This window comes from Necator americanus, chromosome III (assembly GCF_031761385.1).
Source record: "Necator americanus strain Aroian chromosome III, whole genome shotgun sequence".
Lineage (NCBI taxonomy): Eukaryota > Metazoa > Nematoda > Chromadorea > Rhabditida > Ancylostomatidae > Necator > Necator americanus.
In genome coordinates this window covers 1849166-1900218 of record NC_087373.1, presented here as the reverse complement: position 1 = coordinate 1900218, position 51053 = coordinate 1849166, and the positions used below count along the sequence as shown (strand labels likewise).

The window sequence follows — 51053 nt, the reverse complement described above, 5'->3', positions numbered from 1 at the left end:
CTAAGATAAGAAGATACTAAGTAAGATATTCTAAAAATAAATTTTACTAATTAGACGGAAGGTAATTGCTTAAATATTTACGCAGTTTTTTGATCTGTTTATTTTTTTAAAAATAATGACAATATTTGAAATTTATTTGAATAATCAATTTTGACTATTTCACAGCACTAATCCAAATGTGGAAATCGATGGATTCGGAAAAAGTAGGAGAGATTTTGAGAAAATTAAAATTTTGAAGCGCGATTTGCGGTTATTACGGATTTTTTTAACAGAAAAATAAGGATAATATTCTCTGGGCGAAAAATCGATAACGCTGAGTCCTAACGAGGAAATTCGTTGAGTGGAGCGAAATCTTTCTACGGGAAGGACATTTAAGAATTGCCCTTTTTTTATGAAAGGACATATTTCGTAGGACAGAACGGGAGGACATTGAAATGGATTCGGCAAAGGTATTAGTAACTGAGAATGGAGAAAAGGAAGTTCGTTTCGAAGTGGCGGCGGCGGCTCTCGCCCTGAAAATTGCAGGAAGAACGGTGGAGAATTGAGTTAGTTGTGGCGTGTGCGAATAGAATTTTAACGCTTCTCCAGGATCCCCAGAGATTAATATTGGATCGTGGATCGTGGAGAAAAAAAAGGAAAACAAACAAAAATGAAATTACTCGCTCTATTGGGCAAGTTGTTGATCGAATGTCGCAAGTCGCTTCTATGGAAACAACAATTTTTTGGAAAAATCCTCTTCGCACTAGCCTCAATGTTTATTTTCTTCAGTCCGTAGACGTTGTTGACGAGAATAGCAGCGTTTATTTTTGCGTGGAAATCCACACAAAAATATCTAGCGTCTTCTCATGGAATTGCCCATGCAATTTTTTTATCCATGAGAAAAATTTCAAATGGAATATATTGATCGATAAAAAAGTCTTGGATAACTTCAAAAAATACTAGGAGCTCTATTCACGGCGTAAGCGTGACGAGGAGGAGGAGAAGAAGGAGGAGGAGCGAGAAAGAGAGGAAAAAGAGAAAGAAAAAAGAAAAATTACTAGAAATACTATCCGCAGCTTCAGTGTCACGAGGAGGAGAAGAAGGAGGAGAGAGAGAGTGAGGAAAAAATGAGATAGAGAGACTTTAACAGTGTCAGAGACAGCAACCTCACATACCCTAGTCTGCCTGAATAGACGAAAACGGACCTCTGAGAATATAACGAATGAAGTTTCCCCAGACGAAGACCAGTTCTCGCCAACCACTTGATTATGCACATGACATAAATGCCTGAGACAGTAAGGATAGGTAGGATAGATAAGTAAGTGGGAATTAAACCTTGATTTATCCTGTAAATATTCAACTTTGTCCCGAGGTAATCAAATCGCATAGAAGTACCGGTATACAGAATATTTGTTCAATTTCCAGTTATTTGTCAATCCTTACTGTCTTAGAATATGCATAATCCGCCGCCTGGCGAGAACTGGTCCCCGTTGGATAATCTTATGTCATCTGCTATGCTCTCGGAATCTGTTTTCGTTTACTCAATCAAGTCAAAGTATTTGGGGTACCGAACGGTCGTTGCCTCTGATACTTTAAAATCATGTCGCCACTTAAGGAATTGAAGGAAAAGGAATTAAAGGATGAAAGGAATTTGGAGTACTATTCAAAATTTATGTTTATATTCATATTATTATAACAATATTATTATACTATCATATTTATTTATTACATTATATTTTATAATTTTGTTAAGATCTTGTTTCTATTCATTTCATGTCGTTATTTATTTATTTATTTATTTCTTCCATGCTAACACTTTTCAAGAGGTTTGTGTGTTTTTCTTGGTACGAATGTCCCGAATATTCCAGGATAATCCAGAATTCTTAATATATTACGCTACAGTGACAATGCTTTATTCGCTTAGAGAAAAGTTTCTAACTCTGTCATGGAGAAAATGCGAACACCTTTTTTTTTCTAAATTTTCTCAGATCTGTCCGAGAAAATTTAGAATGGCTGCTGTGTAGTGTGGCGCTATTAGCGAATCCACAAGTTCTTTTCGAGAACGCTTACGCCATTATTGTGCCGGCAGGCATTCCTCTCCAATTTAGTATTATTGTCATGAGAAAACGGGGAAAAAACTCCCAGATGCAGGTGCAATTACGTGAAGTTCATAGAAAATCCACACAGCTACAGTAATCCACCGTTTCTCGAACAATTTTCTTCATTTACTGCTACCAATTATGTCTTATTTAAAAAAAAACCCGGGTTCAAAAAGATCTCAGAACGGGGAACACTTTTTTTTGGTTCTATCGTTACATATTCGATGGAGTTCCATGAAATTCAGGGAAGTTCACGATAACAATCCGTGAACAAAACTAGGTCCCCCCACAATATTTTATGGCTAAGGTAGGAATTTTTCGCGCGATTACTTTTAATTTGACTTCTGACTATTCTAGTTTTTCTTGCCTTATTTTTAGTTTAATCTGATTTTTTTAAATTTAAAATTATTATCTTATTTTTTTCCTCTTCTCAAAGATTTTTTTTGCAAAGAAGTGTTGACACCTTCAGACAAAGTTTGCTCTCTGCAATCTGCAAAACAAAATTTGGTCCCCCAAGGAATTTTTATAGGACTAAGGTAGGGATTTTTGTGTGATTATTTTTAATCTAATTTCAGATTTTTGTAGATTTTCTTGTTTTATTTCTAATTGAATTTAATTCTTCAAATTTCTATTGATTGCCCCATTTATTTTTCTTTCTTTTTCCAAAGATTTCATCCTAGGATTCTTTTTCCAAAGATTTCATCCAAGCAGCTGTTGACACGTGAAGACAATGTTTGCACTCATTAGTGCGCACTTGGAGTTGCGGTGGCGGAAACGGCGCCTAATTGAAACGCGAAGCGATTATCCTGCACTCACTGGACGGGGGAATCGATCCTATCGCTAAATCCGTGTTTCTCTGGAAAAATTATAATAATAGTAATAATAAATAATAATAATAAATGATAATTTTAATGTGAATAGAAACGTTCTGTCAATAATAACTCAGTAATAATACTACTAATACTACTACTACTATCACTACTACTACTACTACTAATAATAATAATAATAATAATAATAATAATAATAATAAGGATAATAATAATAATAATAATAATAATAATAATAATAATAATAATAATAATAAATGATAATTTGGATGTGAATAGAAACGTTTTGTCGATAATAATTCAATAATAATAATATTAATAATAATAACAATAATAATTTGTCAGTCACTTCTATGGATGTAAGCGAAAATTGTGATTCTCTCCGCGGAAAATCCAGGATTTAACGAGTGAAGGATGCTAGAAAAAAGTGCTTCGTTAAGAATGAATGAAAACTTAATGGGAGAAAAGAAAAAGTTCTTAAAGTTGTGAAAATTGCCCTTTTTTCCTACCCTCGTTAGAATAACACATGAAACCAGATTTTTTTAACTTTTTTTTGAAATGATGCAATGAAATGAAGTGAGTGATAAGAGGAAACTAATGGTGGTATAGTCGTAAATGTATGAGAGAAAAAATTTGATAAGACCCGAAAAATTGAGCTGAAAAATCAAATAAAGAAAGGTAATAGTGAGAGAAAAGTTTATTAAACGTCAATTCCATGTAGTTATTTCTTAGAAGAAAAAAAAAAACTGGGCAAACTCGTTAAAAAAGAATATTTCATTTTTTTTAGATAGCTTAGATATTTTTAGATTAATATTTCTAGTTTTGAACGAATTAAAACTGTTACAAAGAACAGTTTCGTAGATTTCAACGAATTTTGAAGAAAAAAAAAAGGGAAAAAGACTGAAAATTTCAAGGAGATAGAGAAAAATAGTCGAAAAAAAAAACCCCGGATCCACTTGATGAGGGACAAAAGGTGAGAGAGAGAGAAAAGAGAGAGAAAAGTTATCATTTCGGTGAAAAGAATAGTCTTTTTTCTGTAGAAAAGTTGGAAGTTGGAGTGAAATTTAAGAAAAAAATGAAAAAAAAATACTGGAAATCTGGAGGAGGCGGAGACGAAAATTCTGGCAGCGAAAAAAAAATGTTTGAATGATTTTGTCAGACAGAGCTCGATGCTTCACAGATAGATCTCAGAGCTACGAACTAAACGCACCACGATACCGCCGAGAAACCTGTTACCATATACCTGGAGCCCGCCTCCTTCCGCTGGGGGACCTTCATTCGACGCCGATCCGCGTCGTGGTGTAAACGAAAACGTGCTTTAGCTAACGTTAGGAAATGTGTTCAAGGTCGTTTTCAGGTTACGAGCATTTTTTCCATCGTCCCAACACAGTACAGTGAGTACGAGATCCTCTATCTGTGGTAGTAGAAGTTGAGCGAACAACCGTCGTCAAACCGGTTTCACGGTGTGTGATTGCACACAAAACATATCGTCGGACGGAAACAAGACGTCAAACAAATGTTTTGCGTCTCGAAGCGTGACGGATGTGAACTTTCCCGTAAACGACGCGTACGTAAATATACGATGTGTACGTAGAAGACGGAAAAACACACACATAAATACACAAAGCACAGAAATAAATCAGAGGTGTGAGATAAATAAATAAATAAATAAATAAAAGGTTCGAGAAGTGATTGGGCTTCAGCGCAAGATAAGAACTACGATCCGCCTCCTCCTCCACCTCCGGAAGCACCGCATGAAACTCTCGAGGATCTCCGATCCCCGAAATGACTAGCGAATTTTAAGAAAAAAATGGAAAAAATACTGGAAATCTGGAGGAGACGGAGACCAAAATCCTGGCAGCGGAAATTTTTTTGAATGAATTATTGAAACGTTATTAAAAATTTTTTCAATGCTCGTCCTCGGCCGACGTCGTCTATGATGCTGATGACGACGATGACGGTGATGTGAATGGTTTCTCGGCAACCTCGACGCTGGACGATACCAGGATTTGATTCACAATTCCGAATCGGCGCCGAATTTTTCGTGGAGAACAGAACACGGTAAGGTGTGATGAGTCCAGGATTCGCTGAATGGGCTGAGCTGAGCTCAGCTGACATCTCTCCCTCTCCACCCCCCTTCATTTATTTATGCGACTAATTCTGGAACAATCCTAAGCATGTGACCAACAACACACGCGGCGGACACAACGCGCTCACTCACACACACACCCATCCATGATGGAATTCATTAAAGCAGGTGCTTGTGTCGGGTTGCTAGGGTTTCCGGACCGGTTTCTCCCCACTGGTGAATGGTTTCCCAGGATTGTTTACACGATTATAATTGAGGAGTCAAGGAGATCAAAGATCATCAGAAGAGGGAGACATGAGGTCCGGGCGAAGAGGGGTGGTCAATGAATTAATTTTAAAAAAATAAAATAAAGAACTAACAAATGATCAAAATGAAGATTGAAGATGAATTAATATTAATAATAATGAAATAAATGTAAATAAATGCAAATATAGAAAATAATAATGTAAATATAAACAAATACAATATTACAAGAATGGATAAGAATAAATACAGAGATGTAGGATAACAAGGATACGTAATAGAAAATAAATAAAATATATAAATCAATGCAAATGAATAAAAATATAAATACAAAAAATAGTAATATAAATGTAAATTGATACAGTATTATAGGAATGGATAAGGATATGTGGGTAAGGATACAGGGAGTTAGGATAACAAAGATATGCGATGGAAAATTAATAAAATATATAAATAAATGTAACAAATGTAAATATAATGTAAATAAATGTAAATATAAAAAGTAAAATATAAATGTAATGTAAATAAATGTAAATATAAAAACAATAATATAAGCCTAAGTAAATATGGTATTATAGGAATGGACAAGGATATGTACAGGAATATCGGATAACAAAGAAATATAATTGAAAATTGATAGAAATATATAAATAAATAAGTATACAGAGAAAAATGTCCATATAATTATAAGTAAATATGGTATTGTAGTATTAATAGATATAGAAAAGTACGGAATAAATAATATATGGTATTAAAAGAATGGGCAAGGATAAATACAATGATATAGAATAGCACGGGTATGTAATGGAAATCAAGGCTAGGAAAAAGCATTTTTCAATTTTTGTTCGCGGTGAGAAGAATTTTCCAACCGAGAGAAGTGAGAGTTGACTCAATAGGGCATGACGTGTATGTTTTAGGACCATACGAGCATCGTAGGCGGATTAAACTGGATTTGAATCGGTCGGTCGGTCGTCACGACGTCATTAGCCGGCCGCACATCATGTCATCGTAGCTGCTGCTGCTGCCGCCGACGACGACGCCATCCGACGGAACTGGTACATGGATGGATCGCCAGCGAACACGCCCCCGATGCGGTAGCAATTTCAAATTTTATGGAGTGTTGGCCGGATAATAACAACCTTAAAGTCCCATTAACACAGTAGTTATCACAAATGTGACGATTAGGCTAGGATCTCCAGTTTCATGTGATCTATAACTATTCTTTCTCTCCAACGATGCCACTAGTTACGAGCACTACAATGAGGGCAATCTGCAACGCGTCCACAACTGTGCGGCTAGGATAACTTCTGTGCCGGAGCTATACAAGTTGGATTGCGGACGTTGAGAACGGAGTCGCCCGCGCGTTATTGCGTAATAAGTTGTATCGTTGGGGAAACGGGTTCGCAAACGGCTGCATCACGCGTCTTTTCCGAATTACTACAGGGAAATGAGCGCGATCACAATCATACTCGTGAACACTGTCCCTACCGTTATCTGCTCGTGGAGAAAGCTAAACGTCATCAATATCCTGGCAGAGGGGGAGAGGCTCCTACAGATACTTTGTCTTTGTCGTGGGACCCAATCATGAAGTATGTGAGAGGTTCTCGAGCTTAACGTGCACATGCTCACGCCGATGGCTTCGTGTATAACTGTCGTAGGTCCTGGACAGCAGGACCCACTGCTCGCCCGAGAGCCATGGAGGAGTCGTTTACAAAATCGCCTGTAGTCATTTTTTTCCTTCCTAACACTTTTTCTTACTTTTTAATAATCCATCCCTTGCTCTTTTCCTTTTTGTGAAAAAATTCTACATTATTGACATCTCTATACAACCAGACTAACAAAGAAGAGCGCAGTAAGGTTGTTTTCTGGATTTTTCTTCAAAATAAATCAATCGAAATAAACAGAGGAGTGAATTTTCTAAACTCATTATGTTCGCTCAAATTTTTCCAAATTTATTTTGAAGCATTTTTTTATGGTATTAGCTCTATTTAGAAAAGATTATTTCCACTTGACATGAAAATTCTTAGGAAATCTACACTCCAACCTGATATTTCATTTTTTTTCCAAAGACTAGAACCTTTAGAAATTTCTGAATGTCATCGATATGGAACACTATCGATAGAAATAAAGATAAGTGTTATCAACTAGTACAGTATATCACGTGGCAAACCAGAAAAAAAGGAAAAACTATGCGATTCCATGAAAACAAGGAGCAGCCGCCGAAACTGAAAAACTTTGAGGGACACAACTGATCAAGTAGCAAACTCTTGCGTTGCAACAGTCGAACTCGATTGTGCTGCCAATGTGCTGCGATTATCGCGCAAAGAAATTTCAGACTTTAAGTAAGAATAAGGAACGGGAAAAAGAAGAAAAAAGAAATACAAGAGAAAGGGAAAGAAAAATAAGAGACGGTAGGGAAAAAGGATGAAGTAGTGGAAGAAGTATTGCTAGTTATCTTTGAACTTTATCAAAACTTTACTCGAACTTCAGAAAAAATTACGAATGACACTTCGCCAGTTTAGCCGAAGAATAGCAGCAGTTCCTGATGCAACGACAACGGGACAACGGCTGCGCTGTCCCGTCGTTCAGAAAGGGTTAATAGATAAGATACAAGCGAACAAACAAGAAAACTAGTTCTCCTAGGAGCTGAACGAGAACTTGAGCGGTGGTTTCCCGCCAACGTTTCGATCACCGGATCGATTCTCGTCGTCGTCGTCGTCAGCGTCGCCTGCAGCATGTACGGTCGCCGACGACGACTCGGCCGTCGCCACCGCCGTCGCCGCCGCCGCGCCAGAACCAGTCTCGAGTGATTCCATCGCTGAAAAGAAAAACTATCAACGAAAACACGGTTGTTTTTTCCCCTCCTTGCAAAGAAATTCCACAACCAAAAAAAAATAACGCGGAAGAAATCGCATTTGTGCACTTTGAAAGAGAAATAAACGGGGAAACGACACCAACACCAGGGAGAAGGTCAGGCATCCAAAAAAAAATGGGGACCTGGAAATACTTTTTGTAGACTAAGATGTATTCAATTCATAAAGTTCATACATTTTGGAAAAAATTATGCTAGAAAAAAATGAAAAATAGCGTACATAAATCACACCAAAACTAATTCTTTACATGACTCGCAAGTTAGGAAAAGCACCATAACTTAGGAAAAATCCATGTCATGTAATAGGCCATGGTTTGTTTGAAACTGACCCCTGACTCCTAGAGATGCTGAAGAAAAAATTTTAAGAAAATAGAAAAAAAATTAATAAATCTCAAACTCGGAAAAAATCCCTTAAAAAACATGAGAAACTTTTGAACTTTCTTTTTAAAAAAAAACTTTCTTAACTGTAACGTAACGAGGTTATACGAGACGAGAATAGAGTTTTAACGTAACGAGAAAATTAACCACTTAGTGGGGAGTTTGAGATTAAAAATATTTGAAAAAGAAAAACATTTCTTTAATAACATCCACATTCACAAATTAGAAAAGAAAACTGGAGAAGACTAAAAATTACAGAATCAGATAGATACATGGTTTTGGAAAAAAGAAATGTGAAGAAAAAAAAAATAATGGAAACGTTGAAAGCGGGAAAAAGTATGGAGAAAAAGTGTATTGTGAATTTTTTCTGGTTATGGCACTATCCTGTGAAAGAATTGAGAATTTTTTTTTATTTTTCTAAAATTTGTCCACAGCATCGGCAAACAGCATGTAATCGCATGCATATCCTATCACTACAGGTTACAGTTGACTCTATTTGTTTGTTTTGTTTTTGTTTTTGTTGTTGTTTTTGTTTTTGTTAACAACTAACACTATCACCATGACCAGTTTCACTGATAGTGGAATAACATTCAGATTTCTTCATCGCCCACAAATTTTTTTCTTTCTTTTTTTCTTTGAAACTGTGGCGTTAGAACGAGAAAAGGACCCGATCAATATCAGTAATCAATATCGACCAGCAATCAATAATCAATACGCTGCGATCACTTACCGACGCGAATATCGTTCTCGCCAATCGTGAACATTTCCATCGCGCTGTCGGCGGTCATCACTCGTGAAAGTTCACCGCTCGATGTGCCGTCGCGACCGAGCGTCGTCGCGCTTGAAGACGTGAAGAACATCTTCGGATGGCTGCTGTTCGCCTTCGTGGTGGGATTTCCCTCCTCATTCCCGGCGACGGCGGCCGCAGCGATATCCCCCTCAACGCTATTGCATGTAGACATACGCATCGAGGGCTCTTTCACGATATGTGACGAGAAATGTGGCGTTGAGGCGGAATTTTTCGACAACTATAAACTGCACATATTTAAAGGACCGAAATACTGTAGTTTAAAAAGTGTGACTACAGTAATACCTTTCTGACTTCATTGTGAAGGCTCAACTTTGATGCGGAACGTATGAATTGGGCAAGTGACGGTCGTCGACCTGTTTCTTCTCTGGGAAATCAGTGCATTTAAATCATTCAATCAAATTATTAAAGTAAAATAATAAAAGGGAAGTTTTATTGTAAATTTGTAGCTGTTTAGTAACCTTTGAAGGGATAACTCCACTTCAATCAACAAAAAAAAATACAAATAAAGTAGCTTGTGATTTTGTGGCAACACGCGACCGCTGTCGCGTTCGATTGGAGCAGGACAGCGGACGAGTGTTTGCGTCAAGCGTAGAGAAGGCGTGCGTTGCGGCAGATGGGTGATACTCATCCAGTTGAACGAATTTGTCAACAACTATTGGTTGAGAAGTGTGATTGTAACGTTCCCGGATTTTTCAGAAATTTTCTAGGATTTTACTATTTATTTTAATTTCAAGACTCTATTATCTTTCTCTAAATCAAATAATTAATACTTGATCAAATAAAAGTGTTACTATGAGAGAGTGAAAGGCGAGGAAATCTGCATGACGAGTGATAGCGAGTTATAGTCATGAGAATTTTATTTCCAAGATTTTACTATTTTTCTCCAGAATTTTCATTGTAGGGTAGGGAACGTGGGAAACAGAGAAATTCCCCTAAACGAGCGGTTGTGTGATGTAAACCTACGGTTTAACCATGACAATCTTTTCCTTGACAGAACTGCAACGTCGACGCGAAATGTTGTCGTTTGGCACATCCTCATGTAAGGGAACCATACGAATTTGTGAAACAGAACGATCCAGCCTGAAAAAAAAACGAAGTTGAAGCTATCAAATAAAAAAAGGTATGCAAAAAAAAAACAAATTGATGAGAATTTGGATGAAAAAAATGAGTGAAAAATGAATGAAATTGAGGAAATCAAAGGAAATGAAGTGAAATAGTGGAGGAAAAAAGAAATGAAAGAAACACCTCCTGTGGTTGAACATCCCTTGCAGCAATAATGATGTTTATTTGTTTACCAGAGGCGACGAAAGAGGGAGAGGCAAAAAAAGGATGTTATTCCCAATCACCCGGTAAATAAAGACATATTTGAGCCAGAAATTATTGTTTGAAATTATTATTATTATTGATTAATTATTACTATAAATTATTATTATTGTTTAAAATTATTATTTTTATTTAAATAACGCTGAACTTTAATAATTATTCAACTTTAATAACTTTGATAATTAATAATTTGAATAATTATTTTAATAGTACTGAAACTGTGATGAATCAAATGAAAATTCTTTCTTAGTCCATAAAATTCATTTAAAAAAATTATTTTTTATTTCCGTATGGTTCGCAACGCAGCGGTAAGCGGATCTTCGATCCCTAACGTTATCCTGAACGAATCCGTGTCAGGAGAAACTAACTTCATATGACTCAGCGATCCTTCGTGATGTTTATACTTCTTCTCCCATGCGCTCTCCTCCGAATACAACGGTACCCATTGATCATCCCAGAACGCATCCTTGCGAAGTTCAGGAGTCTTACCGTAGCCATCGTCGACAATTTTTAGACCCATCTGTGGAAAAAAAAAAGCACACATATTTCTCCAATAGCATTCTGGAGGAATTTCCCACAAACGAAATCGTACCGCTAAATTTCTATCGATCAACATATTCGTCTCGAAATCATCATCGTCTAGCCCCCAGGGGTTAAGAAGAGCTTCGGCTACCTTGAATTACTGATATTAGTAAATATTTGCGTAAATAACAAACCGTGCTCCTATTGGTCCCAAAAATTCTGACCAATAAGAGATTTTCGAAGTCTTACCTTAAGCCATCCCATGTATAAGACGAACTGTATACTTGTCATAAACGGAAATACCATGTCGATCTGAACTGACAGTTCGATTACGGTAATTTTTCGAATTAATCGTATCAAACTGATGGATTTTTTTTCCCGTTTCAGATATTTTTTTCTCAAAAATGCGGATACATATGGATATAATAGTCTACATGTAGCAGCTGGGTATAAATCGAGCGTGTGGTCCGTAATTGCACATCATTTCCCTCATACACCGTACCTCCACTGCTGTTTTTGTGGACATACATGCATCAGTTGTATACGACTACATAGGTTATTCGATTTATTAGTAATAATAGTAATATCCCTTTATTTATTTGCTTATTTATTAACTTAAGGTTATTATTAATTATTTATTTATTCATTTATATTTTAATCATTTATTTACATAAATACACAGGAAAATTGAGTTGAAGTAAAGTAAAGTACGTAACTTAAGTCAAAAATAAGTGAGTTATTTTTTTTACCAGTCTGAATCAGTCCGGGTAAAACCGGATTTCAGACTTTTTGTGGCGTTCGCTTCGCTCGACTTCACCAATCAATAGAAATTAACAGTAGTGAGATTTTCTATAAAATAAGAATAGTTTTTTTTCCTATCAATCCTTTCTTCTAAATTTTTTCCTCAAAAATTTAGGAAAAATTTACACACACACGGACTAAACGCGTTATTATACAGCATGGTATACATATATTTATGTGTTTATTTATTTATTTTTATTTCTATTTTTCTATATTAATTCTACTATTATTCTACTTGATTATTTCCTTATTTTTTTTCTCGAACCTACCATATCGCTCTCGAATTTCGAACCTTCCACGTATTGTCTAGCTATTACTCCAACAAGGAAGTAAGTATGAACCGCTAGACAAACGATAGTCGGGTAGATCATAGGCAATGGGACCCAATCATAGTTACATAACCAGGCGAGATCCGTTCGAAATTTGCGAACTTCCTGAAAAGAAAAAATGTAGCGATGAATTTCAACGATTCACGATCCACCAGATGTTGTCGACATAGAAAACATGGGGATTGATCGACCTCGGAAAGTATAGTAACGTAGTAGTCGCTTTCGATCAGTCCCTCCATCCTGGCCCGATAGATCAACGCCCACGCCCAATTGAATGGAAGAAAGTATTTGTTGTAGTTATACTGTATACCATCGAAATTCTCCTTCTCATGTGGCATCATGAATCCTGAAGCGAAAGCGATTATTCAGGGATCAACTCAGGTAAAAAATCGTTCCGCTACGTTTTCTCCGCTAATAGCGCAGCAATTTCTATTTTTGAAAAAATATCTTTCGAACGTAGAAAATCCCAATTAAAAATTGTTGTAATTCAACGACTTTTTTAAATTTGAACTTATTAAATAGTTCTTTTTTGAACAAGAATGTATCAGACCTGCTGCGGCTACCGTATCCAACGTTGGGAAACGTTTACGACATCTCATTGATAGATCACGAAAAACGAGGACCTAAATAATGCCGATGATCCGGAAAGAATCAATACCGATGTCATTTCCTTGAACTAACGTTTTAAAAACACACTAAAAAACAAAAAAAATACCGAGATTTCCTTGAACGTTTTCTGGAAGCAAACTTGGAATTTGATTTTGTGATCTTTACGTACGCAGAAACCGGCCTATACGGGGGGGGGGGGGGACTTTTTGATTTTTTTTTTGAGAAAAAAACGTGTGGTGTTTGAACGAGAGATTATTATTACCACACATGAGATTTTGTGTTTTGTGAAGAGATTATGTTATGTGAATTCTACAAGAAACCAGAAATCAACGTGAAATTCTCACAATCACAAGACAAGAAATTCGTTGAAATGAAAGGAAAAATAGCGAAAATATTTACTCGAAAGGGGGACACTTACACTTCAAAAAAAAAAGGAATTGTCGATATTATTCTACTCAGTTACATATAGCGCAGTTATGTACAAGAATGATTTATTTATTGTGAATACAAGTAATAATAATAATAATGGTAATAATAGTAATAATAATAATAGTAATAATAATAATAATAATAATAATAATAATAATAATAATAATAATAATAATAATAATAATAATAATAATAGTAATGATAATAATAATGATAATAATAATAATAGTAATAATAATAATAATAATAGTAATAATAATAATAGTAATAATAATAATATACGAATGACATCGAATAAACGTTAAATATGTATGTAAGACGGATTTATTTCTATAGTTCCCTTACAAGTTTAAGCATTACCACGAGAATAGAAATCTAAAGCACGCTAGCGTGAAGGACGTGATCATCGACTATCAATAAATGAGAATCAATAGAGATCAGATAGCCCTGATAGCTGTTGCAGCATCAGAGTGTTCCACATTTTCGTCTGTTTTTTTTTTTTTCATTTTTCGTGATAGATCAAAGTTTCTCATGAGAATTCTCAGAAACTTTTATATATAGAATTTCAAACACAATATTGAAATTTTCATCGAAATATAATTAGGAATTGAAATAAATTTTTTACGAACAGAAATATTTAATGTGAATATTATCTTTTAGCGATTGTTAATGGACTAAGATATGGATATGAATTGAACGAGATTGAATTGAGATTGATTGAACGAGACTGAATTGATTATCATTGATTAAAGTGAAATTCCTGTGAATAGGAGAAAAAATCATCAAACAAAAAAAATTTACTCTAAGCACGACTAGCTACCCACAAGAAAAAACAACAAAATGCAATGAGTATCACCATCGTAATTTAAATAAATAAAGAATTAAATAATAAATTAAATAAATAAATAATAAATTTAATGAAGGAAGCAAAAAATAAAGATAAATAAAATAAAATAAAATAATAAAAAAGGAGCTGATAAATTCAATGAAGGAATGAATAAAACGTTTCAATATTTAGTCGCGTACGAAATAAGTTGCCCCAACGTTTCGATTCCAGCAACCCAATACCCGAGTGCCTAATTTGACCTGAGACCGAGGGTCACAATGCGGGAAGTGAAAAAAATCGAAGTGAACCGGAAATAAATTAATACCTAATGACTAACGAAAGCTATTTTCTTAGGTCACAATGAATTTCTCTTGATTTTTTTAATTTTATTACAAATTTGAGGGGAAAGTTGCACAATACTGTATCACTAGACTGTCCCTATTAATTATGATTGAGAAGTTCAGAAAAACCTATTTTTATTGTGATTCCTACTTTTAAAACTCAAATAAATTTTCATTTCCAGGGAAATTTTGCTGCTAAAAAGTTGTATTACATAAATAACTCTTGAAAATTTCTATTTGACAGCTCTATTGACATTTAACACGATTTTTTTTTGGTGTTTTTGAACAGTTGATCAATGTTCGGAAAACAAATCCAGTGAAAGGGTGGAAAACGAAGAAAAGTGCAAGAAATAGTCTTCTTAATCATAGGATCTGGAGTTTTGTAGGCGATGGGGAAAAAAATTATAAACATTTATTTCGAAGGAGAATTGCTTGAGTAACAACACAAGTTTTCCTTCCTTTTCCCTCTTTTTTTCCTCCTTTCTCTTAATTTTATACAAATATGTTAGGAGAGTTCAACTATTTTGTATTATTATTCTCCAATTAATTTTAAGCTGACTTTTGAAGTTTCAATTAAACTACGATTATACGAAGGAGAAAAAGCTTCAAAAATTTTAATTAAGAAATTTTAAATTTCAAAATTTTAATCAAACGAGTAGCTATGTACAAATTACCTGTGTAAGTTGACTGTACCGTACGATATTCCTACGGTACTGTCGAGCTCGTTCGGACGTGCCACGAACGTACAGAGCTGTCATCAGAGCAATGCTAAGAGGATTGCAGTGAGTTTTCAATAGAACTCTTAGGTATTTTCTGAAATGCTATCCTCACTTATCCATGAATCCGATGATATTGTAGAGGTACCAGAAACGATTCAGTACACCAGCCACAAAGAAACCCAACATCAAATCGAGTGGAATGTAGGAGAGGCGAGAATTGGCGAAATCCACGAGGTCAGTGAACGCTCTGGAAGATTTATTGGGTCCTACAACTAATTAATTCATCATACATTTTCCATTTTCATTTTTTTTCCATTTCTTTTCATTTCCATTTATATACACGTGATACAGTAAATCTGAACGTCAGTTCAGCTCCTCTCGGTCCCTGTTGATCTTATTTTCTAGTATTTTAATTTTTTCACTAGAACAGGACTATATTATTGGGAAATAGTAATTATTCACTTAAGTAGAGCAAAAATTGCTCAAAATTCTTCGATAAAGTGATTTTTTTCTGTCTTTTCAACCGTAGGGAAAAAAGAAACAACACAGAGAAACATCTAGAGGATATATCCGTTATTTTTCATTCTCGAATCCTAATTTTTGATTAATTCCTACCATCCTTAACGAGGAGGGAAGTCGTTTCTTTCTACCGTAACTTAGTTTGCGCATTCTTCCCTGTAAGAGCTATAATATGTACGTTTGCATCATTCTCTTCATGCGTAGGCGTCATACTGTGGATGAATCATGGTTTCTAGGGAAATTTCACAACACCCTTACCTTTTCGTTCATTTCTTTCTGTTATCCATGGTCCTATAGACTTCACGGATATATTTTCTCTCAGTTTCTTCAAAATTCAAAGCGGCTGGTCGTTCAAGAACCCATTATTTTGACAACTTCCCTCAAAAAAAAGCACCGGTCCCTTTATAGTTTTCCCTGAATTCAAAAGTTCAGTTGAGTTCAACTCTAAATTTACAAATGTAATTATGATTTTAATAACTAGATTCCAGTCAATTAGTGATTTTTACCTTAACTTTTATTTTATATTTTCACTAGTTTTATTCCATATTATTAGTAATCTACAGCTTATTCAGTAATCCTAGGAAAAGACTAATATTTTTGTGTTTTTTAAAACCTTGATAACGTTCATTTAAATCTAAAACTCTTTTTAAGACGACGAAAACAATTTCCAAATTTTTGATGGAGAAAACTTTTTAATTTTTGATGTTTTTTCTATCCTTCCTTTTTTCTGGAAATCAAAATGTATGCAGGATGATGCCTGTTTGAAAATGATAAAATGTTGACACGAAAAGTGACTTTTTTTGTGGAAACAATCAAATTATTGATTTTTTCGAAGAAATATTCACACACGCATACAGCTGGAAATTTCGCGGAAACTACAGAATTATCGATTTCTCGGAGAAATATGTATTCACGTACCTCCGCTGCCATTCTGTTAAGACGAATCGATAAATCACACTAACAATGCTAAATAATCCAAGCCAGATCACATACTGTATCCAAACCGCTTTCCATACAGAACCTTTCCATCTAAACTAGGGAATTTTTATAATTTCCACAAATAACTGGGCAGTTCCATAGTTTTGACGGATTTCTATTGGAATCCGTCGTCATCACAGTCTTATAGTGGTCATTTTCTGATTTTTTTCTTTTAGATTTTCAAAAATCTTATATTATCAACAAAATAAATAAAAACACAGCACAATAAATCTCATACTCCTTGTTTTTAGCATCGTTTACACTTGTCGTATTTGTTTTCATTGAGTTTTTTGTTTACCAAATATTATTATATTAAATCATTCAGATTATTAAAGGACAAAGAGGGTCCCTTGATAGAACCATTCGTTTTTCATCCATTAGCATTTTCTGGAAAATCTCAAGGATTTCGTGCTTTATTACCTCTCAGCACGGAAAAGATTTCCATCAATGACCATGAGAAAAAGGCTCTTTTACTCAGGGAAATTCCATAAATCCTCTAAAAAGAAAAACTCATGGAAATCGTAGAAAAATTGCCAAACCTGAAGAAAAGACGTACAAATGTCCACGGATGTGATGTGGACACGGAGAGATTGTAGCTAACAGTCATTCTAGGATAGAATTCTCTGGAATTTCTGTGTTCGAAGTGTACGAAGTCACATGACTCGGTCGTATTGTTCGATTTCAACTCATCTATACAGAATTTTCTATGCAAATCCTCTTAGTGACCGTTGCCGATGGTGTGGTTCTAGGACGTGATGGGAACAGCACCGGTGAATCCTCTTCCGGAGCACTCCTTCCTTTTTCAGGCTCAGCAGAGAAAAAGGAGTATGATGAGGTATGGAAAGGCCTACTCTAAGGAGATTATAGCAGGGTCAAAACGACATGAAGTACGTACGCAATTGCGTACGCGGCCCCTCTCGACGCGCTTCCGTGGGACGTGGCGACTAGGAGCGTGATGAAATCCTTGCTGGCACCACCCATCGCTGCAGTTCGCGACGGTCCCACCTCGGTCCCAACTGCTGCCTCCACCGCGCCGTTTCGAGCGCGTACGCAAATGCACCGCAACTACACTCGTGATTTGTGTCACTTTGGCCCGACTATAGTTCCTAGTGGTCAACCTGACAGCGTCAGTGATACGGTACGATCTGCAAGCACGGATAAAAACGCTGAATTTGTTTATAATTCGGTAAGACACAGGAAACTCCATCTCCACCTTGACTCGGAGGCGATGGGAACGCGTCGAAATGAGATCAACTTCACCGTTCCGAAGGCAGATCACTCTCGGGACGCAGGGAGCAGAAGGAATCTTGAGGCATTGGGATTTACGGTCATCCTGGTGAGCTCCCATACACCTAGGTGGGTCTGTTTATCTCTTGGACATTTTCTACTAACACTTTTCTACCTCTATTAACATCCGTTTCTGTTCAATCATAGGCAGCATACCACGAATTTGACGAGGTTAGGATCTCTCACGGACAATATAGGGTTCGTGGTGTAGATGACAATTATAAAAGTGACGCTCAGTTCACCCTAATCGTCCTGAAAAACAGCGTGGGAAACGACGGCTTTTGTGCGAACTTCCCTACGAGGCACCCTATGACGTCATCTCTGTCAAGCGCCGGTTCTCTCAGAAGCCTATCTATTGGTTTTATTTGAATGAATGAGGTTTGCTGGGAAAACTTCACTGATTATCACCTGCTCGTTTGGGAATGAGGCAAATGTACGGGGGCGGCGCGTTGCAAGCTGCTTCGTTGGAAAATTAGTGCGAGAAGGAAATTCCGACTTCTTCTCCGTTTTTAAAAGACGGATAGGGAAACTGAGCGTTAACATGCTCATACTCGCATTCTCCTTCCCAAACCTTATATTGTCCAGGAGAGACACCAATATCGCAAATTTCGTGGCATACTGCCTTTAACCAACCAGCAGCGGCGTTCAGCTATTGTTTATAGTCGGCGCCGCGTCCAACTACGTTGACGCGACGCATCTGCAATGGAGGTCAGGTGCTGATGCTCCAACTGCCTGATGTCCTCGATTTAATACTGATCGGTGGTGTAATGTCGTTGCGCCGAGAAGATCCTCGCAGCGTCGTTGGTCACTTCCGTCGCGGATGCGTCGCGTCAGCTCATTTGAAAGTGTTCGAGCCTGAGTGTGTACATGCGCAGTCACCTGAACTATAATTTCCTTTTTTCTTTATCTAAAAGTGCTATAAGTGCAGATAGTTGGTGTTCTAAATCGAAAAACAATCGAAGTTTATTACTTGGAGAAAGGAGCCGCCGTCGTTCTTTTTTTTCAGAAAAAATAACACGTGTGATTAAAAAGTATTTTCAAATTCTTCTTGAAAAAGAAAAACGCTCACGACTTACTTCTCGTCGCTCTTCCTTCAGAAGCGTTGCGGTACCACGACAGAACACGTACGGAAGTATAGTCGGGTCGAAGCGACGCGGTGAAGTTGGCGCTATCGATCAAGTTGGGACCCTTGCTAGTTCCATCCGTCTCTGTAGTAAAGAAATGAAGTTGGCGCCGCTTCAAACGCAGTCGCTGACGCAATTGCACCAGACCTCAGGTCGTTTTGACCCGAGTATAGCTGTGTTGGGGCGTGAAACCATAAAGAATGACCCATTCAGGCTACATATGGGAACATTTCTGCTGCAAACACGGACGTGGGGACAAGAAACGCAGTCTGACTGCATCAGTTCAAACCAACCTCCTATTGCCGCAGAAAACTCGCTGTTCCATGGTTTTTTTTTTCGTTCACTACCATCGATCGATTTCACTGAGCTCATGGAAACAGGTTTATTTTTACTTTTACTTTGTAATCGATACTAATCCTAATATTCCAGCACAATGAGCCGATCTGTTTCCAGTTTTCCTGTCACCAGAATCCTCTATACTGTCTGGATCTTCCTTTCTACGTTCTGCAAGGAAAACGGCCTACTTTTTGAGCAGAATGAGGTTCGTTTGATTCTTTAATCGACGCGATTGAGGGTATAAGTGTGTTCAGTCGAGGCAACATGGAATTTTTGCTGTTTGGGGATCTCTGTCTCAAAGTCTAGGAGGGACATTTTCTCAAATGCATTACGGCCTTCCGAACATAAACACAGCTAGCGACGAGCAAACATTTGTTTAGTTGCTGAAAGAAAATGCACCCATTTCAATGCCACACAATGAATTTGAAATGAATTTGCAAAAAAAAAGAGCAATGAAAACGACACACAACGGCTAACACGTCCCGCTAAGAGGCGATCGTGGTGGGACCTAACGAAATGTGGCTAGATTTTGATGTCCCTTCAAGATATAATCAATAGTCTGCCGTCTATGATCGCATTTTCCAATAGTGGAACTTCCAGAACTTCTTTTTCTTACATTTAATTCAAGTAGTTTCCGGAATGCTTGGTTTCTTTGCTTAAAATGTATTCTACTTTTAATAATTATGCAAATACTTGTTCCACACTGTAATTTTCTAGGTTATTTAATCAGTCTAATCTTTTTATTTGCATACATTTAAAATAGTTTACAAAAATTCCAAAAGCTACTTCAAGACGGAGATTTTTCGAGTGTAAATCGTGATCTGTTGCATTCTGGAAGAAATAAGTCGCTCCAGCGCAAAATCCCCAGTCTCGCTCGCATGCGTTGCGTTTCCCTTCGTCGTTGACCTCCAGTTTTACAGCTTTTTCCCCCCAGCGTCGTGTGATATCCTGATAGCGATTCCAGTATAAAATCACTTTTTGCATGAATCACTACTACTTGATAGCGTTTTGGTGCAATCTTTCCAAGTTCCCCGTCAGATCCACGAAGATACGGTAGTGTCCGTTACCTTCTACTTTTTAGTTTAGTAACGATGGTTTCATGTATAGTAGCTAGAAAAAAAAACAATAGCTAGGAACACTTCCAAAATAACGTTCATTCCTACGGTTGCATGGTTCTATGGAGCCTGCGTTAACTGCTGAATCTCTTGGATGTCATAGAAATTTCTGGAAAAATGTCGAGGAAATGCTTAAGTCGTTCCCTATAAAAACGAACAACTTATCCGTATGTTACTAGAATATCAACAAATTTTGTTATAGCTTTGAACCAGTTGTATATGATGGACGTTCATTTTTCGTTGTTATTCCAGGATTTGCTTGCTTTTTTGGACAAATTTTTATTGATTTTCGTACTGATGCTTTCGAAATTTCATATTATTTTATATTTCAGCGTGTTAGTAACAGGAATTGAGATGGTCTAGATAGTTCGCTGCTGCCATGAGTTCACAGCGGCTTGCGCTATCGAATATTATTCGACATGGTCAACGATTTGTTCATTTACCACATCCGATCCCAGCTTCGGCTTCAAGTTCGGATACGGAACCTCCACCACCAAATCTTCCGTAAGTTTAGCATTAATCTTGCAGAATCTTTTGAGCTTTAGTTAGTTTTTTTTTTATTAGATTTCGCGGATAAAATGAAGTGGGAGTGGGGGAACTCAGTGGCTCCCTTGTTTCTCGATGTAAGTAACTAAATGAATTGGGACCCTAAAACTTAAGCTTAAGCTTATATGTCATAGATCCTTCTTAAGACTTAAGGAGGATCTATGACGTATAAGCTAAAGTTACTAAGAGAAACAAGTAAGTTAGAGCGTCGAGAAATAACGGCGCCACGAGTGCCCCATCCCAACTATATTTTCCCCCATTTCTTTTCGTTGTCGCTTCTCGATTTACGTTCATTGTGATTCCTTTTTAACTTTTGCATTTTTAGCCGATTCTCCGATGTTGTTTTACCATTGGTGAACTGTTTCAACACTGGTCCACCTTCACTACAATTTTCACCACTTATCGGAAGTTCCCATTGGGTTCCTTCACTTGTGCTAGCCGGTTCTGGACCACTTTCTCTTCGTGTCCTCCAGGGTAACGAACATGCAGTTCAATTTCGAATTCCGCCGAAACCCACTGTTGTTGAGGTACGTTTTCTTACATCTTATCTCTTGTGTAACTTATCTTATTATTTTATTTTACGTTTTAGCCTTACAAACCATTTTGATGGAAATATGCAAGTTTTGATGTTAAGGTGGGTGTACAAACTGATGACAATGAATCTGATGTTTTATCGGGCCTAGAAGTTACTCCTTCAACAGAAGACAAAGCAAAATGGGAGATGGAAAATCTTTTAGGTGAAGAACTTCTCAGGAAAGGTGAACGAGGAGATGCTATACGTAGGTAAGACCGTTTGATTAGATTTCTGATGGGTTTTTGTAGGTCATTGTTGATCAATTGTTTAATCAATCAATTGTCAGTTGTTCTTCCCTTTCCATGTCTTCTTGTCGGCAAGTTTGACTTCGGTTTTTTTTGCTCATTGTAATGCTACGGTCGTTCTTGTAGGTTTCAAGCTGCTGCCTCACATGGAAATCCTGATGCTATGAATAAAGTAGCTGAATTTCTCTTCACTGGCAAAGGTGTTGTAGAAAATAAAAAGGAGGTTGGTCGGCCTCATTCTACTGCGAAATTTATTCATCCAGGTGTTGTGGGTAGTTTATGCAAAATCATTTTCTTCAGCCTATTTTAGGAAGTTAGGGATTGTTTTTTCCCACCTCTTTCTCAGATTCATAGAAGGTGTTGATTTTGGCTGTTTTTTTTTTTCCTTAGAGTAATGTTCCTCTAGATCTGTACCTTAAGATTGTACTTTTTTATGTGGTTTCAAGTTCGTTACCAGTTTCCACTAGATTTTCTCATGATATTATGACTACCTGTTGCTACGAAACGATGAAGCCACTTTAATACTGCACATTTTTTTTCTCCTATCATTCTGCAAAGTGAACCATAATATAATAACTTTCGTATCACGATGAATTATCTTATTTTCTCAACGTAGAGTAGGTTTCCCTATGAACGACTAGCTGTTTCTCATTGCATTGAATGGTATTCTCGTCAAAACGTGGTGCTCTTACTTATAATTCTTCGAGAAAATTGTTCAAAAGTGCTTTCACAGATATTGATTTTGTTCATGTCCTTGCCATGTTTACTGGTTTTCAGTATATCGATTTTCCACACTGAAAGTGAGAGTTGTGTTAAAAACTACAAAAGTTCATTGAGTACGTGTTCATTTCTCTGTCATGTCCTATATTGTTTCTATTTTTTCCAACAGATATATTGGAAAGAGCGCAGCTATCACATTTTCCTTTCGCATCGTATAGTTGTCCCTTACACCTCAAAAATCTCCACTTGGAAGTAATGGGGAATCCCGCTGTGCAAATTTGCATGTACTTTCATGAGAAAATTTCTTTTTTTCCTCTCATTTTCCCGTAGAAATGTACTTTGCAGGCGATACGTTTGTGGGAACAAGCTGCAGCGCTGGGACAAGTGAGTGCTATGTATTCATTAGCTGTATACCACATTAACGCCGCAACTGAGGGCGACAAAACGGTCGATAAGATGCGAGCGCTGCGATTGATGCGACGAGCTGCAGCTGGAGGTTCGTTATTTGTCCGAAGATATTGTATGATTTAATTGGATCACTTTATATTTGAAAAAAAAAACTGTCTAAACATCGCAAATGACCGAACTGTTGAGTCTTTGGATTTTTTAAAATTGTTTTTCAAGTTTTCATGTCCATGAAGACTTTTAAGGGAATATAAATGCGTTATTTAAGATGTTGAATGTTGAAGTGCAGGAACTATCGAGAAAAAAAAACTTGCGCACTTCCTTTTGTCCTCACCAAATAACCAGTATTCTGTCTTCTCTGAAAGTTTCTATTGACTATTCATTCTCAACGTCTCCAGCCGAATGTGTTCCATCACGCTTAACTCAGTTCTCTCCTCTTTGTTCTCAATTTCATTCAAACAATGGGATTTTTTTAAAATCATATTTGCTTTTAATTACAGTGCGAGACTAGTTTGGATGCAACTTGGCAAAATAATTTAATTAAATTGGGTCTTTTGACATTAGAAAGATAGTGCTGATGTACATGTGTATCCAGGTGAAGCAAATCTTTGAAAATGGGCTTAACCGTCTTAATTTTTGCTCTTACTTTTTTTTGAGAGGTCCAACTTTTTTTTTTGCACTAAAATTTGCCCGCGCTGCTCTAAACGATGTTTTGAACGAACGCAAAGCCCTGAAATATGATTCCATATCCCTGTATGGTAAGGAATACTCCGTGCTAATATTGCCTGAAACCGATCCTACGTTTCCAGTTGTTTTGGGCAAGGATGAAGTGTTTGATGAATAGAGACCAAATATTTAAGCTTAGCCGTAGAGGGATCTCATTACTGCTTGTTTTCTAAGACTTCTTGTAGTAAGGTATAAGTTATACTAACAGAATAGGAGCTCTTTTCTTTTACAATTTAGTTTCGTTTCATTCAAATCATTTTCCATATAGCAATTTATCCAATGGTTTCTATGTTTTCTTTTGAAATCAATGGTTTTTTATTTGCTTGGAACCTGTTGAAAGTTCTCCTTGATGTCGTATTCTGTCCAAGCAATTATTACAACAATTTTTTTTTGCTAGGCTTTTTTGTGCTTTATATAATGTTTTGGTTATCTTCTTCTTCTTTCTAGGAAACCCACACGCAGCATTCTACCTTGTAATTCGCTACATCCGTGACTCAGACATGGATTCTGCCAAGAAAATGATTAGCATAGCAGCACGGGACAAGAATTATGCCAACAAGATGCGGTCGTGGGTGGAAGAAGATTCGCTCAGTGATAAATTCTCTGGACTCGTACTTCAGGAGCTTTCTTCCCAAATGTGCGAGCTGTCCATTGAACATGACTAATGACAGTTTTCAGGAATATTCTACTCTTCTGTTGATTTTCTAGATTTTGATGCAGGAAAAGACCTATTCACGTTGCTTTGTATTCATGTTCTATGCACTTTTTTTCGTTCATAAGTCTTAGTGAAGTGTAATATGATTATTTTTTAGTTAGCTTAGAGAGTAGATGTGAAATGTTATTTGCTAGATAATAGGATTAACTTACTAATCTGTTGCTGTCTGCCTCACTTGGCTTGCTGAATCGTCGACAAGCCGTTACAGTTCGGTGTATGTACATATCTTTGTTTTGTGGTAGTTGTTAGATTAGAAGGTAGACGGCGTAATTGCTTAATAAAGTTTGAATAAGTGTCGATTTTGATAGTAAAAGATACAAAATGGTCTTATCACCATTTATCGTATTTCGATAAAGTGCTGATTTTTATCGTTCTTCTTTTTGTTGTCCAGCTAATGCAACAGTATTCGTGCATCTGTTCGAGATTTTTCTTTCTCCTCATTTCTCGACGATGCAGCATCTCGTGTTCGAAATGCTCACCTTCTTTCCTGTGAAGCACCTGACTTCTTTTCTTTTCTATTTTTTTTTTTTTTTTGCCATTGCACGTTAACAGCCAAGTAAATTAAACTACGTATCTTCAAGAATTGTATGTTTGTCTAATATATCACTTCCTATTTTGAAGATTCTGTGCCAGGAGACAACAGGAGCCGGCCTTTAGTGTTTGCCAGAATCAGGATAGTTTTTTTTTTTTTTGGAATGTACTAACTAGATAGCGCAGTAATTCTACTGACATTATTCACTTCACAAAAAAGAAATAATTCGGGCATAAATTTGCCATTTAAGGGCAGTCTTTTAGTACCACCGAGTCGTGGATGGTTTAAAGGATGGTTTTCTTAGTCTGTCCGCAGAGTTCCAGCAACTCTGGTGGAACGTGCACACACACGCGACCACCACCAATTGATGAATATCCGAGCACTGTGACACTAGTAGTGACAAAACGACCTAAAGAACCGTGCAGTTGCGCAAGCGGTTTCGCTTGAAGCGGCGCGGTGGAGCGTAGCGGTTAGGAATGAATGAGGACCCCTGCTTCCACTATTCATTGTTGCAGTTCGCGGTGTTCCCACCTCGATCCAAATTGCTACGACCTTCACCACGTCGCTTCAAGCGCCACCGCTTACGCAACTGCACCACGTGGTTCATGTGGTTTTTACCTGACTATAGTATCGTTAGTTGAAAAAAGACAAGGTTGTAGCTGCCCATAGATACGATCGTGAAGGACAGTGGTGCAAAAAGTACTAATACTCCCGCATTTCTGCTATTTTGTGCTTGATTATCTAAAGTTTATATCATTCGCTTTTCCCGCCAACGGCGATTCTCGCCGATCGCGCGTTTAGCAACCTTAGAGCTCCGCGGACAGTCTTGAGAAATCGCTTTTTGATTATTCACGAAGACTGGTCCCTCTTTACGTACATCATAATGTAACACGACTGATATGAGCGCTAACGTCATCCTTTAATCATTGTTTTTATCATTGGAAGTCCAACTTGATTCGTTATAATGTACATAATATAGGATCTGTTTCTGAACTCTATGTTCGTTTTTTCAAATAAGATTCTCAGATAGTGGTGTCATGGTAAGAACCACAGTTTTGCGCAGAAAAAGAAATTGAAACGTTTGATTCTAAGTGGAACGCGCCATTTACGTGAACGAGGTCAGTTCATTTGCATTTGATTCTAAGAGAAAATACTTTCATTTGCATTTGAATCTAAGAAAAAATACTATCTTTTATGCTCTCCTATTTTGTGGGAAAAGCAGAAGCAAGATCTTACACCCTGCCATTCCGTTTTCTTTACCCAGATCATGATCTAGCCTTGCTTATTCTCACTAGGTTAAAACAAACAATGTTGCGCCCTCACATCAGATGTCTTCTAATTTGACCTGAGAATGTGTTTCAGTGATTACTTCGGGCCGTTTTTGTTGTTGTTGCTATAGATGAGGACGGTAGGTAAATAAGTCTCTGATCTCCGACGATGTTTACCGCTTGATCCTTAATTAAAGTGCTTACACGGGGCGGATGCTATTTACAGCACGATGGGAAGCTAAACACCGGAGTTGACCTGGCTTCCTCGTGGATATTTATGTTTTTGGAGATATTTACCAGATACGAAGGCTACAGGTTTTGTTAAGTTTTGGTATTTTGGTATATGATTTTTTTTTCCGCAGATTACCTCAGTATTCTCCATACGCGGTTTGTATCGTTGCAGAATCATCGGCTTCTGATTTCTCTTGCTCTTTTCTTGTTTGTTTTCTCTAATCCTTATCAGGTTTTTCTTAATTACTGGGTTAGAGGAAATCTAAAACTTGCAAAATTTGTCGGAAGGATTTGTTACGAAAGTAATTCTCAACTGAAGACGTTGACACCGCGTGAGCTGTCGATGAGTCACGCATTTTTTGACCGCAAGTGTTCCATCGGTAACTCAAACTTTAAAATATGATATTTTCTACATGTATACAGATTATTAGCTTTTTGAGCATTAATCTTCTAAATAAATCACTATCATGTGAGTATATACTGGCTAGGAAGTACAACTATTATTTCTGATAGTTCTCTTATATCTGATCTATCTCTGATGTTCAAAAGTCCGCATTAATTTTGCGAACTCATGCATAAAAGTGCACATTGTCGTCACAGTGTATTAAATTATTCTCTAGCAAAAGTTTTTTTTTCATTGATACGATGAATTTTGTTTTTGCGTTGCACTTGGGTGCACTTTCGTCCAGGTTTCAAAAAAGAGGAAGAGGAATCGAGCTAATTTACAATGCCAGCAATTGCATGTTTATATTCGCGTTTCAAAATTTTTTTTCTTGGAAAATTGTTCTGAGCTCACTAAACAATAATGTTGCAGCTCTGGAAATACCGGAGGAGGTTTGAAGAATCCTCATATTCCCTTCAGATTGCAATTATTTGCTCTAAATAAACACAATATCTTCTTTTCTTTTCTCTTCCCCTTTTTTTTTTGCGAATTGCAATGCTCTGAGAAATCCTAGAAAATGGAAAATTGCTAGAATTTAGGAGGATAAAGAGATTTTTAGACAGCTTTGAAGCGGCTGTGCAAGCAGCCACAAAATTCCCACTGGTGGGACCTTAATTATGCTCTTCTTACTTTCAGTTACAGCAAACGAAAAGTCTCTTATTCCGTTCTTGCGGAGGAGGTAGGTTTTTGCGATATTCATCCATTCATCTATGTAATTTTGTTAATGGGATCTCTTAAGAGGGCAGGGTTTCATATGTCAAATTTCTTTGGACTCTTTTTTAAGGTTAGCTTGCGTTGTTTGTTGTTTGTTTATGCTTGATTTGACTGTTGACAACAAAATTGTAAAATTTCTTCGTAGCCTACGTCTTCCCATAGTGTGATTTCCCATAGTGTATGTTTTCCTCATTAGCGCTTTTCTTTTATTTGCAGTTGTTATTGCGTTATCCAAGTGGAAGAACTTGGCTGGCCACCTCATGAACGAAAAATATGTTTAAATATGAAATTTTGGGACCCTGCAGTTGACCTGTTGGCCATGATCCCTCTCTGGAATTAGTTGTAAGGGAATTAGTGTCACCATTTTCTTCCCATATGACTAGACTGTGATAATTTGCTTTCACGATGTTGTTCACCTGGTTAATTCTTGCTTTTTGAGAGATTCAACTCTCAATTTTTCCGTAGATTTTATCCTGAAGGCAAAGAGCACAGATGCGGAAAATATTAGGTCCAGTACTGGTTTCTTTTTTTCATAAAATAGATAAATAGAACAGAAGGGATGATTTCATTCTCATTACCTACAGCATAATTTTTCTATATGCTGTTCTTTAAGATTTACTGCCACAATGAGAACATCTAATATTTTTAAATTCGTTGATTGCGAACCGATGATCTAATTACTTAATAAACTATTAATTGCTAATTTCACCAATTTACCAACTACTTGATTACTTATTAATTAAGCACTGGGACTTTTTTGAGGCAATTCGAACTTCCAAATTATTTTTCTACTGTACTAAGAATCGAACCAAGATGGTTGGTATCATTTTCTTTCGAATACTTCCAGTAATTGAAAATTTTCATCTGACATGACTTTATAAGATGTAATCTGAAAGGATTTCACCGATTTTTTAGAGATAAATCGCCAAAGATGTCGGAGATGTATACATTAACCTGTATATTTATTGCTTTTCGGTTCTGCCGAACGCGTGACTTTAGTGTTTTCGTAGTATTTATGGCACAAGCGATGTTATATTTACACGTGGTGAGCACAGCAATGTGCTGTTGCTATGAAAATAGCTTCGCTTTCTTTTTTTTCTGGTCCCAGGATTCTTTTCCATGGTCGAGAATAGTGGTTTGCGTGTGAAATCTCGTCTGTTCCAATGAAGAGCACCTGCTGCTGTGCTGCTGTCATGAAATTTCATATTCTATGTCTGTTTGACAAGGTCAACGTCCCTCAGGGATGTAGTCGTTAGGCTCATTATTTATCCGTTCCAGGAATGTAATTCGAGAGTATCGTGCTTCGTGTCCTGAATCTGCACTCGTTCGTCCAGCTTTATCGATGTTCTGAAATCCTCTCTCTCTCTCTCTCTCTCTCTCTCTCTCTCTCTCTCTCTCTCTCTCTCTCTCTCTCTCTTTTTTTTCGTGAATTCCTTCGAATGGCGCGCTGTTTAGCACTCATCCCCTCATTATAAAGGGGAATTTTTCGCCTCAAATCATACTGCATATACGGCTACTACTACTAGTGTGCTTGTTTTCGTCGCCATGCTGCCATCTAGGACGAGAGCTGGCTGTTTTCGTGCTCGCCACCGCTACTCTCTGCTGCTGCTGCTGCTGCTGCTGCTACCATGCGACTAACGTTCTTTGCTCGTTTTTCACGCAATCTTTGTATATACTCCATAGCTCAATGCGTCTATTTGATAATCCCTGTCTACAGAGAATTATCCTTATATGCATCGAGGAACTGATTTGTTGTCTATGAATCCCGGAAGAAGTTAATGCCTCACGAATCATTCGAGGTGATTTTTGGTTATTGTTGTTGTTATGGGAACAGAAGTAGAGTAAATCAAGTTCTTCGACAATGAACAAAATTGGTTTTGTGAGGAGCAGAAACTGAAAATTCCTCCGAAAAGAAGTATTGTGGTGAGAATTCGATTTCGTTATGGGTACAGCAGAACAATTTGAAATGTTTTGCGTGAGAAAGAGCGGAAATGAGTTTGCTAATCAGTTCCTACAACCTCGAAAATTTCAAAATTGAGGAGGTAAAAAACTTATCGACGTATTAATACCTCCAGAAGTCTCTGAAGCTAGAAAGGATCTTCAGATTCGCACACACTTCAACAACATTGTCCTTCTTCTAAAATAAGATTCCCTCCTTCACAATTTCCTTTTTTTTATGAAATAAACGTTTAATTGGTTGCAAAAAAAAGCTGTAAGGACCTGACGCCCAACATCGGCTGCCGGAAATGCTATGAAAACATTAAAATCATACGTTGGACACAAGCGAAAAGCAATAAATGCACTACAGGTCAATGTAGACATCTTCGATATCTTTTATGTTTTACATCTAAAAAAGATGGTTCAACTCTTTTCAGATTACATCTTTTACGGACTAAAATCTTTGCCAGATCACCTTTTTTTATTCCAACTTCTTATTTCTTATACTACGCTTTTTGTTTTTTTTTTTTCTAAATTGTTTTTTTTTATCACCTAACAACTCTGTTTATTGGATAATATGAATGAATTTGATTAGTAATTATTTTACCATCATTTTGTTCCTTTTTTGTGACTTTACTTATCCTTTCATTTCATTTTTTCCCCCTTAGCTCTATCTATTGCAGTGAGCGCAGCTTTTTTTCTCAGTTGAGTACGCCACTGTCAGTTATCTCCGTGGGAGCATCCGAAAAGTGGCGTAAAGTATTCTGTTATCTGACATCAGCAGCAGTTCTTTATCATATCAACGATGTTTTCCTCTTAAAACTTTGCCTATTTTATTTACAATTTTATTTGTTTAGAATTTTTAACTGAAAGCTAACTGTGTGCTGTAGTTAATGTCTTGGTGTTTGTTCCGCACAAGGTACAGAGCTACATCCCTTTGTGCCGCTATGTCTTTTGCTCAACTGAATTTTTTTTTGCGTGTGTCTTTTACTTGGTTATTCTATCAGGAAGTGGTTCCTTTCTTTTGAATTTGTTGAACTCCAACAAACGTGCCGAAGAAAGAAATTTACGTAGGTGGTTGAATTCGTTTTTTGAAGCTCCATGAGCAGCATTTCCAGCTTTCTCTTATGTATTTTATGCGTTAGATTTGCCAGGATAACGTTTTTTTTCTTGTGCAGAAAATCAGTGCATCAGCAGAAAATCGGAAAATCATTAATTTGCGTGAGATGAGTGACTTGCAAAGTGCAGAGAAGGATATAAAACACCAGCTGAGAAGTGCAAACTCAGAAGGAGAAAAAAGAATCCAAAGAATGTTAAATTTTCAAAGTTAATTTTCTGAGAGAAGTTTCAGATTTATCAATCTTTTTTGTATTCGAATTTATTTTTACACGTAAAAAAAGCAGTTTTGTGGAGAATTTCTCAAAGTCTTTTTTGAAAAGGATGAAGAATCTTTCTGATGGAGGTAAAGATTCATAGCAAAGAATTTATCTCTGCCAGTAATTTATTCCAGATAATCTATGCTATTGCTATAGTCTTTTGGAATATTGACAGCTTCTCCGAATTAGGTTAGGATGGAATTCCGGGAAATATTTCTAGAGTTTCTCTAACTTTAATGAAGCTGCTGTAGACTATTTTCACTCAAATTGCAGTTGCGTACTTTTATTTCCTATTTTTCCGACATCCAATTTTGCATGCATTGCTCCTCTCTTTTTTTTTGTTCTTCAAATTTCAGTTCGAAGAGGTGCTTCAGCTCTTCTAAGCTGTAGATTTTTTGCGAGAATATGGATGAGACATTTGAAAACTACAGGACGGTAAGATTTTTCACTTGTTCCACGTTAACTTGCCAGACGTTTTGAAGTACGACTCGTTCGAATGCTATACCTGTGTTTTTTGTCAACAATATAATCATTATAAACATTGATAAGGTGAGAGTGACAAGCGCCCGTTTGTGGCCCAACTTTCACCTGACAACTGTGCTTGTCACAGTTCTTTGCATCCTTTCTATATGTGGTTCATTCTTTCTCGCCTCCTAACATCAACTTCTTTTCTCTCTTTGCTTTTCAAATTGATAGGAACTCGTCTCGTTGATAGGAACATTTGAAAACTACAAACTTCGTGCAGCAGTCCACGACGAAATAACCTCAAAAAAGCTGCACGTTTTTGTTTTGTTTTGTTGGTTTGACCTGCAGTACCGTAATTAAAGACCTCGGAAACTGCCATTAGGAGCACCTGGAGAGTTCATGTGTTTGAATAACTGTGAAGAAGCGGATTTCGACCAGATTGCAGTAGAAGAATAATTGAAAGCATGAGAAGGTGAAGAGAAAGTTCCCGAGATTTTCTTTTTTGGCTAAGTTTACGAACCAGGAGTTCCCGGACGAGATACGGTTGTTAACAGGGTACTGGGAAAAACTTTGTGCTTTTGAACTTCCATTTCTAGAAATTTCCTGTCAGAAAAAAGTGCACCTAATTATTTCCATGGAATTAATGAACTCTCGTCGTTGTAACATTCTATATGGTGTGATCAGATGCTTTTTTTTGTTTTTGTTTTTTTCTTTCTCTTTACGAGATTATTGTAGAGTTTTTTTTCTCTCACTTCGCGTTTTTTTTTTTGTTTCCTCAACGAAATCGTTCTTGGATTCATCTCACACTTTTCTATCCGTGTAGAATCCGGTTACTTCGGATGTTTCCTCAAGTGTAATCATTGCTGTAATTGTTTTGGTTCTCTCCCTATCTTGGCTTCATAATATCGGTTTGTGGTCCATTTGCTGCTCGCTTCGCATTATGGATCCCTGATGTTTTCTTTTTCTTGGAAGGTTGCGAAATTTCGGTCTGAAAATTGTGCCAGTCACGGGTTATACGAGATGAACTTAGTATTTGTTTAGTTTCCTCGTGGCTGAATTCAATTACGGAAGCAATGTTTACGCGTGTCTGTCCCGAAACTACTTTGCTGGCTTCGAAACACCATATAACTATATTTTTCGTTAGTTGAGTCTATCATCCTCCAATAGCAGTTGCCCTTTGCGAACATTTACGTAGCTTACGCTTTCTGTACACATTCGTTACGCACAATGCACTCATGAAATTATGCTGGACTTAGGATTTGGGGTGGAGCCTGAGGGTGCAGATCCGCGCTCGACGTCTGCGTTCGCACTCGGCGGGCGCAGCCGGCGGCAGCGCAGTGACTGCCTCAGTCCTCACTTGCCAATGCTCCTCTGTCCCTCAATCACTCGTCTCATGAGATCCCGTGCTTGGTGTTTGTCCACTGTCGTCCTAATGTGTCTTGCGTGCGAGTTTATCTCCAAAAATCTCATTCCCATTATACAGTGCTTAGTTTTCTTGCTTTAGCTTTAAAATATGTTTATTCGTCGTTTTTTTTTGTTGTAGGGATGAAACTATTGAGGAGTTGGGCGGAATATCGAATAAATCCACGATAGGGATGCTTTTTACTGGATTTTTGATGCTTTTTACTGGATTTTAGATGCCTTTTACTGGATTTTAAGACAAAGAATCCATTTGTGTTCACTGTAGTCACTCAGTGTGCCTTGTATCCTCTACTGACAAATATCAGTCCATTAGGAGATGAGTGATATGAATGATTGATGAGATTAGCGAGATTACGCTTAGAAATGGAGCAACGACGATAATCCAACTTCCTTTATGTTTTAATTTGTTTTCCTTTCGTTCACGGGGCTCACCAGGATTTTTTTTTGTATCCAAGAATTATCCAAGTTCTTGTTAGTTTCTGATATCGAGTTCTCGAATATTTTCTGTACGAACACTGAAATTTAAGCGTGTTCCTTAAAAAAAACCTGTTGTTGTTCAAATCCTATCTCCGTGAACTTTCCTCTGGAAAGTTAACTACTTCATGGTGTTAAAAAAATTTTAATGATTTGAAATAACGAGGAAAATTTGGAAATTTTTTGCTCTTGAAATGCTTTTTTCTTGCCCAAAACACACGGATGACTGAAAGTTCAGGTTGATTTCTTGAGATCACAAACGGAAGATTATAAATTAATGGGCACGTTGAATTTCCGCTTTAGCGTACGGAAACGGTCAATTATGGAGTCATAGATTAATTCACTACTCAGAAATTTTCAATGATTAAACTTCACATTTCTTATTTTGAGTCATATGTAGTATTTTCTTTTCTGTTTTTCTCCTTTTTTTCTGCCAATTCTTCTCCTCATTTCGTCAAAAAGTTGAAAATTTCATATTTTTGAGTGTCTTAGTCGTCTTTCGTTGGTAAGATAAATTCACTGAAATTGGTTTATTTCTAATGCTCTTGTAATGTTTTTTTTTTTTCTGAGGACTAAGAAAAAGAAAATAACTAGCTACAATCTATTATGTTCAGCGTATTTGAATGTAGTTAATACGATAATTTATTCTAATACGATAATTCTCCTTGTCCACGAATTGTCTCCGATTGTCATGATGGTTGACGAGCGCTTTTTTTTATTGACTTGTTTTTATGAAATTCCGTAAAAGCTTCTGGTCTTCCTATTAATTCTCGCCGACAATTCTCTCGAACCTCGTTTTCCGCATTTTCCGGATGTTGTGCTTCGTTGCATTCGCAGGAAAACCCTCGGTTAAATGGTTGGATTATCGCAATGTTATGTTCGTTCCAGATGACATCCAATCAGGACGATGTTTTTGTTGACGGCGAAGAGACGGAGTTAAGCCGCCGATTGAAAGTACAGATTAATGAGAAGGATTTGGTGAGTGTTTCCAGAATTTTCATCAACTTTAGAGAATTTTCTAATAATTCATTGAATTTTTTTTTTGAAGAACCTTATCGATTTAATTTGCAAAACAGTTGCCAAAAATGTCAACATTAAAAAAAAAACTCTTTCAGTCACTTTTGGGGGGAAATAGATATATCTGATTGAATTTTTATATCAATTTTAGGTAGTTCATTAATGTATTTATTTATTTTTTATTAGAAAAAAGTAATTATTGTGATATGGGAAGATCTGCATCAATTGCTTTGGGATCAATTTTCGCGTTACATTAACAAAGTGGTTAATATATAGCCCTGAATCACGCTATAAGTTATCTGGAACAGCTTTTTTTCGTATTTTGGCACAAAAATCGTGTAATTTTGCTTTTTTCGGCTGCCCACTTTTTTTTCTGTGTGCTACTGACAGAAATTTGTTTGCTTTCGGGTATGAAAGCAAGAATTCGCATTCGGTTAATTAAAAATGAAATGTAAATACAATAAAATGAATATTTGTTTGCCTAGCAAATTCGAATTTTTCTACTTTTTTGTAGTTCTTTTCACTTTTGGTTTTGGTTTCTCAGTTTTATTGCTGTTTATTTTTCTTTAAAAAAAAGAGTCTCCGAAACAAAACGAAATGAGATACGATTGTAAGAGATGCTGGTTCAATCCTCGACGACATGTTTCGTAGATTTCTCCTTTAAAGGCATCACCCCACGAATCTGAGGTGGTGCAGATTTCAGGTCAAGTATTCGTATACGGGATGGGAGACTGTGGAGAGGGGAGTGATTCCGTCCATTTATTCCTAATTGCCGTAAAAAACGGCCCGGAAGATGCGGCGCCGCACAAGGCTGGCGCGCTCCAGTCGAACTCCCTGTAGAAAATAGTGCGCCAGAGCGACTGAAGTCGTATCTTCCGGGTCGTTTTTTACGGTAATTAGAAAGAAATGGACGGAATCACCCCCTCTCCATAATCTACGATCCCGTATACGAATACTCCACCTAAAATCCGTACCACCTCAGATTCGTGGAGTGATGCCTTTAAAACAAGTGAAAATCCGGTTTCCCTCGATTCGGCTGTCATTTGGGGTTATGAGGTTATTTTTTTGGTTGAGCATATGTACATGGCAGTGATATCCATTCCATGCGGGGGGAAAAAAACGTTAGGAATTCAGGAATTCGTGCCGTACCGATTTCAGTTATGCGTGAACGGATGTGGTTTCTATGGCACACCACAGTGGGGGAATCGTTGCTCGAAATGCTATCGTGAGCATCAAATAGCGGAAAAACGAAGCCAGGACTACGCGAAGAACAAGTAAGCCTTGTTCGATTATTCGTTTTGATACGGTATTCATCCATCCAGAGCTGTATTTGATTAGTTTCTTTCTACGACGAGAACACTACAACACTAACTATGCTCTTTATTTTGCTACCTGTGATGTTTTGTGACGAGAAATTCACTCTGTGAGGGGAATTTTTATCGAAAGAACTAAATAATGGGAGAGGAAGTGAATAAAATGAATACGCTCTATCTCAAATCCCTATTCTCCAAGCACAAATCCTAGCAAAAAAAATCTCATCTCCGTTCTCGTCAGTGGTTTTCGACCAACACACTTGAACGCTTTTGTTTGTTGAATAACAAGCACCGTTGAGCATATCAGATGAAGGAGACATGTGATTTTCGCACATCTACACTGAAATTATGTTTTTGTTTACATAACTGTGTTGAAAGTGAATTTCTAAATGAATGTAGATATAAAAGTCATATGTGTCTGGATAATAAGCAGGAAATTTCGATAGAGCTGGTTTTTTATACAGAGAAATTGGTGAGTTTTTGTACTAATCAAATAGGGTGACAATTTTTTTGAAATCTCTTCCTTAATTCGGTCAGTGAGTGTAAAATTGTACATAAAGTATGTATATATAACGATAAAGTATAATAGAAATAAATGAAATATCGAAAATATTTTAAAGAAGTGAATATTTCAAAGTTTTCCTCAAAATTTGAAGAATTATGGTCAAAAATTTCTGGATTTTACTAAAATTCATCTTTTAAACCAATGTCATAGGATCTACCTTTTTTTTTGATATTTTCACAAGTCTTCGAAAAACAGTTTTCGTGTTGAATAACATCTTGAAAGTGCTGTATTTTTCATGGATTTTCATCACGGAATGGTATTTGCTGAAATATTCTTGTTTTTCTTCGAGAAAGAAAGCTTAAATGCATTATCTATATCGTTAGTGGAAGGATGGCAGAGCTTCGAACTTGTTCTCATTTGCTTCTCTTTTTTTTCGTGAAATCGTTATCTCATGGATTTCGCAGAAAATGTGAACAGGATCGTAACGCTCATCGAAAAAGTGGTCTTTTTCACTTTGAAAAACTTCCGGAAAAAAAGATTATTTGTGGTCTTTGTTTACGGGAGTTGAAGTCTGAAATAATGCTACCCGTCGCGTAAATATATCATACGCCGTGAGAATATTGCTAGCGACGCACAGTGGTTTATAGTTGGGCTTAAAGATCACCGATCAAAGAAAAAAATCCCGAGAATCCGTGGATTTTGAGGGATCTTGGCGCGTTTTATTTATTTATTTGTCACATGAATATTCATGGGATGTATGGATCTGGATTGCTGACTTCCTCTCTAGTTGCTTAAGCTACTCGAAGAGCGGTAGTAGCGCAGTTCACCGTCGATGGTTCGAAACCATCCTAGGAGAACCCAGTCTTTCTCCCTTCCGGATCGATAAATTGTTACCAGATTTGTCCGGGTGGATAAGAACGCTGACTTGATACATCGTGTAGCCCCAGGAAGTCATTTCATAGGCCAGTCCTGGTTCATAAACCTCAAACGATTCCAAATTGAAGTGGAACGCGTTGGACAGACACACTTTGGTTTTTACTTACATTCCGCCACTCGCTGAAGACTTTTTTCCTTTTTCCGAGATTTTTTTTTCGGTGAAAATCCGGGATTACATGCAGATTGTTCAATCCTTAGTACAAAAAGTACTCTTCCATTATTGTTGCACACATTCGAAAGGATTCCAAATGTGATAACAAAGATGAGATTAATGGATTAAGAGCTCGATTTCTGGATTCTGAACATGTGTGGCTTTTTAGGTAGCAGAGGATTATTCGTGCTATGTGGGGACATTTGTCCTTTTAGGACATTAAGGATAATAATGCGTACTCACGGACACAATTCAAGTAGTTCACTTTCAACGGAACTCGTGCTCCTAATTATCCCAGTCTGTCTGTGCTGAGAGAATTTCTAAGTGGAGCGGTCAGAAATCACTATAAGCTGATTTTTGGTCGTTTTCACTGAAATCTCTCGTAGACCACAAAATGTTCAGCCGTACACGCATTCGAATAACACTCCAAACAAAGTTTTGCATTTCATTGTGAAACGGAAGTGGTTTCCCGTTGTTTTCCTCCCCTCATCACATCCCATAGAAACCAATTCATGTGCTTCCGATGTTCAAAACTCTGAAATTGTTCAAATGGGTTCAACTTACCTGCCCGTCAAATCTCATCGTTAGCGTTTCCGCGAATGAAGCACACACCCCGACGACGACGACATCGATTTGCGCCCGAGAAGGTCCTCAATGAACGAGACCACACGTACTCCAGGTGCACTTCCTATTTGGAACTCGTTGAGAGTGCACTTAATGCACTTAATCCCACTAGACCTCATTATACGACAAATAATGAGTTCTACTGAACAAAAATGGTGTTGCCGTAAAAGAACCGCAGAAATAAGGGTGGCACCAGCGTAAATAACGCTTTCTAAAATCTTTATGGATTCTGGTAGCTAGGCCAAGAACACGATCGCAAACGGTAAATAACCGTTAATCTCTCCAAATTAACAATAAATTAAGAAGAAAAACTGTCGAAATGGGATAAAGTGTCAAGATTTCGAGCCCTACGGACGAGTTTACTGCTCTACGCAGCTTGTGACACGGAAGTAAGCGTGAGGCTGGCTAAGCAACATATCACGTGAATGTGCTGGGGGATGTCAGTGCCGTAAACTGAGTGATTCTAACGAAAACCTTAAAAAAGAATTGAAAATAAACACTAAACCGACAAGGTATGGATGGTCTGAGAGCACTTCGTGTTTTAGGCGATGGTCATATGGTAACTTGCATGAATTCGTAACATTTTCATAAATACCCCCTTTAAAAGCACTGTATCACGAAAATTACAATGTTGGGACCTTTGGACGCAAATATGGAGTCCGGAGTGTAGACTACGAGTAAGAGTGTGGCCCCGCTCAACTCGTCCTGAAAAATGGCAAAGGAAATGGCAGGCATCATCCCTGAACACGCGAACCATCCACGAGCGAGCGGCCGAACATCGATGAGGTCTCTTCACCAGCCTTTTCATTGGTTTTACTTGAATAGGCTGGTGAAGAGACCTCATTGATGTTCGGCCGCTCGCTCCTGAATGCATCGCGTGCTCAAGGATGATGCTAACGTATCTAGGAGGAGCGAACGCCTTTTCCATTGCCGTTTTTCAGGACGACCAGAGGGAAATGAGCGGGGCCATGCTCGTAATGTACAGTGCGAATTCCATCTTCCCACGCAGACCCCAACAACGTCAGGGTGCGCTGCCTTCAAGAACTGAGGTTGATGTTGAACAACGTTCGACTGTGTGAGTCAACCCTGGGGATTTAGCCATACTACCAGTGACTCACTAATTTGGAATTGTGGAAATGGAACACAAATCACGGGATAATTAAACTTCAGCTGGATAAGTATATGACTATGCGAAGGAAAAATCCTAGGAGATACGATAGTGCTAGTGTCTATGAAGAGAAAAACCTTTTATTCGAAAAGATTTCGGAAAGATAATTCTGAAAATGCCACAACAAAACTGTAATGGCATAGCAAACTATGGATGCGGGACTTCCGCAGTACAATAACTGTTTTTTTAAACTGTCATTGTGCTTTGCGAGGAATTTTCCGAGGAACTTTTCCTCCGAAATTAGTGGACGATAACTGAGAATGGTGTCTATATCTGACTATCCTCAAATCTTTGCAGGTCGAATCGAATAATTGTGACTGATTTAGTTGAGCTGTAGCCAAGATAGGTATTGATCTTTATCAACTGCTGAAATCGACGTTATCCGCGTTATCGCCTTCGTCAGAGGCTGGAAAAAAACAATACCATCACTGATTTAGCATCTCAACCGCTCCACCTTACAGAAACTATTTAAATGGTTCTCAAAGTAAACAAAAAAGCAATACATCGATTGTTGATCACTGAGAGATCATCGATTTTGTGGATTTCGCGGGAAAATCTGTGAAATGTGGCTAGAATAGTTCTTTCTGTTGGGAATTGGGTGACCACCATACATTCTGAAGGATTTTTGGGTGAAAAGAAGAGTGGAATTTTTTCTATTCGTTGTTTTTTTCTACGGTTTCCTATCAAATTTATCAAAGCAATGAAATTTGAACACATGAGTATTCGAGGGAACAATACAGAAGTAGAATAAAAAATAAATATGAATTACACACAATAATTTAATGAATACAATAAGTGAAAAGGTCAGATAAGGTCGCTAGCGTATCAATCCACTTCGGATGCGCAAACGCGCTTCACTGCAATTCACAATCGTCGAATTCATCGATCCAGGAGGGATGAAAGGCGTAGTTGGCACCAGTGAGGTTTCGAACCATCGACCGTGTGACTACAACGGACCTCTCACCGACTGCGCCACACCCACCCCATACAATAAATGTAATATTAGAGTTTAAAAAATAATATAGATGGAAAATACGAATGTGCCAGATAAGATCCATACAGTATCTTTCTGAAAATGAAACAAATATATCTTATACAAATGCGAAATATAGCTAATCCAGCTAAGTATGGGTTATAGTTTATCCGTATGAATACGGATAAATATGGTGTTACAGTATCTAAAAGGTATGTAAAGGATGAAACTATTCACTGATCATAATGATAATGTCCATATGAATGGCTTTGCACGAGAGATTATCCAGAATTGAGTGCGGCTAAAGAGATTTCACCACCAGTTCACAAAATTGATATCCGCATGGTTTCGTCGTCATTTTTCGTCGTATGGTAACCAGAATATGTAGTTGTGCAATTTTCGTAACGTCTCTAAAGTTCTTCTCTCATCCATCATTCATTCAGTTTTTCCATATGCGAATGGCGGGTTAAATGAACATTCCACACTCCGGAAAACACTCGGCAAAAAACAACGACGCCATCAAAACAAACCACGACTACTATCGAAGATTAAAAAGCATAGAACGAGGGAAGCGATTCGCAGAAATCCCAGAAAAAAAAGTCGGGAAACAACCGTGAGAATATCGTGAAATTGTGCATATTTATGGCTGAAGTGAACGAGTAGAAATGAGATTGACATGATTCACGAGAAAATCGAAGAGATAAGAAATGTAAGCGACCACAGAAGCTGGGAAATTCACATGTTGATGGTGGGAACGACAGTATCGAATCCGAAATTAAGCCCGGACGACAAAAATCTTCGTGAATCTATGTTACGGGAAATGAACTGCCATCAATAACGTCCATATTTTTATGAAGGTTTATGGAAATATTATAGCAACTTTGAGAGAGGCTCCACGTCAAAATCATAAAATTCCTGACGTCAATATTTGCCTTCCATCGGTCCCACGGCAAATTTTGAGATTTTCTCTGCCAAACGTGTCGAAAAGCTGATAGCTTGTGGTTATCACTTGAAATCAAATTGTGGTTGGTTGAGACATTTTCTCGCGACATTGCGGACAATGGAAAAAGAGAGGAACAGGGATTGGAGAGAACTGTTCCCCTGAGGATCCCTGCAAACATTTGATTGAACGAGTTAATCACCATTACAGACATAAGTGCGACAGGGAGAATCAAGACCCTCCTCAGGTGAAGGGGTCTACCTCATGGGGTGCAGCTCAAGTGAGGAGGATCCTTTCGCCAATCGTCCAAAAGTGAAGGGGTCCCTTCGGGAACCGTACAAAAGTGAAGGTGGTCGGAGCAGTGATTCCGACTAATCATGTATGATCAAAGCCAATTGTTGGGAAAGTAAAACTTCGACGGGAAAGGAAGAGTTTCACCTGAATATCCCTGTGTGAGCCGCCAAAACTCGGGTTTTGATGTGCTAAGACTATTCTACACCTTGGCGTATGAACAGATAAGGAAACTACGGAAAATCCCTAACTCTCCTTCGCGCCGAGGAGGAGGACCTGTCGCACAGTAATAGGTCTTTCTCTTCGGCGAAGTAGCTGTTGAGAAAATGTACGAAGGAGATTAGTTTAGCCATCATTGCTTATGTTTCCGCCGGCGACTACAGTTCGATTTCAGCACGACAGGAAACCAACAAATTATGCGAGATACAGCGGACGCGTCGCAGTCACCTAGGTCAACATAGGCGCATTCTACTATGTATATAACATAACAGTTCTTAAATCCTTGTATGGGATGTCGCTACTCAGAAGAATTGTCCAGGATGCCGATATAACGAGCTTGTTAAAAAAATTATTAGCGAACAAACTTAGAGATAAATTTTTTCAAAAGCAAATATTTTCGAAAATATAAAAGTGAGGAATTATATTATATTATAGTAATTAGGAAACAGAATTCTTAGTTTTCGAAGCTCTCAGTTATAAATGAGCTTCTTATGTATTCACAACAACTTTTAAAAGAAATTCTTACTCATTCCACAGCTTTTTTTTTGTGCTTTCTAAGCTTCTCAGAAGGAATCCACTGGTTTTCTTTGGTGGGAATTTGCCAATCCCTTGCATCGAGATCTCAGCGTTGATTCCTTCAAGGATACAGAACCGGTTTTTTTCACCCTGGCAAGGATAATATATAGCGCTAGAATTTTGCGTATTGTCTATCGCATAGCAGCTATCAATTGACTAATTCGTGTTTTCTATAGTCTTGCACTTTCGTGAAAATACTGCCACAAATGTCAAGAACGGGCGAAAATTCGAGGAACATTGATAAATTAGGATAGAAATAAAGTGAAAAGATGGATTTTTATCCGAGGGAATAGGTGCTGTGGATGTCCTTTTCCAGAGTGTTGTTAATTGTAGTATATATTTGGCTTTTGTCGGAAGACACGGCCATATTATCCGAGTTCTATGTGGGATTCATGTTATTTATGTTGTGTCCTTACGTCGAATTTGACGAGCCATTGTCTCGTTCTCTTTAGTTAAGGTTCAGTAAGATTTTAAAGTGTATTTCAACCACTAAACAAATGTGAATATCTTAATCTCGTCGAGCAGTGATATCGCATAAACTATTTGTTGTATGTCGAGCTCATAATGATGAGTTCCAGTAAATAAAACAAAAAAAAAACAATGACAAAGTGAGAAATACTATTATTCTCTCTCTTGTATTCTAAATGGAATCTCGTTTTTTCCGTCCTAATATGGGCAGAGGGACAAAAAACGTGGAATAATCAATAAAGAATGGATTGAAGAGGAAGATGGTTCCAATGTTACAGTAGCAGAAAAGTCAAAGTAAAAATAAATGTGAAAATTAATTGAAATACAATTCAGGCTTCAACGCTCGTGCTACTGTTTGAATACTAGCCTGAATTTCACACAGCAGAGCGTAATTTAAATAGGTTAATGAAGTGTGAATACAAACTTTATTCAAAGTAAAAAAGGTGAATTTCATTTGTGAAAACGTTAGGGGAAAATGGGAACCTCGTTTCTTCCGGAAATTTCCGGAAAAACAAGATTCCATTCCATCAGCTTAAACCTGCAGAGAACGATTCCCTTGAATTGATTGTTACCATATTTCATCAGCTTCCGCATCGTTTCTTCCTTGTGCCTTAATGGATGCGATCCGAATAATTATGTATATTGAAGAAAACAATCAAAATAGGATTAGAATTAGCAATCATTTGATGTCTTCATCTTTTTCAATTTTTCCAGAACATTGCTTGGATTCGATAGCTTTCAAGAAAGACGTAAAATGACGACCGAAAGTAGAACGATGACAATCAAAAAGATATTTCGATCACCATCGATGTTGGCATCGACTTCTGGTGAGCTTTTGTTCTGAATATACGATCATGGAAGCTTGGATATTCCCTGATTGTTTCTAGTTGTTATTTTATTTTTTATTTTATTTTTTTTTACATTACCAACAACTACATTTTTTCTCCCAAGTAACTATTCATATTCGTTTGTAATACTAATTGGAATATGCTAATTTGCTCATAGCTATTGAAAAGAACTTGCCAGAATTTCGCAAGAAAAAGAGATCGAAAAGCGAATGAAAACGCTATAAATCGTTGAATTTCTGGATGAAAAAAAAGAAACTCCATTAGAGTTGCTGCCAGCTGTTCTGTGGTTTCTTTGCCTTGTATGTCTGGTTCTAAAATATGGCATTTCATTTGAAAGAGGATTTAAGTGCAAGAAAAACTGAGTTCTTCATCATTTGCAGCAACTTTTTTCAAAAAAAAAATCTCTGAACCCTTAACTTCGTGTTTTGTTGAACATTTCTTCTTTTGAATTCAACTTGTAGTTTTTTTTTTTTAATTTCAAATGTTTAAACTTTTATTTGAGCACATTCCCAATTTCTTTTCATGATATGTGAGTGATATTTGTAGAATTGTAGATGATTTTTCTGTTAAGGTGACTCCCTATCATCGGTACAACACGTATCGCCTAATGGAACTCCTGTAAGGTAAGCGGTTTTCTTTGGCACTTTTTTTTTTCTTAAATTTTGGCAATGTAGTCTATTTTTACTTCTTTGGACATTCAGCTTTTGTTATTCTCTATTTATTTCATTTATTTTTTCTTTATTTTCTTCATTTTATTTATTTTAGGTTACGACAAGTGAGTCCAGATAGCAAAGCTGCTCGCGAAGTGTTGACCGATTTCTTGGTGACCAGTCTACCGACGGCCGTTTTACAAGAAGTTACACGACAAGTAAAGTACGCTGTGATAAAAATCCATGAGGTGTGACGAAATTAATTTACATACTTTAATCTATTTGGTTTTTTAAAATGAACCGCTAATTTTTTACAGCTTCGCGTCAGTCCCGATGAGATGTCAGAGCTGGTGCAAGGATTTTATCAGTATCTCATTGACAAACTCAATCAGAGCCCATTTTTCAATCAAGAGAGTGAGTTGGCTTTTTTTTTGTGAATTCTATTTATATTTTGAATGCAGTCTTCGTTACAGAATGTAAAGTGAAAGTAGAAGATGTGATAGCCGAAGTGGAAAAGTACATTTGTACATGTTGCTATAATAATTTGTTTTGTGCAAGGTAAGTAATTTTTTCCACAGTAATTTTTTTTTCCATTCTTCTTTATTTTCCTCTGCTTTCACGTTATTTTTTTTTTCTTACTCTCAGCTCTGACGAAGAAGTGGCAGATCTCTCACTACAAGATCGTATACGATCCTTAAACTGGGTTACAGCTGGATTTTTGGAGACGAAAGTTGATTTTAGCAGACAAGCGGTAGGCGCTGAACTTCTATAATTTTATACAATACTGGTTCTTTGTGGTCTTTTCTAATTGAATTTAATTAATTTGATCGTATTTTCCTAAAGATTTCTACTGATTTCATGACACTGTAACTAGTCTGGAAAATAAAGTGCTGAGATCCCTTTCAATTTTTCTTTTTTTTTTCGTTCTTATTTTTCTCTTGAAAAAAAAGTCTCTTTTCTTCGTCTTTGTTTTGAGGCATAGGCTACGATTTCGTAAGATTCATTTCTAAATCTGTGTACTTTTAAACTCCTTTTTTCCCGGCTTATTTTATCCAAACTGTATTGTTTTCTCTGTTGATTAATTAATTTTTCGACTTTATTAACTTATTTGACTTTATTTAGTTTTTCGACTTTATTGGCTTATTCAACTTTTTTTTTCTAAATTGTTGAAATTTAAGGTCAGAAATCTGCTTGACGATGCTATAGCTGAAATGATTGATATTAATAGTCACAGAAGATCGGATGAGAAATTGGAATGTCTTGTTAGGTGTTCGCATAAGATTTTCGAGGCGCTCAAAGAGAGTGGTGAGTTCTAAGAGATTTAGCTCATCCTTAAATTTTTATCGCAGTTCATTTCCGCTTTGAAGAGATAGGCGTGCTGTTACGTTACACAACATTTTCGATTTCAAGGTGCACCAACCAGTGCGGATGAGTTCCTTCCCGTACTCATCTACGTACTACTCAAAGGAAATCCACCACTAATTCAATCAAATGTAAAATTTATCAGTCGATTCGCTCTACCTACACGAGTAATGAGCGGAGAATCCGGTTCGATCATATCATTACTGGATATTTTGCATCAAAATCAACATTTTTGTTCAGGGTACTTTTTCACGAATCTTTCCTGTGCTCTACAATTTGTACAGGATATGAACTATGCAAGTTTGAAAATGGAGAGGTCCGAATTTGAAGCGTATACGTCGGGAGATCTCGTTCCACCGTTGAATATGATGAATTGCGGGTGTAACCAGGTAGATTTTTCAATGTTCTTAAATTTTCTAGCATCATTTTCTTCATGTTAGGCTAACATTCGTCAGAAATTATGCTCAATTACCTGGGAAATTTATAACTAGGATTATAGGCTCTTGGATCAATGGAGGAATCTCTTGCCAAACTTAGAGAATTGATCGAGCGACAACATGCCTTATCCAGCAGAATAGACGAGGTGGAAAGAAGACTTAGTGTGTATGTTTCGAAAGTTTCTTTAAAGATTTCTAGGATAAATCCTAATCTTGAGGGCTCATGAGGAGATTTTAGTGAGTGAGTTAAGTCGTTCGTAGATTTTTGAAGTTTTTCTCTTCAGTGAGGAAGCCGAGTTGAGTGAAGAGTTCCGTAAAATTATGGCAACGTATCCATCTCAGGAGTACCAAAAGCTTAAAGAACAGGTATTTTTTTAACCCATTGCTGATCCACATTAATTAGACTGCTTTTGAATTATTCATTTATTTCCTTCGATACAGATTGCTCGTGAAGAGAAAGAAACTATGGAAGTGTGTTCGCTGACATCTATGTTGTCGAGTTCGAGTAGGTCAAGCGGAGAGGTAGAAGAGCCAATTAAAGGTAAGGTTTTAGTTGTTTCTTTCCTTGTGTTCCCAATGCTTCATCGGTAGATTCGGAAGATTGGTGCAACAGAAGGGTTCTGGAGGAGGGTTGGACTTCCGGAGAAGGTTCCGGAGAATATAATTTGGAAATTTCGGGTTATTTGTCTAGTTTCCCTCGGCAGAGCATGTTTTATTCTATTCGTCTTGTGCAGAGTCCGAGAAAATTCTCAGAAAAACACTTTTTTTTTTTTCAAAAAAGCTGATCGTAATCAAAAAAGAATCATCTAGAACTACACTGCAAAGTAACTGTTTTATTAATGTTGTACACTTTAAATAAATTCATCTCCCATTTCTTGGATGAATGTGGGTCAGAAAAAAAAGTTTACGCATGATTATTGTTGGGATAGCAAACCTACCAGAGCCACACTGTAGAAGGGTCCCAGTGGGTGCATTCGTCATAAGCCTAACCTTGAGAAAAAGTGGTAACAACGACTTATTTCCGCATTTCTTAGTCTCAAAATCCACAAATTAGGAGTGGAGAACTTCCTCTGGAGTAATCACTGCTCATCTGGGTAAACTCAATGATTGAAATTGGGTGCATGTTCAGCTATTTTTGGAGTGTCCTGCATGAAGTCTTTTACGGAATGGTTGAAATATCTGATGGACAGTAATTCTTCACAATATTCATTGAAATGAGTTCCACCAATGTTTTAATTAATGTGATTTCCCCAGAATTCTATGAGAATTACAAAAAATTTTCGATTTTCGCTCTTTTTCAGAACAATCTACGCAAGCCACATCAACAGCAGCTGAACAGTAGGCACTTTGTGCAATTCCTTACATGTCTTCTTCTCTTCCTTCTTTTTTTTTTCTTTGTAAATATTGTATTAATAATTGACTGAATACCTTTGTACAGTATTGATGATTTTGTTTTTTTTTTTGTTTCTCTCAGACTGTGATCTTGTGTGATGAGCGCATCAATTATTCGAAAATTAAAAATAAGAAGACATAGCGTACCGTTAGCTCCCGGTGTTTTGGATTGTAATGGAGTTCTGGAATGAAATGAAGAGTTTATCGTGATTTCTCTTGTTATTCAACTGATACGCGTTGATAGTGGATGGTTGTGATTGAGATGTGAAGAGGATGTGCTGGTATGGTGCACACTACTAATCACGGCTTACTGAGGCGGTCAGCAGTCCGTCGACCGCGCACCAACTAATGTCACTTGAATCGTTATTCGTGCTCATCATCGTTATACTCTTACTAATACTCCTATTTGTGGGCGCCGAAGAGAGCAGACAATCGAAAACAGGAACAACATCAGCATCAGTAAGTTTCAACGATACGCTACCTTCACTGGAAAACTTTTCAGATGTTATTGACATTGTTTGTTAATCGGGATAATATGTTTTTAGGAAGATGAAAGACTGAAAACGTATGAAAGTAGAGTGATTCGTCAACGATACGCCTCGCAGCGTAGCGCACCCCGTCGGACGTCAACACCTCCGCCGCAAGTACACGAACTGAAAATGCCTCCGCCGCCGAGAGTTTCGTCGCCGAGAAATCCACCGCCAGCTGTGGTCATGCCCCCATGGGGCGATGACAGGAGACGTTTGATGCATTGGGAGGCTGTACACCCGGCAGGACCAATCCCTGAGGATTGCCCTAAGCCGATCGAAACGTGTGGTAGAAGAGATCGTGAGGACCGTGCTAAACCGATCGAAACATGTGGTAGAAGGGAGCGTGAGGATCGCCTTAAACCGATCGAAACGTGTGGTACAAGGGATGGTGAGGATCACCCTAAACCGATCGAAACGTCTGGTAAAAGGGAAGTTGAGCCGCCACCAGAATTCTGCGTGTATCCTGGAGTGAGTATTGAATTCGTTGATATTTAAGTCTAATCGAAATCTCTCATATACAGTTATCCAGGAGAAGAATGAGTTAGAGGAAAAAATGAATAGAATGCTGATGCTGAACTTAGGATTCCTTCTGAAATACGCGATTTCAAACTGTACTGACAACAATCACTTCATTTTTCGTACACATTTTGATTACTAGGGCGGTCGACTGCTCACTATCAAAACATATCTCAAAAATGAAATAGCGAACGACCGCACTGCAAAAATGAATTCAAACGAACGTTACTCGTCGGTGATATCGCTGACGGTTTCGCGGCGGTCAGCTTATACTTCCTGTTCTATCCTTCTCTATAAAAACTTAGGTAGACGTTGGCGTTCCGCTCAATCATCACTCTGGTATTCACTGAATCTTCTTCGTGGGCGCTTTAGTAAACAGGAAGTATAAGGTTTATCGCCGATAATCTATTTGGCACCGTAATTTTCGTGCAGACAAATTTTTCAGCAACCTTTTTTTCAGAGGATGAGCGAAAGGGTGAGCAGTGGTCACGATTCGTCGAAGGGGCCAGTAGTGGTGAGACCAGCGAGAAAGACTGATAGCTGCAAGACGGCTGAACTCGGATCGCCGCTGTGGACGGCAAGGCAAAGGACAGATAACACACATTGTATGAGGTCGAGACCGAGGACGTCCAGCAGCACTAGCAGCCAAGACAAAAAGCGTAAAAGATCGCAAGAGAATGAAAGCGCGCGCAAAAGACGTGAGCAGAGCATAGAACGACGAATGGAGGAAGACGCAATTATGCGTCGAAAGATGCGCGACGACGAGAGCAGACGCCGCAAGCAACGACAGGAAGAGGAAAGGAGAAGACAATGTGAAGAGCAGGAACGTCGAAGAGCTGAAGATGAGCGTCGAAGACAGAGAGAAGCGGAAGAAATGCGAAGAATGGAGGAAGAACGACGAAGAATGGAGGAGGAACGCCGAAGACAGCGGGAACAGGAGGAACGTGAGGAGGCTGAACGTCGAAAGAGAGAGGAAGAGCAACGTAGGCAACGTGAAGAGGAGGAACGCCGAAGGAGAGAAGAATTCCGAAGGAGAGAGGAAGAGCGTCGAAGGATAGAGGAGGAGCTAAGAAGGCAAGAAGAGGAACGCCGAAGACAAGAGGAAGAGGAACGACAAAGGTTAGAGGAGGAACGAAGAAGAAAAGAGCTGGAAGAACGTAGAAGAAGAGAGGTAGAGGAACGAAGGAGAAGAGAGGAGGAGGAACGAAAAAGAAAAGAGGCGGAGGAACGAAGGAGAAGAGAGGAGGAGGAACGAAGGAGAAAGGAGGAGGAGGAGGAATTCCGAAGAAGAGAGGCTGAGGAACGAAAAAGAAGAGAGGCCGAAGAGGAACGCCGAAGAAGAGAGGCGGAAGAACGAAGGAGAAGAGAGGAGGAGGAACGAAGGAGAAGAGAGGAGGAGGAGGAATCCCGAAGAAGAGAGGCAGAGGAACGAAGAAGAAGAGAGGAGGAGATGCGAAAGCAGTCTGAGGATGCTGAACGACATCGACGGGATCGTGAAGAGCAAGAAAGACGTCGAAGAGAATATGAAGAACAAGAACGCAGAAGGCAGGAAGAGGAGAGGAGGAGACGCCAAGAGGAGGATGACAGACGAAGCAAGTTGTTTCTTCCTAAATGCACAGCGATCTGAACCGTAGATATATATGTGTATATATCTACGGATCAGATCGCTTCTTTTCACCTCCATATTTTGCGGGAACATCTTTCGGAACAGTGCTGGCGAGCTTGTTGGAAACGCTCAGGCCAGAAATTTTTGGTGATAGACCGCGCAACTGATCAAGCATGTAAGCACTGGTTTTTTCGCTCTTATCCACTTAATAATAAGAAATACAGCGATGAATGATAAGCAAACTCATGTTCCTGGGCGGAGATTAGTTGTACGGTCTGTTAGAATTCTTTAACTAAATGATGGCGTAACTAAGTTGTAAAAGCCAGCTGTAGAACATCCATTCCCCGTGTTAAAATTGCCCTCTTCCGCTGGTAGCTTAAAGTGCCTAATAATTTTTTTTTTAAAAGAAAGGAGTATCTGTATCTTACTAACCCATCCCTAAACTTCTGAACATATTCTTCACCGAATGAATATTGATGTTAAAGCCAAGCATAAGTACTGTAGATGACACTGACACGTACTGTTTATTCATTATCAGAAGTAAGAATCCCTCATTTCAGGAGTAATTTGCGAAGTGCCGCCACCACGCCATGGGCATCGCCATCACAGCAGACATCGTGCGAAAGGTGAACCGCCAAGCAGAAGCAGATCGACGGCCAAAGCGCATTGAACGATATCCGCTCACTCACGAAAATGAAGCAGAAACTCGTATATAACTATTGATTACCAGTTATGTACTCGAATCTATTGATTGGCTGATGAATGTATACCAAAAAGAGCTTGGTATGTGCACGGGAAATGAAATTCATCATAGATTGATCTGACCGTGTATCAAAAACGAAATAAACGGGTTTCCAACTTTTTTGTTCAAAAGAGAAAAAAAAGAGAATTATGAATAATCACTGTAAGTTTGATAATAAACGGATGATTCATGGATTACTGAAGAAGCTCTGCATTCTCCTGAAACACCTTGGACTATGAATGTAAATTAATTTTAAAGTAAAGATACTGGAAAAATGTGGGAAATGTTGCATGTATAGTCGCTAACGGTAACCTACGTTGAATGACGTTGTTATGAATGGCGTTCAACCAAGCGACCGCGACGCGAGGTGAGGCGGATGCGCGTCGCTCAGGCTGATAAACATACTCTCGGCGCCTACTATACGTAAGCTAAGGAGC

The 51053-nt window shown here is 37.8% G+C and overlaps 5 protein-coding genes across 8 annotated transcripts; 4 read left to right on the top strand and 1 right to left on the bottom strand.

The window, feature by feature from the left end:
- Nucleotides 1–7879: 7879 nt before the first annotated feature.
- On the bottom strand, nucleotides 7880–17304 carry RB195_008346 (uncharacterized protein; the record flags this gene model as incomplete). 2 transcript variants are annotated; one of them, XM_064194788.1, is made up of 14 exons in its annotated part: nucleotides 7880–8058; nucleotides 9221–9518; nucleotides 9584–9665; nucleotides 10265–10381; nucleotides 10993–11144; nucleotides 11217–11297; nucleotides 11396–11458; nucleotides 12217–12381; nucleotides 12468–12622; nucleotides 12827–12899; nucleotides 15156–15249; nucleotides 15313–15447; nucleotides 16638–16748; nucleotides 17237–17304. In XM_064194788.1, 14 exons carry the CDS (start codon nucleotides 17302–17304, stop codon nucleotides 7880–7882), a joined length of 1773 nt encoding a protein of 590 aa, XP_064045932.1. The 2 variants fall into 2 exon arrangements, with proteins under 2 accessions (XP_064045932.1, XP_064045933.1); XM_064194787.1 differs by lacking the exons at nucleotides 16638–16748; nucleotides 17237–17304 and having other exon boundaries at nucleotides 15313–15386.
- A 348-nt stretch (nucleotides 17305–17652) lies between these two features.
- RB195_008345 (uncharacterized protein) lies at nucleotides 17653–20922 on the top strand (the record flags this gene model as incomplete). The annotated part of the gene is made up of 4 exons (XM_064194786.1): nucleotides 17653–18053; nucleotides 19322–19488; nucleotides 19562–19649; nucleotides 20892–20922. 4 exons carry the CDS (start codon nucleotides 17653–17655, stop codon nucleotides 20920–20922), a joined length of 687 nt encoding a protein of 228 aa, XP_064045931.1.
- A 16-nt stretch (nucleotides 20923–20938) lies between these two features.
- Nucleotides 20939–24483, top strand: RB195_008344 (uncharacterized protein; the record flags this gene model as incomplete). Of its 2 annotated transcripts, XM_064194785.1 has the most annotated exons (7): nucleotides 20939–21063; nucleotides 21431–21632; nucleotides 21740–21888; nucleotides 22051–22147; nucleotides 22990–23140; nucleotides 24223–24343; nucleotides 24396–24483. In XM_064194785.1, the coding sequence occupies 7 exons, from the start codon at nucleotides 20939–20941 to the stop codon at nucleotides 24481–24483; spliced, it is 933 nt and encodes a 310-aa protein (XP_064045930.1). The 2 variants fall into 2 exon arrangements, with proteins under 2 accessions (XP_064045930.1, XP_013297060.2); XM_013441606.2 differs by having other exon boundaries at nucleotides 24223–24440.
- Nucleotides 24484–34240: 9757 nt separating this feature from the next.
- On the top strand, nucleotides 34241–47172 carry RB195_008343 (uncharacterized protein; the record flags this gene model as incomplete). The annotated part of the gene is made up of 15 exons (XM_064194784.1): nucleotides 34241–34330; nucleotides 35528–35643; nucleotides 43248–43360; nucleotides 43953–44004; nucleotides 44147–44279; nucleotides 44349–44445; nucleotides 44505–44589; nucleotides 44677–44782; nucleotides 45210–45336; nucleotides 45442–45579; nucleotides 45634–45782; nucleotides 45893–45996; nucleotides 46115–46196; nucleotides 46272–46371; nucleotides 47132–47172. The coding sequence occupies 15 exons, from the start codon at nucleotides 34241–34243 to the stop codon at nucleotides 47170–47172; spliced, it is 1533 nt and encodes a 510-aa protein (XP_064045929.1).
- A 398-nt stretch (nucleotides 47173–47570) lies between these two features.
- On the top strand, nucleotides 47571–50544 carry RB195_008342 (uncharacterized protein; the record flags this gene model as incomplete). 2 transcript variants are annotated; one of them, XM_064194782.1, is made up of 5 exons in its annotated part: nucleotides 47571–47681; nucleotides 47768–48220; nucleotides 48729–49439; nucleotides 49488–49860; nucleotides 50435–50544. In XM_064194782.1, the coding sequence occupies 5 exons, from the start codon at nucleotides 47571–47573 to the stop codon at nucleotides 50542–50544; spliced, it is 1758 nt and encodes a 585-aa protein (XP_064045927.1). The 2 variants fall into 2 exon arrangements, with proteins under 2 accessions (XP_064045927.1, XP_064045928.1); XM_064194783.1 differs by having other exon boundaries at nucleotides 48729–49860.
- Between the last annotated feature and the right edge of the window lie 509 nt (nucleotides 50545–51053).